This window comes from Protopterus annectens, chromosome 1.part1, assembly GCF_019279795.1.
Source record: "Protopterus annectens isolate FY-2018-M chromosome 1.part1, PAN1.0, whole genome shotgun sequence".
NCBI classification, from domain to species: domain Eukaryota; kingdom Metazoa; phylum Chordata; order Ceratodontiformes; family Protopteridae; genus Protopterus; species Protopterus annectens.
Window position 1 is genome coordinate 895,469,125 of NC_056726.1, and position 72,089 is coordinate 895,541,213.

Below are 72,089 nucleotides of genomic sequence, written 5' to 3' on the forward strand. Positions count from 1 at the left end.
AACATGTGAGGGATATCAGTAGTAAGACACCTTAAGGTATATGGCTGCACATTTTCATACATTTCACCTTGGGAACATTAGTGGGCTAGTGCTTACTGTCTTACATACTGTTCTGTTTGTCAGTGTGATGTTGTTGTTGTCTTTCTGCTTTTCCCGGTTAGGGGTTGCCACAGCGGAACTCCGGTCCGCTAATGATTGGCAGTAGATTTTCATGAATGCCGAGGTGCCAGCTCGACGTTCAACCTTCAACGAAGGTACACCCATTTACACATGTCTTTTGAATGCCCACCCAACCATGGGGAGGACATGCAGACTCCACACAGAAGGCACTCCAGCCAAGAATCGAACGGGAGAACCTCTTGCTGTGAGGCAACAACGCTACTGCTGTACCACCGCGGAATATGTTTGTCAGTGTGATAGTGATGTTTTAAATTAAGCATTGCTATGTAAGAGATACATCTTCATTGTGACAACTTAATTCTTTTCCCCCTAGGGGTTGAGTACAGAGTGTAATTGGAGGCTGCTGAACTAGATCTGCATTACTTACTGTTGATTGATTCTTATCTTCTGGGCCAGTGTTTCTTTACTGTTGCACTACTTGAAGGCCTTGGCCTGGATAGCAACATATGTTATGCTTTTGGATTACTGTATAAAATGTTTTGCTTGAGAGTTGCATTACTCAGTTAGTATGTATTTCAAACACCTAACAGCTATATGACATGGCATATGCATCTGTAATAGTACACAAATAAACATTTCTTATGTATGCAAACCCGTGTGTGATGTCATATCCTTTGACTTCTCTGTGGGTATATGTTTCATGCAATAATTGTCTTCTGTATGAGAGAATCATACACTGTCCATTTTAAAAGGTGGCAACTGTAGGAATACTGGCTGTTCAATATGCTATGCACCCTCAACATATGTATCTTCCTATACATATCTATACATTGTAATATATGTATATGTGTGTATGTGTATATACATATATATATATATATATATATATATATATATATATATATATATGTATATATATATATATATATATATATATATATATATGTGTGTGTGTGTGTGTGTGTGTGTGTGTGTATCTGCATATATGTGTGTGTGTGTGTGTATGTATCATTGGAATGTTTACTGCTTCCACATTGTACATTCCCTATGGTAGACGGACTGTTCTGCATTATATGTTATTGATACTATCCTGACATTGTACAGGTGGGATAGATTACTGTTAACTTTTTGTGGCTATGTTGTGTAGAGTCCTGGATATGAGACTTGCAAGTGTTGGTATTGTGTTGCAAAGCAGATCTGTTTGGCTGTGGAGGAGGGGATGATATCAATAATTGCAAGAGGTGCTTAAATTGGGCCCCCTCAAACCCATTATTGGTGCCTTTGGTCATATATGTATTTGTTTGTTGTGTTTTCTTATATATCTATAGAAATGTATATGTAATATGTATATGTATATAAATATATCTGTTTACATATATATATATATATATATATATATATATATCATATACACACACACACACACATATATATATATATATGTATATATATATATATATATATATATATATATATATATATATATATATATATATATCTTCTTCCGGCTTTTCCCGGTTAGGGGTCGCCACAGTGGATCATCTGTCCGCTCATGATTGGCAGTGGAGTTTTACAGTGTCGAGTTGCCAGCACGGCGCCCAACCTTCCACAGAAGGCACACATACACACACACGCACTCACACCTAGGGCCAATTTAGAGTGTCCAAATCCACCTGCAGCATGTCTTTTGGATGTGGGAGGAAACCGGAGCACCCAGAGAAAACCCACTTGACCACAGGGAGGACATGCAGACTCCGCACAGAAGGCACCCCAGCCGAGGCTCAAACTGGAGAACCTCTTGCTGTGAGGCGACAATGCTATAGATATATAGATATATATATATATATATATATATATATATATATATATATATATATATATATATATGTATATATATAAATATATATATCTACTGTTGAATGACTGTGCTGGATGATATGTTATTGAAAACATTAAAGTTATTTATATCTGACATGGCTTAGTGGCAAATCACTTTCGCTGTGTTATGCAGGGTCCTGGATTTGTGACCTGCAAAGGCTGTTTATTTTGTTGCTGGGCAGAACAAGGGCTCTCGGATTCAGAGTGACTAAGGCACTTTTAAGCAGTTGTAAGCGGGTTTGTGCGACGGTAAGCAATGCTAATGTCCAGTTAAATATTTTTACACTCAGTTAGCCTCTAAAGTGATTATCATGTGTAGGCATTGCTTATCTCCGTGCAAACAGGATTAAGCCTGCTTAATGCTGCTTAAAAGTGCTTACTCCTGCTTATCCTTGTGCTAATTTCCTTAAAAGAAAAGAAAAGGGGCTGATAGGAAAGTGGTGAAGAAGGTGCACAAAGAGGGAAAGACAGTAGGGAAAATAGCTAGGGATGTGCAGGATGGGTGTAGGGTAGGTGCATAGCTTCCCATTTCTTCTACAGCAACAGCTGTGCATATGCACTGATTTGCAGGTAGATTTGGACACTCAAACCCCTGAGAGAGTGGTGTGGGCAACAATAATATGTTGTGAAGCCAATTAGGCCAGATTGCATGTGTCCAGTGGACATGTGTGCGAAACGGACAGCGATGTATCTGGCGAGATATTTTTTGGGGAACAGTTTGCCCTTTTTTTTTTAAAGGTGAGAGTGGGATGTTGGGGAGGGATATTAGGTAAATTTGGGGAGGTAGGTTGGGTAGGATAACAGACAAGGCAGCATACAAGGCAGCATATGACACATGTGAGGGTAAACACCTGTGATGGTGAGGGGTGTTTAGAAGTCAAAAGCCCATGAGCCCCTAAATGGAAACAGTGGGACTGAGGTCCCCATCCATGGGCAGTCACCACTGCACCTTCACAGCCCTGAATATGGCTGGAGGCTGGGAAGGAGGGTCAGGCTGACCCTGTAGATGCACCATGCAACTCTCAAGCTGGCGAAGTTGAACTTCGAACTCCCTGCAGAGCTCGCTACACACCAGACCCTGGACTTGAGATGGGTGACAGTTTCCTGTCCACGCCTACTCACAGGGGGGTGAGCCCCATGCCCTGAGGTCATTCCACCTGAAGGTGGTACAAACCAGTAGACGAAGAGGTCCTGGGTTGGGCCCCAGATGTGCTGGTGCCCGGTGCCATGGCCAGATGAGGTGGGAACGGTGGGTCCACTGGGACTGGCCTTCCCAAACGTGCTATGGTGTTTCAATTTTAAAACATATGTGGGTTAGTAATAGTCAACACATTCCAGGATCAGGTATAACAGCATGCATAGATATTCCCATTAACTCAAAACACCAGATATTGAACTGTCGCATAGCAAACAGAACACATGCATATATGGAACCACAGTGGCCATTACAACAGCATGCATGTACATTGATGGCAGCATGCCACCAACGTGGGAGTATTTCAACATGGCACATGCATAGAAACAAATTTCAATATTTATCAAACAATAGAACCTATGTCCCAACAGTAGATTTAATTGTACACATACCCATTGAGTTGTGTATTTAGATTATTGTTGCAGATATGGTGGGGGGAGATGTCTATTAACAACTTGTATATCCCTGTAGTTCTCAGTACTTTCTTAGTCAGTGCTGTACTCTGTACCTTACAGGTATTATTATACTACCCTATGGCCTTAGTTTGGACAGTGGTATATTTGTAGACAACTATATACATGAACTGTGTTTTACCTGCAGTGTACACCTCTTATCTGGTATACCTGTGGAGGCATTGTTTGTTAGCACTACCTGACTGTTTGTACACATATTCCCAGATTCCAGGTTGATGTTATGCACATACCTTTCAATCTCTTATTGCACAAACTCTGAGCAAGTTTTGACAACATGCAGGTGGAACTGGGACATATTTTGATAATTGCCCTCATAAACCTTTGGTGAGTTGCTATGACAGGTTTGTTTTCATATACATTTTCTGAATATTTTCAGGTCTGACAGTCAGTTATATGTCATTAAATCCTGCCTAAATGTCAGAGATCATCACACTCATTTGCCAGCGGGACAGGGTAACAGGCAGTGAATATGGGCCAATTATCTGGACATTCTGAACAAATCTGTACAGTTGGGTGTGATTTTGCATACAGCTTACTAGCACTCCCCGGATTCGAACCATAGCTGTGTTTGCTAAAAATAAAACAGTGTATATCACAGTTGAGTGTGCTATTTAGATATTGCTGTGTATCTCTTATCTGTTTTCTGTCTATGTCTCCCGTGGTTTTACAATCTGACATTGTAATTGCAGCACTCTTATACAGGGATTCCTAGACAGTTTTATTATGTAGCACAGTTGTGGATGACAGTGATGAGTAATCATTATTACTGAGAGAAACTGCAACACTAACAATCTTATACAATACCAGACTAAACAGTACCTGTCCAGGATTTCAATCTTTAATTCCAGGCACAGTTTTCTTATCTGACAGACCTGTGGAGGGAATGTTTGTTAACACTACTTGAATGTTGCCACACATACTACCAGATTCCACGTTATTATTATGCACATACGTCTCACTCTGTTACTGCACGCACTCTGGTCATAGCTTCACAGCATGGGGGTAGAGATGGGACATATTTTGCATATTACTCTCATAACATTTTGGTGAGTTGTTAGAGTAACAGATTTGTTCTTACAGATATATTTCTGACGGTTATGATGTCTGACAATCAGTTGTATGTCATTATTTGCTGCTTAAACTTCTGGGATCATCCCACTGATTTGCCAGGGGGACAGGGTGACAGGCAGGAAATGTAAGCCAATTATCTGAACTTTCTGACAAAATCTGTAGAGTTGAGGGGTATGAGTCTGCATACAGCTTACTACCACTCCCAAGATTCGAACCATGGCTGTGTGTGCTAAAAATACAACAGTTTACGTGTCAGTTGAGAGTGGTATTTGGATTATGTTGTGTATCTTTTCACTGTTTTCTAAGTCTCTCTCAGTTGTACAGTATGACCTTGTGATTACAACAGTCGTATACAGACATTCCTACACATTTTATTTATGTAGCACAGTGGGGGTAACAGTGCTTAATATAACAGTACTATTAAGAGAATGCAACACTACATTACCATATGATACCAGAGTAAACACAAGCAGTCCAGGAGTTAGACCTTTATTGCCAGGCTGTTACCCTTTTATTTACATATAACCTATATGAGACTCTTCCTGTCTTATTGTCTGGTTTATTCAGTACATCCCATACACAACACAGATTTTATACTGGCAATTAACTTTCTACTACTTTTAGATTTATTTCTTAGGACAGTACATGCAAGATTATTACTAACCTATCCTGTGATGCAGCCTCTGCAGCCTATATGCATGGGCTTCCTGATTCACAGCCCATTCTGCTGCCACTGTCAAAGACATAAGAGGAATATTTAGCCATACCTATCCATAATATACATGAGCTGGCGGTTATTAAACAGGTAGTAGAATGAGTACTTACACACTGCTGGGACATCACCCTGCCTAGTTTCTTGGATCCACTGATCCAAGAGCTCCCTGTTCCTCTGTTTCAGGTCAGCATAGTGATGCCTGACCTGCTCACCTGTTCGATGGATGCCAGTGGCACTGGGGAGGTCATGGGCAAGATGGTCCCAGGCTTCCGGTTTATATTGAGAACCCTGGTACTGGCCCTGCAGCAGTATCTCTTCATGGCCTTTTACCAGGAGTCCTGCCATGACCTAGGACTCCTGGATTCCTCAGCACTGTGCTCAAAAGTGCGATCCTTCTCTGACACCAGCCATAGTGCCTACAGGAGGAAGCTACAACCAGTTACGAGATGTATTCCTGCCTGTGGGGTTTAAATAGATCTGATTTCCTGCACTTTGCCATGATTAGATAGCTATGGGCAAACCTGCTTACCTAAAGTTGGCATTGCTTAAAGGGGCATACCAACGGGCAAATCGATTTAGCTAGGCTACACATTGCTTACACCTAGTAAGCAGAGGTGTGCAATGCTTAGTGTTGCTTATTTTTAAATGTACACACTATTTGCTGTTTGGCATTGATTTATCATTCATTAGATGTTATATATTTGTTTAGTATCTGTGATTCATGTGTATGTACACTGTATGGTGTACTTGTGTTTATTGGGGGATTTCACCACTTTATTACAATGACAGCTCACATCTGGACTTAATGCAGTACTCCAGTTTATATATATATATATATATATATATATATATATATATATATATATATATGTTATGTAGTAGGTTATACAACATAAAACTGTTTATAGATTCCTTTCGCATGTAAATTGTGATTTTGCTATAGTGAGGATCTGTTTGGGCATACCTCAGATTTATGTACAGCTGTGATGGCTTACTGGTTAACTGCTGTGACTATAGTGTACAGGGTCCTGGGTGCAAGACCTGTTTATTTTGTTGCTGGGCAGAACAGAGGCTGTTGGATACAGAGTGATGAAGGCACTTTTAAGCAGTTGTAAGCAGGTTTGCGTGGGTTTGCACAATGGTAAGCAATGCTAACTTTCTGCTAAATAAGCTTACAGAGTGTTAGTTTCAAAATTGCTTAACCTGTGTGCGCACTGCTTACCCCCACGCAAACAGGATTAAACCCGCTTACTACTGATTAAAAGTGCTAGAGTGATAGATTTGGACACTCTATACATATTTTACACTATTTGCTGTATGGCATTGATTTATCATTCATTACACATTATAACTTTGTTTAGTATCCCTGATTTATGTGTACATATACTGTATGGGGCACTTGTGTTTATCTGTGGATTTTACCACATTATTATAATGACACTTCACATCTCTACTTAATGCAGTATTCCATTTCATAAATATATGTTATTTAGTAGATTATACAGCAAAAAAAGTTCATAAATTGCTTTCACATGGAAAATGGAATTTACTACAGTGAGGATCAAACCAGGAATAACTACTCGCAAAGCGAATGCTCTGATCACTACAGTATTTCAGTACTGCATCAACTGAATGTATCTTGCTATTTATCTTCTTGTGCTATTTAAGCTACAGTATGGTAGCTAAGCAATGGGCAAACCCGCACACCTATGGTTAAATTTAATCTGTTTGATAAAAAAAAATTCTAGTGCTATTTTCTCTAGGAAGGGACAGATTACACTTATTGTGGATTTCTGCATGCATCTGCACATTTGGCAGACATCCTAGCAACACCCATACCTCTCAACCTCTTCATGCAAAATATCTGGACAAAGCTTGACAAAATGAGGTACAACTTGGGACATATTTTAAATATTGCTCTTATAAAGTTAAGTAAGTTGCTAGAGCAACAGGATTTCTTTTAATATAACTTTTCTGAAGGATTTGGTGTCTGAAACTCAAATGTATGCCATTATTTAACGACTTCAATCTTGTGATCATCCCAGTGATTTGCCAGGACAAATGGGGTAGAGGCCAAATGTATGAGTGAAAAACGTGGACATTCTGTGAAGATCTGTACAGTTGGGAAGTATGCAACCCCCTACGGTCTATATTATAAGATCGACAGTTGAAAACATCGAACACCATATGGTTGACACCATATGGTCTATGTCTTCAAACATCAAACTTATAAAAACAACAAAAAAAAAAAAAAAGAAAAAAGTACCCTAACAGGTTTAAGAAGGGGGGCAAGCACAAATGTACCCACCATGCCCCTCACACCCCCCCGCTACTTCAATATATCAACTCCTAGATCGCACTACATTGCAGTAAATGGAAATCTCCCCTTACGGTGATTTCCGTTTACACGTTCAAAGTTGTGTGCTTTCGCTATTCTCATGTTGACAATATCAGCTTCAATACTGTCGGCTTTTGAGAATATAATATAGACCCACCCTATATGAGCATTCTCACTCATTGTAATTGCCGAACGGCAATTCTTGAGTGCAGGGGCGTGTGTATTGTGAGAGCTCTGCTCTCAGACACACCCACTGCACTTGTCCATGCTCCGTGTCTGTTTAAGAGCAGAGGCAGAGTGCCTTCATTACTATGCATGGAGCACTGCCATGCTGCTCTTAAACAGTCATTTCAGTGCAGGAATAAGCTATTCCTGCATGGAACATATTGGGCTGTATTTTGTAAAGACTGCGGAATCTGGTACATTACGACAATATCAGTGCTAAAGTTATGGATAGTAATGTAATATGTAAATTTGGCAGGATGAACTTAGAATACCTTGGCGCACAAGACAAGGGAGTATCTCAGTAGCAATGGTGTACTAAACATACCCACAAGTAATCCATAAGTAATAAAAATTCACTATCAAAGTGCGATGTACATTAACAACGTTATATAAGGATTATTACAATTCAAGCATCTTGACAGTCTGTCATACATAACTGTAACAAAATCTCTCCAGTAAGCTTAAGGATAACTATGGAATGTAACTACTTTCATTATTATAAAAAATGCTAACTATCCCAATGTAAGCTGCATAGCATTTGTAGTGCATATCTTCAGAAATCTTTCCAGTAATATTTGAAACTATGGATACTTGTGTAATTCATTTACTGAGAAAATATACTTGCGTGCAAGCTCTATGCCATTTGTAATGCACATCTTTATCAATATGTCCAGAGAGGTTAGAATGAACTATGGATATCTCCATATGGCATGCACTAATAAAATATGCTCGTTGCATTTGCAGATTCTGATGGAATCTGTAAATTTTCTAATAAAAAAAATGAATAAAGTGAAGGGCTGCCATGGCTACATTGCAGCATCTAACATTAGCAATCAATGGGTGCGGGACTTATGTGGGGAACACAAGTAATGCACACACCCAAGGAATGTGGGAGATGGAAACGAAGATGTAGGCTATGGTTGAAGAAATGGACACACACGAGAGATGCGGGAACAGGAAAATCTAAGGGTAAGTCAGAAAGGAATGGGCATTTTTTTTTTTTAGGTTAGAATATGCCCTATTTTTTTTCCTTTTTTTTGCTAAGAATAGAAGGTAAAGATAGGGAAAGAAGAGGAGAAGACATCCCAGCAGGTATCTCCATAGAACAAATATCACAACACATGACACACAAAGGTTGATAAAAAAAACAGTAAGGACAGGTAAGTTAAGCAGATGGCACACTGAACAATACAGGCAAAGGAAAGGTGTCAAACAGAGTGGGGATGCATACCAGGCATGGTGAAATGCAGAAAAAACATGCCTAACTATGCACTATCATGTTACAACATGTTGCAAATTATTTACTTTCATATGCTTAAAAGCACATCATTTGAATGTGCAGATATGTGAACCATTTACACGAATTCAATCCCAACAACTTCCCTAAATGTCAAAGAAAAATCGAAATTTGACATTTCCGATTGCTCCATCGCTGAAACAAGTGCTACCATGGGTTAAAAAGGGGCGAGATTTTGTAATTCAGCACTTCAGTTTTTGTGGTTTTAGGAATTCGCAGTTTGCGGTTCATGGCAACAGTTTTTAGGATATGACTGTTGCACATATGAAGGTAAACCATTGCAAACTGTGTGGCAGTCATATCTTCATGTGTATGACTAATTGTAGATGTATTTTGCATGTGTACAGGAACCAGGGTGTTGTAGAAGTCAATCCAAAATACATTTAAGTAAATGGCAAATGTTTTTCACATTGTCAGAATAATTTCTGATGTCCACAGAAATGGCCATGTATAAATCGCATGTACATATTAATGTTCAATCATGTAACATCAACATGCATAGGTAAGCAAGCTAATAATTTCAAGCACATACTCATATACTGTCATGCAAATGCTGAATAAACATCCACAGGTATATATCATGCACCCTACTCATTACTGAGCAGAGGACACTCCTGTGAGCATCATTACAGCACATCAGCAGTGAGAAGATGAATGGTCACATCTCAAAGGTACATGCATGTGTCACTCTGGATCCAACTATGTGCAAAGACATAGAATCAGTTAATGTGTACAACTATTTGCAGAAGGTATGAACTTATGTAAATAAGTAATGGACATGGAAATGTAAGATAAATCAAACATGGCATAATGTGCTGTTACAGAACAAATTACCTGTAGTGCTGTGTATACATTTATCTTCAATGAGGTCAGAAAAGTAGGACTGTCCATAGCTATGACATACCTGTATATGACCCCACATAGCATCTGCATGGCCAGCACATGATATACAATACTACACCATACCAGTTTTCAGCATGACAACTGTCATTCAAAACACATGGGAAATGGTGTGCCCTGCTGCATAAGTGGTATGGCAATACACAAGTCCAAGCAGTGCCACAGTGGTAGTGCTGGACTATGGACAACATCTGTTGTCTGTCAGTTTCCCTCAGTAAAACACATGCTACAGGCTACTTGTTGCAGCACTTAGCTGCAAGTTTATTGTCACAATGCATGCACAGCTGAATATTGGAGGAAAGTGTAATGTAGTGATGTGTGTCATGCACATATTAAAGCATAATTAAATGTCACAAGACAATAACACATAAGCATGCCAGCTACATGGTATGCATGCACAAGAGTGCATAAATAGTCCAATCAATTATATGACAATATGCATGTTGGCAACATAACACAATTGGAGTGTACAGACAATACATGTGATCACAGGAACCAGGCTGATGGGGCTGAGCCTCACGAATTATATCACAGACTATCTCCCTGAATGATCCATGCATAACCTGTGTGATATCCTATAAGAATGTCCTCATTATGTCCCTCATCTGTGTTTGAAATACGTCAGTCACAACCTCCTGGATATCCTCTCAATAATTGTCTCTGTTCCAGTCCTGGCATTTTCTCCTCTGGGGTGCAGCAGCTATGATGGCCCAGGCTGATGTGGGTCCAGTTTCCTCATCAACATCATCTTTGTCATCATCACCGCCATTATCTTTGGACTCTGGCAGTGGCCTGGCATGTGCTCATTGTCTGATAGGTGAATGTCCACAGGTCCTATGCTCTGTCAAGATGAGCTGCAAAACATGACAAAATTGAAAAACAAACATCTGTCACACAGCAAATCCTCATGAGGACCATATCTGACCTTAATATGAAACTGACGTGCACATATTTAATCTGACATACTTAATTAACATGCCATCCACTGGTGACTTCTGCAAATACAAATATGAGACTGAAGGTATAGTAGCATACATCAAAGATCTTATTTAAAACACAATTCAATTTTAAATGGTAAAAACATTGGCAAGCAGTAGAATTATAATCAACATAATGCTGCTAGAGTCTGGCTTCTAATGCACATAACACATTCCCTATGTCACTTTATCTATAGTTATGGACACGAACAATAACAGAACATGTCATGAAGAATGTATCCTAGACCAGTGTGAGAAGTTCAATAAAGGTCATGCAATGGCATGCATAACACAGCTAAGACATCACCTGAACATTTGAATACTGGCCACATGAAGCATGGCAAGCATATGCAAAGCAAGCACATGTAACACATCCAGACATTTGAATGGAAGCATGCCTGACACTGCCCATAGAGCTGATGGTCACACATCACCACTGAGCCTGTTTGTGTAAAGGAAGGTATATTATATTAAATTTTTTCCCAAAATGTTTTTATTCGTTTTATAACACAATAACATCATTATTTCTAACATAATTTGCAAGAGGTTAAATAGCCAGGGCAAAGAGTAATGGGGAGAGGGGGCACTCCTGTTTAGCACATTTTAATATTTCCAATGGGCTAAATAGATAAGATCCAATCTTTACATAGGCTATGAACTTTTCATATTATTTTTTTAATTAATCCTATAACGTTTGGGGAGAAATTGTATTTTTCAGAGCTTCAAACAGATATGGCCAACTTAGGGAGTCAAAAATTTTATCTACATCAAGGCTTAAAGTAGAAAGATCATTTTTTTCTTGTTTGCTAAGTCTATTAAGGACACTAATATAATTACATTGACTTATACCTTTCTGTTTTTGATAAACCTGGTTTGGTCTTTATGAATTAATTTGAAAGAATATTATTTAATTTGTCTGCTAAGATAGGCATGAGTATCTTGTAATCAATGTTAAGGAAAGAAGTTGGACTGTATGATGTGCAAAGATTGAGCTCCTTATTTGGTTTTAAGATGGGAGAGATAATATAATATTGCCATAAGGGAGGGATATTTGCTGTAGTTTTAACTTCTTGGAATGCACTGAGTAAGATTTTCAAGATGTTATCTGGTAACAGTTTATAAAATTCGGGAATTAGACCATCCAGCCCTGGTGCCTTTTTTGTCTTAAGATTTTTCATTTGTTCCTTTAATTCTTTAAAAGAAAAGGGTTTGTCTATGTCATTGATATTGTGTTTGGATAGCTTCTTTTAAATATTATTGTCAAGAAAGTTGTCTATACTTTGTATTTTGTTATCATTTGTAGATGAGCAATTATTATTAATATTCTTGTAATGGTTTTTAAAATATAATAAGATATTTTTTAGATCTGTAACTTCAATAGTCTGATTATTTCTAGTGTATACTATTTCTTTTATATGACTTTTTTCATTTAAATATTTAGATCTAATCGCAGTCTTGTGCATACTCTTGGGATTAATTGAGTAGGATTGTAATTTGATTTTTTTCCAGATTTATTGATATTTTATGTTGCATGATATCCTGATATTCCTTGTTCAGTTTACATATGTCAGATAATGCAGATGTGTCATTTGATGTAAGTTTTAGTTCATCAATTTGTTTTTGCATGTCTACCAGTTTTTTATCCCACTATTTCCTTTTATTTATATACCAATGTTTGACTTTACCATGTAAGACTACCTTTAAGGTGTCCCATAGGATAATATCTGAAGCCTCTCCATTATTATCGGCGTCTAGGTAAAGCCTTATTTCATCTAGAAACCATTCTTTAAATCCTTGTACTATTACTAGATAAGCAGATAGTCTTTGACAGAAGATTAAGGGGTCAGTATTAAGTTTTACATTGAAGGTGATAGCATTGTGGTCAGACATAAGATATGATGTCAGTATTACATTATCAGTTTTGGCCAGTAAAGAACGGGTTACAAAGACTTTGTCTATGTTCATATGTGTGCCAAATCTGTAAGAGTATTGCGACTACTTCAGGGAGGATAATATTTTTAGTCCATGAAGGTCAATTAGGTTTATGTCTTTTATGTAGTTGTTCAAGTGCTTGGCAACAGGTGACATCCTGAAGGGGTTAGAGCTTGTGGTATCAGTGGATGACAAGATACAATTAAAATCACCTGCTAATAGTAACTCACCTTTATTTTTCTTTAATATTTATTTAACATTTGTTAACTGGGAAAGTCCAATTTGGAAAGAAGCCAATTTTCAGTGGAGGCCTGGGGAGAAATGCTCCAGATGTGGGTAGAAACCTGAGCACCCAGAGGAAACCCACACAAATGCAGGGAGGACATGCAGACTCCACACAGAAGGCACTCCAGCCGAGAATCAAACCAGAGACCCTCTTGCTGTGAGGTGACAATGCTAATGCTGCACCACTGCACCATAAATAAAAATAATAAAAATAAATAAATAAAATGTCTGGAATTCCCATTGATTTTCTGTGTAAAATTAGGACATCTCTTCTTTTGTGGTTGTAGTTTGAACTTACCAAAATCTTATAATCCTTAAAGGTTAATTTCCTTAGATCTTCTATTACTAAGTGAGACCCTTGAATGAATGCAAAATCTGATTTATGTAGCATTAAATATTTGTTGACACTACGGGCCGGATTCACGAAGGCTTGCACGGAGTCTAAGAGTAGAGTAAGACTCCAGCAAGCCAACATGTCCGCCGAGCAATCCAGGAACAGCCGGCAGGGGCATGCAACTGAGCTCTCCAAACTAGTCCTACACAGACAGGGCTGGGATATGCAAATTACCTCAATTAGGTTCATAGGTTCATAGGTTCATACTAGGCTATCTGCCCTAGGGCATTTATAAACCTAGCCAGAGTGTGTTTGGCTTTTGCCACCCATTTTAAATTAATTTTATTATGCCCTTTTTCGAGGTTAGTATACTGTGCCTCTGTCTAACAGTGACACAGAAGTGATACCCGGGGTAAACCTATGATCTCCCATCCACTCATCAAGATTCCTCTTGAAGAGAGTCAATGAGGGACTCTGCCTAACCTGGACTGGGATTTTATTCCAGAGTGAAGGGAGCCTCTAGGTTATGAATCTGTCCCACCAGCATGTCCTATTTATTTCAGTGCTGAGGTTCAAGTCTATCGAGCGCATGGCTTGATGGGATTTGGATTTTCTGAGGTGCAGCATGTCCATTAATTCTGGATTGGACATGGCTTTATACGTCAGGCACAGATCGCCACTGAGCAGGCGGTATGCCACTGAGTAGAGCTGGAGTTTCTTTAACCGGGCAGCATATGGCATCTGTTTGAGCCCTTTGATCCTCTTGGTGAGGTACTTTTGGGGTCTTTCCAGTTGCTGTAGGTGTCTGGTAAGATACATCCAAAAAGGGGGATTGTACTCAATTATGGGCCTGATGAGGGATGAGTAAAGAGGCACGATGACCTCCCCTGATCTAGATGTGAATCCCTTCATGATTAGGTGGGCTATATAAAATGTTTTTCTAACCACTTTGGCCATGTGGTTGTCAAATGAGAGATTGCTATCAACTTGGGTCCCCAGGTCCCTAATTACTTCTTCTGTACTTAATGGATTACCACCTATGTGGTAATTTGTGGGCACTTTGTTTTGCCAAAGGGATGACTATACACTTTTGGCTTAGCTTGAGGCCATGGCTCTGGCACCAGTTGTCTGTTTCTATGAGGCCCTTTGGAGGATGCTTGTTGGCTGGAGAGTCGATTATGGCGCCCAGTTTGCAGTCATCTGCGAACTTGGTCAGCCACAGTCCTTCTGTGTTGGCCTGTACCTCCGAGAAATATATACCGGATAAGAGGGGTCCCAGGACTGAGCCTTGTGGGATACCACTTGTAACCGGTTTGGAGTTTGACATGGCTCCAGCAATTCTAACAATTGCAGGCTAAAGCCATGCAAATGAGGTAAATTTGCGATCCAGGGAATCCGAACCTGTCTGAGTAGGAGTAGTGTTATCTGCAGAAATGTACTCAGTTGATAACTGAGTACGGTTCTGCAAATAGCAAAACTGTGCCATGTCGCCAGTAAAAAAAGCATGCATTCACAGGAGGAAGTATGCCAATGGCCAAAAATTCATCCATTGCCAATGGGAAGTGATGCAAATTAAAAATAAAAAAACGTATTTTTTTTAATCCCGATCTCCGGGGTTTAACCGTAGCACAGTGCCACGCAAATGTGCGGTGCCCTAAAAAGCAGAAAATGAATAATTAAGATCCATAAATGTGGATTTCATAGCTAAAATGAATTTACAGTGCAAGGGAATGGCAGGCTGAAGACAACATGGCCAGCGAGTAGAGGTTGCTAAGGGGGGAAGCTCAGTCTAAGAGATGTAACTAAGCATTAGTAGGCAATCCTATGCAAATGAGAGTTATGATAGTGAATCGCAAGTTCACATAGCAAATGAGCACAGTCAGTGGAGTGTAGGAGTAGGATAAGGGGAGTAACAGAGTAGAAGATAGGTGACATCACGAGGGGGGTATGTATGAAAGGAGTGCAGCTCATTGGAGCAGAGTGACATGCGTCACCTTACATTTACATAATAGTGAAAGAGGTATGTCAACAGGTAGGCCAGGTAAAGTCAAGAAATCGAAGGTGTATGCTGTGGATAACACCAAAGTTTCTTGCTGAGTGTGCATGCGCGTGCTAGTAACCCGAGTAAGGCAGTGTGCGTGCGTGAAAGCATGTGTGCACGTGTGTAGGCTTGAGTAAGCATATGTAAGGCTGTGTAAACAGTTGTAAGCACGTTTGCGCCGGTGTACGCGCGTTTTAACAGGAATAAACAAGTTTTAGTCCGTGTAAGCATGTGTAAGCATGTGTGAGCTGGTGTGCACGTGTTTGCGCTTGTTTGCTTGGCGCTGCCCCCTGAGGAAACAGAAAGGGAAAAGGAAGCACAACAAATAGTAGGAAGTTAACCAGGGAGTACTAGCAGAGCTTGCAGGTGAAAACAATCGGAATCAGCCAATTACACAGGCATTACACTAGCCCATCCCAGCCCAGCACTCAAAGCCCAGCCAAAAACATTCCAGTATGTATTTCTAAGGCACACTGCAACACTGCAGTAAGTTAATAGAAGTGAAAACTGAAAAAGCTTCACTGAGAGAAAGAAATGTTAGGGGCTGCCATTGCTGTCATAAGGCGACATATGCAACATGCTGAGGGTGGTGACAATGCAAATGCTGCTGAGCAACTCACAGTGAGGAGACGGAGAAGAGTGTTCAGGCCTAGGGTAACCTACCAGGGGCTACATGAGCTGGAGATAGTGGAGCGCTATAGAGTGGACAGAGACCTCATGCAGCAAATTGTTGAGCTGTGCAGGCCACACCTCACACACAGAATCAACAGAGGGGAACCCATCCCAGTGGAAACCAAGGTATGTGTTGGCCTAAGAATATTAGCAACAGGTACCTTCCAGAGACCAACTGGCGATATGATGGGGATTTCACAGGCATCAGAATCCGGGGTACTGCACCAGTTCCTGAATGCCATGGCAGCACATGTCGGTGATCATGTATATTTCCCCAATTCCCGTGAGGTATTGGCCAGCAATATGCATCTCCTCCAGCAAATAGCGGAATACCCTGAGGTAGTGGGTGCAATAGGCTGCACGCACATCTGCATCAAAGCATCAGCCGGTGAGCGGGGCAGGGTCTACTATAACAGCAAGGGTTACCCCTCCATCAACTGCCAGGTTGTGTGTGATGCCCAGGACATAATAATGAATGTGTGTGCTAGCTGCCCTGGAAGCTACCATGACTCCCATATCTGGCATCTGACACAGCTGTACCAGACATTTGCCAATGGGAACATCCCTCATGGTCACCTAGTGGGGAATGCTGGATATGCACTCGAGCAGTGGCTGATGACACCCATCAGAAATGCACACAAACCTGAACAGGAATGCCATAATGAGGCACATGCACAAACACGAAATGTAATCGAGCATGTGTTTGGGCTGCTCAAGTCACAGTTCCGGTGCCTGGACACATCTGGTGGAGCCTTGCAGTACTCACCAACTACACAAATAGTCATGGTATGAGCGTATGTTTGGGTTGCTCAAGTCATGGTTCCGGTGCCTGGACACATCTGGTGGAGCCTTGCAGTACTCACCAACTACATGTACCCAAATTGTCATGGTATGTGCTATGCTACATAATATGATCCTGCAAAAACAGCTGCAGCAGGAGCAGCATAGGGCCGGGCACAACAGCCCCCCCCCACCATTGCCAAGGCCATCACAGGCAGAGCATGATTTAGAGGAGGAACAACCTGAGCCTGCCCCAGTAGGCAGAAGGAGGCATGCCCAGTATGCTTTGGCCTTGGCAAAGAGGCAACACATAGCATATACACTGGCTCAGTAGGAACCCTGGAAATGATACTTCTCTCTGACTCGCATATATAGTAAAAGTATAGTAAATATATAGTAAAAGTGATGCCTAACTTGACACTACCTGTTAACAAACATGTATAGGGAGTGTAAAATGTGCATCCAACATAGGCAGCCCTGCAGCACCACCTGAGGCATGATTGCTATGTGTTAAGCAATATAAAGCACTGCTAAACAGCTCTCACCACTATTTAGTATATGTGAACAAAATTGCACACACTAAGTAGCACAACTACAGGCAATATTCAGCAATATTGTGCACTTTCCAGCAATGTTGGGCAACATTGAGCAAAGTCTGGTCAAATGTGGGTATAGTTCATCAAAAGCAGGTTAACAAGTTCGTATTTGCTTCACTTTTCTTGAAGCAGTCTGTTCTGCCATGTATGACAATATGAAGCAGTGACAGTCCACGAACCCAGGATACAGTACACTATAGTCAGAGTACAGAACCACTAAACCATGACAGTATGTGATTGGGCAGCTTGCATGAAAAAATGTTGATAAGTCAACGCTAAGTATCTAATGGAAACCTTGCATGCATAGCATAATCCCTGTCGAGTCAAGACACAATGGTGATGCCTGCAGTAATAATAGAACCTGATATTCAACACACATATAGTATACATGTTAATATTGGTAATGTTCACACACATCAACAAACGTAGTGGACCTCAGACAGCAGCATACTGCAAGGTCACACTGGGCATGCTCACACACTTGAAACTATGAGACAAATGTCAGGCAAAAAAACACTGAAAGTCTGAACTGGGCATGCTCACACACTTAGGTAAAGTTTGAGTACAGCAGTGGGCCACACATATCCCACAATTGCAAGTGTCAACCCAGGAACCTCGCACTATTCACCAATCCACGATGTGCACACAGTGATATGACAACAGACACAATATACAATAGTGAAATACTGTCACAATCATATATGTAATGCAGAAACCTAGGTTGTTCATAGGAAGTGGTAAAGCAAAGAAGAAACAAAACCTGCAATCAGTACCATCACTGAACAATGTGCATCCTGAACATTACCATAGGTTCAGATGTTGACACTAGGCTATCTCCCCTAGGGTATGTAGAAGCCTAGCCACAGTGTGTTTGTAGTCTGCAATCACGCTAGATCAGTACACTGTGCCTGTCAATAGTAGGTCACACAAGATATCTCACATATGTTCATTTCATTCTGCCTCTGTCTAGCAAGGACCCATAACATATCCCAGGGCTAAACATACGATCACCTGTCCACCTGTGAAGCTGTCACCTGTAGGTGTTCAGCATGGGTCTGTGCATATGTGGTACTGTGATCACATTCCCGAGTGAGTGGAGCCTCTGTGATGGTAATATGCCCCTACAGCATGTCCTATTAACATCATCGCTCATGTACCTGTCACTGGAGCATGTAGCTGTAAGGAACTTTGATATCCTCACATGGTGCCTGTCCATCAATGCTGTGATGGACATGGCATCAAAGAAAAGGCATAGACTGCATCCAAGTAGGCAGTAAGCAACTGAGGAGAGCAGGGGTCACCATAGCCAAACTGTGCATACCATCTGTGTGAGTCCCTAGATCCACTTGGTATGTAAATCTGTGTATATTCCAGTTGCTGCAGGTGTTGGGTAAGGTACATCCAAAATGGGCCATTGTCTCCAAGCATGTGCCAGATAACTACAGGGTCACAATGACCCCACCTGATCTGGATGTAAAACTGTGTGGGATAAGGTTGCCTAAATATAAGGTGTGTCCAACAACACTGGCAACGTGCATGTCAAAGGCAAGAGTACTAAGTATTCATGTCCACAAATCACAAACCACACACACTGCATGTGATGTATCATCACCTATGTGGTAATGTGTGTGCACGATGTTACTACCAAAGGTGATGACTATGCATCTAAAGTAAGGTAGCTGTAGGCCATGGCTCTGGCACCAGTCAGCCATCTCTGTGAGACGCTTTCTGAGGATGCCTGTGCCAGCTGTGGAGTCGAATATGGCACACAGTTTGCAGTCATCTGCAAACATGGTCATTCATATTCCCCCTGTGTTAGCCAGTATTATCAGAAATATATACAGAACAAGAGAGGTCCCAGGACTGAGCCCTGTGGGATGCCACGTGTAACTGGTGTATAGTCAGACATGGCACCTGCAATACTGACCATGTGTGTGCTATCTATGATCCAGTTAGCAATCCAGATTGTGACATATGTGTAGATATTGAATCCGGTGATCAAATGTGTAAAGGCCAAGTGGGGTATTGTGTAGAAGTGGTGTGCGAGCTCCAGGTAGGCTGTGTGGACAACCCTGTGTACGTCTATGGACCTGTTAACTGTTTAAAGACATCAAACATCTGCAAGAGGAAAGATATGCCCACAACAACACCAAATTGTGTAGATCCAGTGTCTGTAGGTTCACAATGTGTATATGTATGTGTTCCATGATGATACACTCCATAGCATAGCAGACCAGGATAGTTAGGCATATACTGTGATAATGTCCAGGGTCCCTTGTGGCACCAGCACTGTGTAGTGGGTACACCATAGCTGTACACCATTCCATGGGTACACATCCTGTAGTAACTGTGATATTGAACAGTGACATAATGTGAGTGTGAAGTTTGTCATGAATTTCGTGTATGCCACAGTCTGGGACACTATCTAGTCCCACTGATGCTGTGTTGTCTGCTATGGAGAGGGCAGCACACACATGTTCATCTGTGATGTCAGGGAAGCTACACCCTGTTGTGATGGACATGTGCACTGCAGGGGGGATGGTGGGGAAACATTCCCACTGAACCTGTTGTCCAGGATGTTCGCAATGTCAGTGGGTTCACTGTATCATTTGTAATTATGCAGTAACTCACAGCATATCTGTGAGTTCCCACACAGGTCCCTGACATAACTAAATAAGGCCTTGTAATTGTCCACAGTGTCTTTTGCAAGTGTCGGTTAGAAGTGGGCCTTAGATGAATCAACAACTGATCGTAGCTATACCATAGTACTGATCAGAGATGCCTTCCAGATTGTGATTGTGCTCCATAATGTAGTGGCCTCCTCCTGTCCATGTACAGCTCAGTAATGGCCATGGTCCAGTAGGCAGGTCCCCTGCCTTTGGAGGAGTGAGTCTTGTAGTTATTTGGGATAGCATGATCCATGAATTCCAGTAGTTGTCCATAGAATGTGCTTGTAAAGTATGCAGTTGTCAGAGCCGTAATTAACACTGTCCAAGGGCCATTGAGGGATACCACCTCAGTTTGTACAAGTGTGATGTTTGCTCATGAGAAGTATGTCACTGAGATCACATAGGATGTGTGTGTGTATGGGATATGTATGTCTAGTGAGATGAATGTATGTTCCGACCTTAACAATTACAGGTATACCTCTGTTGTGGAACATAGAGTCCCCATGTGTGTGATGATCAGGTACCGCATGCATAACCCCCTGTGGGTGTGGTGACCAGGTCTGCCCTAGCATTTGAGTGTAACAATCTTAGCAACTGTTGTGTGAGGGTGTCACTGCTTGAGTAGTATACCCAGTCAATGTTTGTGCATTTGAAGTCACACAATATAATAGTGTTTGGTGAGAGCTTCACATTCCCCAGTGTTCCCAGGAATAACGACTGTTGTGCCCATGTTTAGGAGTGTGGTCTGTAACAGTCTACAAACTGAAATTCAGTTTTGACCACTCTCAGTTGCACATGTATGTTCCCCAATGCTTTGTGTACTGCTACCAACCTGGAGGTGTGTGTATGAATGATGTATATGGAATCCCCCCTATTGTTGTTGTCCAGACCGAGTCCTGTGTCTGAAAACTATGGTATGACGTAAAACATGTTAGTGCTGCTGTGCTTTTGTGAGCCTGAAGCAGGTGTTTGTTACTGCACATATATCGACAGATTCCATACTGATGTGAGTCCTGAGTGCATGCATTCTGAGGGTTAGACATCAGTTGTTGAGCACCATCACTCTCCATTTCCTGTACCCTGTAACATCTATGGCTGTGGTTATGTCATCTGACCCTCACTTCAAACAGCCACTATGTGTGTGTCAAGAGCCTAAGGTAGTCTGTGAAAGCCTAGGGGTGACAGCTGCATGGCGTCCATAGCGAATGTACATGGCATGTTGAGCATGTAATCCCAGGCTGACAGACACTGGATCCCCTGTGAATGACAACAATATGTTAGGCAACTGTTAAAACTGATCATGTCATCTGTATACTGTGACATAGTACTTGGTGAGGGTAAAATGCTACACAAGGTCAGGGTCATACTGTCTTGGCCTACATGATCAGAGAGCCCCTCTATGTCTCTTGTCATGTAGTCCAAGGAGGAACGTCTGAGGGCTACACACCGGAATGCTCAATGATGGAGCCATATTTTTACTTGCAGTGGACTGACAACAGTGCATGTGTCATGTGGTATATTCTGGCACCCGACACACAGCACAAAGTGACCTTCACCTTGTTCAGCCTGGTGAGTGGGATGTCAGTGTGACTGACAATTACACTCACCTAATACAGTTGTATGAGGTGTGTTGTGTAGGCCTAAGGGCAGTGACTGTGTGGCACAATGACTTTGTGAACTATGTGATGATATGTGTGTATGGTTGTGTGTTAACAGTTGTTTGTGTGTCTGCTTTGGATGTCTCAGCTGCTTAGGCAGAGTACAATTAGATGCTTCAAGTCTGTCATTGTGCGTCAATGTATACAGTTTGCTGTTGTCATAGGTGCATGTGTCACTTTATTTGTGGTGTGTGTGGTTACCTTCACCACCGGATAGACTGTGCCAGTCATGGCTTGGGAGAGCTCAGCCTCCTGTCCGTCTATACAGTTGCACCTCTCACAGATATCTGAGTTTGTTGGTAGGGGGGCAGTGTTACCTGTGTACATAAGGCAGTTGTAACAATGCGTCAGAATTCCAATATGCACCAGCTGGACTGGAGAGTACACACAAAACCGACCTTTGGACATGCCAGGATATGATGATGACATACACTGTCGACTGATCACAAAGGATCAGTAGTGTGTCAAGTGTGTAAAAGAGTATAACAGTGTTTTAGTGTTCAGGTTTGTTGTTGCTGTGGAAAGATAATCTGCAAAGGAGTACAGACAGAAACATTACACCTCCTTTAGCTAGATGAGAAATATTGATGTACAGTCATATATGTCCTGAGTCAGGGTCAACTGTACCTGACTGACAATGTCAACATCCTGTCAGACAGGCCCATACATACATACCCACCTCCCAGTGACAAAATGCCCTAACATCATACCAGGAGATATCATATGTAGAATGTGTAAACTGGTCTCCACAAAGCCAAATAAATCCCATCACGTGGATAACAATGTTTCCCCATATGTGTCATAAGTGAACGACAGGACAAACAGACACGGCACCCGAACAGTCTGTTGAGCCTCACACTCTCTACAGGATCTTACACCGTTGAATGTGTTACAGCAACATGTGGCACACCCCACAAGTGTTGGTGCACAACACACCATGGGAATTATATTCCTATAAGCCTACGAAGTCCAAAATGCTAGTCCATGGAGTCCATCATGATTGCAGTCAGGAACAGAGATATTGTAAACCGACAAACACACAACACAAATGTCTGTGGTATGTTAATGAGCACATCATGTTCCCCAAACCTGCTAGATATCTTGCAAGGCAGCCACCCAGGACAAACATCACTGACAGGAGCAACACAGGTCCCACATTGACCTTGAATAGCCCTTTACCAACATCACAGACACATGTGGTATCCACAAAACCTACAATCTGTGCATGAATATGTATTGTCATATGAAGGAATGGTAATATGTCCACAGATAGATCACACCAGATTTGAATTGTGTATTCCTGTTCAAGATGTTCACACCTGCTGACCCACAAGGTTCATTTGTGAGATTGTATAACACTACGTGCACACACATAACCATGTCCAGTCTGATGTCAGCAACCTACAAATATAGCATGTGAATAAAGACCCCATAGCAGAGCATGTAGCGTGTCATGTTAATGCATTTCTCAGTAGTATCATAACATAGTTAGGTAGGGGATTGACTCCTGCAATTACTGTGTGTATGTATGTGCATGTGTGAGATTGGCTTAGAGAGGAGTGGCCTTTTTGGAGACTGTGAAAACACATTAGGAGTGGTGAATACCTCTTTGCCAAGTGTGATGATGTCAGCATCCTACAAATAGAGCTTTTGAAATGAATGCACCCAGTAAAACAAATAGCGCGTCGTGTTAATGTGTATCTCACTAGTGTCATAACATAGTCAGGTAGGGATTTGAATCCTCCAAATGCCAAGTGTGTGTGTGTGATTTCCTTTGAGAGGAGTGGCCTTTTTGCAGACTGTGGAAACACATTTTAAAAGAGGTACATCCCTCTTTGTAAAGTCTGATGATGTCAGCATCCTACAAATATTCAAGGAGAACAGAAACCACACAGTAATGCATATAGCATGCAGTGGTAATGTGTATCTCTCCAGTATCATAACATAGTTAGGTAGGGGTTTGAATCCTGCAAATGCTGATTTGAATGTGTGTAAGACAGCCTTTGAGAGAAGTGGCCTTTTTGGAGACTGTGAAAATACATTAGGAGTGGTGAATCCCTCTTTGCCAAGTGTGATGATGTCAGTATCCTACAAATAGAGCTTTGGAATAGAATGCTCCCAGTAAAGCAAATAGAGTGTCGTGTTAATGCGTATTTCACTAATGTCATAACATAGGCAGCTAGGGGTTTGAATTCTGCAAATGCTGTGTGTGTGTGTGTGTGTGTGTGTGTGTGTGTGTGTGTGTGTGTGTGTGTGTGTGTGTGTGCCCCAGGTGGTCAATGCAGTGTGGGTTTTGCTTTTACTATGGTATGACATATGTTTCAAACAGTAGGCGCATTGCACACATCGGGTAGCTGAGTGTCAAATACATTTGTGTACATGTGACCTCAATCAGTACATAGGTATGAAGCCTGCATACTACATGAATACATTTGTAACCTTCAACAGATTGTGCCGCTGCTTCTCAGATCATAGGCCACATATGTATGTCTGCGTCAAGACCGGCCAATGTAGTGACCTGTGGCCAAGGACATCCCTGCCACACACATCCATGACACGTAATGTAGAGTACTGTGAGTGAGGGTAATTGCTGGGGTATATGTCAGACATGTTCATACACAACAATGAGTGGCAATAATGGACAGTCATGAAAGGTGTGCACCATCCCTGTGGATATGCATGCAGGCCCCTAACGTGTTATGTGAAACACCGAGGGGACCCCACAATACCTATGGATATGTGGATACCAAGGGACAGATTACATAACACGTGTCTGTCTGTACACATTGGTACCCAACATACGTGTTCAGGTCTACCACCTATGTGGTAGTGTTGGGATAGTATGTATAGTAAATGTGGATGACCATGCCATAGACGGTGTACTGCTATACAGCATGTATTGGACAACAGGTATCTGTCTGTATGATACCCTTGTGTAGGATATGCGTCCCATCCGGGGAATGCAGTGTAGGCCAATGCATGAATTACCAGATGTGGATGGACATATCCCTAGTATGTTTGCGTGTACCGAAGAGGGCTTTAGGCCACAGAGGTGTGGTCCCAGGAACGTGTGACGGTCAATACCACTGGTTACTGTCATAGTATAGTACTAGAAGGATCCAACTGTTACTGAGTTCCCTACAACTGTGAGTCATGTGTCAGGACATCATCTAATGATTGGTTATAGTCATGCTGTTGAGGTGGTGTATACTGCCAGACTGCAGACCATTGACAGATATCAACGGTATCACCCACAGCATAGTGCCAACCCATGTCATACACACATGTGTACCCATGTTAGTACATATCTGTAGTAGAATGCATACTGGCCATTGAAAGATACCATGAGATGTTAACAATGTGTAGAACAGGGTATGTCGCACATCCCATGTGTCCACTATGCACATACATGCAGACAGTGCACACACACCATGTTCACAGATGTACACCTGCTAATTTGTAATGCACACATCACACACATACTGTCCACTCAATAACACATGCTGTCAGCACTGTACACTTCATCCATGTGTCACATGGGTGGACAATACATACTCAGACCTAAGACTGGTGTAAACAATGCTACAATGACTATCACAGCTGTGATGTATAATGCCTGCTCAGGTATACCTACAAGGATATCAGTACACCTTCCTGTTGGCAACTTGCTACTATTGCTACACTGCTATTATGTCACCCTGTGCATCAGAGCCATGTTAGCCTATGCCTGCATCAATGTGACAGATGACAGGAGGTGGCACAGGTGTCATCATATGCACAGGGTGTGTTGTAGGTTTGCCAGAGCCCGACATTGACCCATCCAATCGGCATGTCTGTGTGTGTGTGTGTGTGTGTGTGTGTGTGTGTGTGTGTGTGTGTGTGTGTGTGTGTGAGGGACAACAGTACTGCATGGACGAATGTTGATGTAATGTGTGCGTGTATGTGTGAGCCCTAGTTGTATGGTAAATGTGTGCGTGTCTGCATGCACACAACTCCACCATGTGGCTGCCATATATGGGTGGTTGTGGGACAGCCATAGACTGTACCTGCTAGGCCATACAGATCACTGTCTCTGGCCAAGGACACCATATCTCTGCCTATCAGGGGTGCTACAGGCAGTATCGGGTACCAACCCTGACTGGGTGCTATCATCAGAGGCAGAGGTATGATGACTGGACCCACATCCCTGCTGGGACTGGCCAGTGCCACATGCATGTGGTCTAGTAGGACGATCAATGGACAGGCCAGCACCAGCATTGCTGGGGCTGGTACTGCCACTACGGGAGCGGCTGTGATCTGTGTTCCATCCACGACGAATGCCAGCTGATGCTGTTGATGGCATGCATCCACGTCGGCCTCTCATCCTTCCCGCATGGTCCTGGCTCATGGCTAACACATTGTGGAGGACATCTAATGTCTCCCTCCAACGGCTATCAATGACCTCGGTGTAATTCCGGATGGCACCAGCAAGGTCACAGATGCTGTCATTGATAGTAGCGTGATGGGCCCTCTGTGCCCTTAGTCCCTGTCGGGTGTACCGTTCCATACGTGCCTGTGCCTGCATTATAGCTCAGAACATAATGGAGGTTGTAATACCTCTGGGGGCACATCTGCCAGGGGCAGTATGACCAGTGGTGCTCCCCCGAGAACCCCTGGACATCCGCCTGTGTGGTACTGTTGTGGTAATCCGGCTATGGCTGCTGTGAGGGGATGCACGTGCCATAGGTACCACACTCTCCTGGTCAATGCCAACTGTATGCTGTCCCTCAGCTACAGCCATTGGTAACGAGGGATGTATTGGCAGTATGAGTTTGCGCTTAGATGGGGTTGACCACTGTGTACTGTCAATTGGTGAACCAATGACAGACTCTGTCAGACCTTCCTGTGCCACAATACATCTCTCATCATCTCCACTATTAGTGGCAGTGACATCAGGTTCCCTGATACACTCAGCCACGCCTAACACAGCACCTGTGGAAGGAAGACAGGAAACGCACTTTACAATCTGTACATGATGTTAGCACACATGAACACATGCACACATGCACACATGCACACATGCACAGAAATACACTGCTCACCACAGCACATACACACACACACACACACACACACACACACACACACACACACACACACACACACACACACACACACACACACACACACACACCAGCAATCCATCACATACACAATAGTGGGTGATGGTGGGTGACAGTATCTCAAGGCAAACAGTCACCACACACGTGTCAGCAGGCAGACCATGTGTTGCTCAACACCATGCAGTGCAAGTGTAGACAGCCCTTTCTAATGACATTATACATGGCTTTGATGCATGTGTGTAGTTGTGCAGTGATTGACTACACCCTGGAACACAATGTGTACATGAACACTACATTGCTGTGCAAGTATTATCTGCTCTGCAATGTCATGTGTACCATCACTCAATGGTATACATACCATGGTTGCATGTGTCATCTGTGTGACACATAGATTGACATGTGTGATGACAGTGTCTGTGTCCATATCACATAATAGTGGGCACAGGTGTAGCAAATGCATGCAATGTACAGACATGGGATGAGTGGTGCATGTAGATGTGAAGGAATCCCAATGCACGACATGGACATTGCACAGTGGTTATGGTGCGGTGGGACATATTGCAGATATGTTGTTGCCAGCCATGACATGGCATGCTACACAACTGCAACATTAAACACCACACATACCCAATGTGTGTCATGTGACCTATACACCCAATAGCATTCCAGGACATAAATGTGACACTTTGTACAGATGCGGCTGTTGTGCAAAATGTGTATACTAGCATATGTAAGCACACACACAACATGCTATGCATGGCGTGTATAGGTGCATATGTTTGCACACGCAGAACAATGAGATGCACAGCAAAGACTGCTATGTGTAGTACTGTGGTCACTGTAACTGGATGGGGTGTAGTACCATGTGCCATCATCATCATCATGCATCTTGTGGTCACTCATGGCTACTACTGTGTGACAGACCACTGCCTAGCATGCTGTACCTGAACTGCAGTGCCGTGGATACTTTCACTATTACACAGCCACTTTGTACATGGGTGTATGAGGTGCCCAGTAGGGAGCATTGCCTAACATGACTGTGTTATGTGTTGAAGAGTGTTGCACAGTCCCATGATAGGCCTCTACCCCTGAGGTACGTCATGTGTGTGTGGATGACATGTGGGATACTGACGTGTGATCTTACAGCGGGTGTGTGGTTATGCCACATGTAGCATGACTTTGTGTACTGCATGTGATAAATGTCTTATGTTGTGTACAGGTGTTGCAACTATGCCTATCCAATGTGCAGTACGGGGTTGCCACAACTGTGTGTCATGCTCTGTGTATTGCATGTCATTGAGGAAGCTACTGACATTACTGAGCTGTGCAACATCTCACAGCAAACATGCACGGCATGCATTATGTGTAGGTGTGTTACGTGTACATGGCCTACACCTCACATATGACATGCATATTTCATTACCAACATTGCAGGTATAACACACTCACCAGCATGGACCGGCTGCCCTGCCGTCACACCAGAGGGACCTACGAGAATATGAAAGGGTTCATCAGTGGCCCCAACTGTGGCATTGCTACAGTGGGTATGCTAAACTGCAGTACAACAACAGTCAACAGTCACAGGTGTAGGGATATTATACAAACTATCTGTATTGCACAACAGTAGGCAGCGGAACTGCTAAACACACAGTACACATCTCACATACACATAATCTAACAATACAGTTAACTGTAGTCTACAGATAGGGCGTATTACCTGCTTGCTCCAGGTGGATGTGCTGGGTGGCTCCAGCCTCCATTACAACACATGTCAGAGGTTGCCGTAGCTGTTGTCCAGGAGCCACCATGCTTAGGAGCAGCTCCTCCTCTCTGGTGAGAGGGGGGATGTATGGCCACCCCACCACCTGTGGCAAGCTGCTGTCTTTGGATATCAGACGTATGTTGCCGGACTTGTCTGATTAAATCACTGCAGTGATGGTGTACCTGCTCATATGTCCAGTTATGCATGCCTATGTCATTTACCCGACTAACAAGCTCCTGCCACAGTGCAGTCTTCTCCTGCTGGTGCTGGCTGGTTCTGGAGAACAGCATGGTGTACTGCTGCAAAAGGCTGTTGACTATCACCTCTTCCTCTTCTGCAGTGTAAGCTGGATTATGTTGGTGGGCCATCTGGCTGAAAAAGATATGAACAATTTGCGTGAAAGTGTCCTGTGGCACACTTTACACCTTTACCCACAGATATCACTTTACTGACATATATACCATCCTATTGTCTGTCAGTGGTTACACACGTTCACTAACACTTATTGGTTCTCAGGCCACAACTAACTAACACTGCATGGCAGACTCTATATATCACACCACTATACAACAGTACCCAACACACTGTTTCTGACACAGCCTCAAGACAGGGGTGTATATCACAGCAATGCACGAACAGAGATGTCATCCATTGCAATGGATGTAAAGTACAGGTACAGTAGTACCAATCAAACACCCTAATCATTGATGCCATAGCCCTGCCTAACAGATGTATTCAGTTGTTACTATAGGTGGCATACTGCTGTAACAGACTATAGATGTTGCTGGATACGCACGTCAACCCTGTACCACACATATGTTTGCAGCCATTGTACAGGCGTAATCACACATACATCAGGCAAACATACAACGCACCACTGTATGCCAACACAGATGAGCATTACCTGTGTACCATACGGTGCTGTGTACCACTACTTATACACCCTTATGCCTGCAGTCGGTCCTCTGTGCAGACTACAGGAAACACACATGACAGTGCTTCCAAGCAATGTGAAAACACACCATACTGTGCTGTTTAGCCCTACAGCTTCAGGTAGTACTACAGTTCATATTGGTAATGGATTCACCTGCAGTACCACTCACTAAGCATACATGTATTGCTTTCGCCTACAATGAGACACCACATTCATCAACGGAGAACTACATCACATCATATGCCATACTACTATGTCTGCCTAACAGTACATTACACATCAGTTGCTGTCCTCAGAGCTAGGTTAGGCACTACCATGTCAGATACAACATCACACTAAGCTATCACACATTTACAGACCTTGCACACATTCAACGTTACACTCATTCAACCTCACATAGCAGCTATTGCATTAAGTACATGTGTGAGTGCATAGTGTCATAGGTAAGGTGATATGCTATTGGCCCTAGGGCCGACGGCAGCCTAGCCATATGCTACCCTGGCCTTTGACACACATACTTTGATTTCACTTGCCCCTGCCAACCTGAACCACAGAGGTGTTTCCTGGGGTGTATTAACAATCTCCCACACAATCATCAGGGGTATTCATAACAACTGCTAAGGAGGAGCCATGTTTGCTATTGCTATGTGGTCTATTCCGGTGTATGGCATATGTCTGAGATGGGAACCTATCCCTCCAGCATGTGCTGTTTAATGAACTGACAAGGTTTAGGGTCCTAGAGCGTGTAACCCCGAGGGGTTGTGATATGTTGCCATGGTGGTTGTCACCCAGCTACGGGTGTGACATACCTCTGTATGTCCGGCAGAGGTCACCTCTGTGTGGCCAGTATGCAATACAGTGTAGTTGTGGTTTTGTGAGTCAGTCTGCATAGGGCATCTGTTTGCAGACAGTATTACCCTTTGGGAGGTCTGTCTGTGGCCTGTTCACCTGATGTAGTTGTCATGTGAAGTACATACCACACAGGGCATTGTGATGAGTAGAGGGGAACCCTACCCTATACTTCCATAGATGACACACCTGTTGTCATGACACATACCACACAGACAGATTACAGGTGTAGTGTGGCACTGTCTTCATCACAGTGGAGGCTACTGTCCACCTGTGTCCCATGTTCCCTTATCACACCTTCACTGTTAGGTAGATCTCTGCCTATGTGTTAGTTAAAGGTTACAACATTTTGGGAAGGTGGAATGGCACTGCAGTATCAACACTTGTCTACAGTCGATGCCTTGTTCACCACACGCCTGTTGCGGTACATATGACCCCATGTCTCTGTGTGTCTCTCTCTCTCTCTCACTGTATATGTGTATATATATATATATATATATATATATATATATATATATATATATATATATATATATATATATATATGTTTGTCTATACACATACATGTACACATCCATTGTTGTACACATGGATGTACATATAGGCACATGTACAGTCAACCTTTCATGGTGGGGATCTCACTTATGCGACAGTTGTGGGGTGTACAGGTATGTGATTACATTGCACAGTGTTGTGCAGAATGCATGTGGGTGTCCTCAGCCCTTGTAGCATTAGCAGGCCTCACTGTCTGTAACACATCAGATCTGACAAATCTGTCCCACAGCATTTAACCACCACATGACATATATCAACACTACCATAGCTAGCCTTAGGCATAGGCCTACTGGGCGGCCACCTAGGTCACCACTGTAGCAGGGGTGCTTTTCCACTATTTATGTGGACACAAGGATGGGGGCACCAGGAAGTGTGTTGAGGTGCTGTGGGGCCCTTTGCCTAGGGCACCAGTTGACCCAAGGCCACTCCACCACACTGCATGCTGTCTTCTAGGCCACACACTACAACCTACATGGATATATGCACATATCAACATTCACTGACAGATAGCTGTCCACCCTTCACTAACAGTTGCAGTATGTCCCTTGCCCTATTCACATGGTGCCCCGAAAAACAGAATAGATTTTCCCATTTTTCTGCTGCCATGACACCATACCTCTGCCTATCAGGGTACTACAGGCAGTATCGGGTACCAACCCTGACTGGGTGCTATCATCAGAGGCAGAGGTATGATGACTGGACCCACATCCCTGCTGGGACTGGCCAGTGCCACATGCATGTGGTCTAGTAGGACGATCAATGGACAGGCCAGCACCAGCATTGCTGGGGCTGGTACTGCCACCACGGAGCGGCTCTGATCTGTGTTCCATCCACGACGAATGCCAGCTGATGCTGTTGATGGCATGCGTCCATGTTGGCCTCTCATCCTTCCCGCATGGTCCTGGCTCATGGCTAACACATTGTGGAGGACATCTAATGTCTCCCTCCAACGGCTATCAATGACCTTGGTGTAATTCCGGATGGCACCGGCAAGGTCACAGATGCTGTCATTGATAGCAGCGTGATGGGCCCTCTGCGCCCTTAGTCCCTGTCGGGTGTACCGTTCCATACGTGCCTGTGCCTGCATTACAGCTCAGAACATAATGGAGGTTGTAATACCTCTGGGGGCACATCTGCCAAGGGCAGTACGACCAGTGGTGCTCCCCCGAGAACCCCTGGACATCCGCCTGTGTGGTACTGTTCTGGTAATCTGGCTATGGCTGCTGTGAGGGGATGCACGTGCCATAGGTACCACACTCTCCTGGTCAATGCCAACTGTATGCTGTCCCTCAGCTACAGCCATTGGTAACCAGGGATGTATTGGCAGTATGAGTTTGCGCTTAGATGAGGTTGACCACTGTGTACTGTCAATTGGTGAACCAATGACAGACTCTGTCAGACCTTCCTGTGCCACAATACATCTCTCATCATCTCCACTATTAGTGGCAGTGACATCAGGTTCCCTGATACACTCAGCCATGCCTAACACAGCACCTGTGGAAGGAAGACAGGAAACGCACTTTACAATTTGTACATGATGTTAGCACACATGAACACATGCACACATGCACACATGCACAGAAATACACTGCTCACCACAGCACATACACACACACACACACACACACACACACACACACACACACACACACACACACACACACACACACACACACACACACACCAGCAATCCATCACATACACAATAGTGGGTGATGGTGGGTGACAGTATCTCAAGGCAAACAGTCACCACACACGTGTCAGCAGGCAGACCATGTGTTGCTCAACACCATGCAGTGCAAGTGTAGACAGCCCTTTCTAATGACATTATACATGGCTTTGATGCATGTGTGTAGTTGTGCAGTGATTGACTACACCCTGGAACACAATGTGTACATGAACACTACATTGCTGTGCAAGTATTATCTGCTCTGCAATGTCATGTGTACCATCACTCAATGGTATACATACCATGGTTGCATGTGTCATCTGTGTGACACATAGATTGACATGTGTGATGACAGTGTCTGTGTCCATATCACATAATAGTGGGCACAGGTGTAGCAAATGCATGCAATGTACAGACATGGGATGAGTGGTGCATGTAGATGTGAAGGAATCCCAATGCACGACATGGACATTGCACAGTGGTTATGGTGCGTGTGGGACATATTGCAGATATGTTGTTGCCAGCCATGACATGGCATGCTACACAACTGCAACATTAAACACCACACATACCCAATGTGTGTCATGTGACCTATACACCCAATAACATTCCAGGACATAAATGTGACACTTTGTACAGATGCGGCTGTTGTGCAAAATGTGTATACTAGCATATGTAAGCACACACACAACATGCTATGCATGGCGTGTATAGGTGCATATGTTTGCACACGCAGAACAATGAGATGCACAGCAAAGACTGCTATGTGTAGTACTGTGGTCACTGTAACTGGATGGGGTGTAGTACCATGTGCCATCATCATCATCATGCATCTTGTGGTCACTCATGGCTACTACTGTGTGACAGACCACCGCCTAGCATGCTGTACCTGAACTGCAGTGCCGTGGATACTTTCACTATTACACAGCCACTTTGTACATGGGTGTATGAGGTGCCCAGTAGGGAGCATTGCCTAACATGACTGTGTTATGTGTTGAAGAGTGTTGCACAGTCCCATGATAGGCCTCTACCCCTGAGGTACATCATGTGTGTGTGGATGACATGTGGGATACTGATGTGTGATCTTACAGCGGGTGTGTGGTTATGCCACATGTAGCATGACTTTGTGTACTGCATGTGATAAATGTCTTATGTTGTGTACAGGTGTTGCAACTATGCCTATCCAATGTGCAGTACGGGGTTGCCACAACTGTGTGTCATGCTCTGTGTATTGCATGTCATTGAGGAAGCTACTGACATTACTGAGCTGTGCAACATCTCACAGCAAACATGCACGGCATGCATTATGTGTAGGTGTGTTATGTGTACATGGCCTACACCTCACATATGACATGCATATTTCATTACCAACATTGCAGGTATAACACACTCACCAGCATGGACCGGCTGCCCTGCTGTCACACCAGAGGGACCTACGAGAATATGAGAGGGTTCATCAGTGGCCCCAACTGTGGCATTGCTACAGTGGGTATGCTAAACTGCAGTACAACAACAGTCAACAGTCACAGGTGTAGGGATATTATACAAACTATCCGTATTGCACAACAGTAGGCAGCGGAACTGCTAAACACACAGTACACATCTCACATACACATAATCTAACAATACAGTTAACTGTAGTCTACAGATAGGGCGTATTACCTGCTTGCTCCAGGTGGATGTGCTGGGTGGCTCCAGCCTCCATTACAACACATGTCAGAGGTTGCCATAGCTGTTGTCCAGGAGCCACCATGCTTAGGAGCAGCTCCTCCGCTCTGGTGAGGGGGGATGTATGGCCACCCCACCACCTGTGGCAAGCTGCTGTCTTTGGATATCAGACGCATGTTGCCAGACTTGTCTGATTAAATCACTGCAGTGATGGTGTACCTGCTCATATGTCCGGTTATGCATGCCTATGTCATTTACCCGACTAACAAGCTCCTGCCACAGTGCAGTCTTCTCCTGCTGGTGCTGGCTGGTTCTGGAGAACAGCATGGTGTACTGCTGCAAAAGGCTGTTGACTATCACCTCTTCCTCTTCTGCAGTGTAAGCTGGATTATGTTGGTGGGCCATCTGGCTGAAAAAGATATGAACAATTTGCGTGAAAGTGTCCTGTGGCACACTTTACACCTTTACCCACAGATATCACTTTACTGACATATATACCATCCTATTGTCTGTCAGTGGTTACACACGTTCACTAACACTTATTGGTTCTCAGGCCACAACTAACTAACACTGCATGGCAGACTCTATATATCACACCACTAAACAACAGTACCCAACACACTGTTTGTGACACAACCTCAAGACAGGGGTGTATATCACAGCAATGCACGAACAGAGATGTCATCCATTGCAATGGATGTAAAGTACAGGTACAGTAGTACCAATCAAACACCCTAATCATTGATGCCATAGCCCTGCCTAACAGATGTATTCAGTTGTTACTATAGGTGGCATACTGCTGTAACAGACTATAGATGTTGCTGGATACCCTCTCAACCCTGTACCACACATATGTTTGCAGCCATTGTACAGGCGTAATCACACATACATCAGGCAAACATACAACGCACCACTGTATGCCAACACAGATGAGCATTACCTGTGTACCATATGGTGCTGTGTACCACTACTTATACACCCTTATGCCTGCAGTCGGTCCTCTGTGCAGACTACAGGAAACACACATGACAGTGCTTCCAAGCAATGTGAAAACACACCATACTGTGCTGTTTAGCCCTACAGCTTCAGGTAGTACTACAGTTCATATTGGTAATGGATTCACCTGCAGTACCACTCACTAAGCATACATGTATTGCTTTAGCCTACAATGAGACACCACATTCATCAACGGAGAACTACATCACATCATATGCCATACTACTATGTCTGCCTAACAGTACATTACACATCAGTTGCTGTCCTCACAGCTAGGTTAGGCACTACCATGTCAGATACAACATCACACTAAGCTATCACACATTTACAGACCTTGCACACATTCAACGTTACACTCATTCAACCTCACATAGCAGCTATTGCATTAAGTACATGTGTGAGTGCATAGTGTCATAGGTAGGTGATATGCTATTGGCCCTAGGGCCGATGGCAGCCTAGCAATATGCTACCCTGGCCTTTGACACACATACTTTGATTTCACTTGCCCCTGCTAACCTGAACCACAGAGGTGTTTCCTGGGGTGTATTAACAATCTCCCACACAATCATCAGGGGTATTCTTAACAACTGCTAAGGAGGAGCCATGTTTGCTATTGCTATGTGGTCTATTCCGGTGTATGGCATATGTCTGAGATGGGAACCTATCCCTCCAGCATGTGCTGTTTAATGAACTGACAAGGTTTAGGGTCCTAGAGTGTGTAACCCCGAGGGGTTGTGATATGTTGCCATGGTGGTTGTCACCCAGCTACGGGTGTGACATACCTCTGTATGTCCGGCAGAGGTCACATCTGTGTGGCCAGTATGCAATACAGTGTAGTTGTGTTTTTGTGAGTCAGTCTGCATAGGGCATCTGTTTGCAGACAGTATTACCCTTTGGGAGGTCTGTCTGTGGCCTGTTCACCTGATGTAGTTGTCATGTGAAGTACATACCACACAGGGCATTGTGATGAGTAGAGGGGAACCCTACCCTATACTTCCATAGATGACACACCTGTTGTCATGACACATACCACACAGACAGATTACAGGTGTAGTGTGGCACTGTCTTCATCACAGTGGAGGCTACTGTCCACCTGTGTCCCATGTTCCCTTATCACACCTTCACTGTTAGGTAGATCTCTGCCTATGTGTTAGTTAAAGGGTACAACATTTTGGGAAGGTGGAATGGCACTGCAGTATCAACACTTGTCTACAGTCGATGCCTTGTTCACCACACGCCTGTTGCGGTACATATGACCCCATGTCTCTGTGTGTCTCTCTCTCTCTCACTGTATATGTGTATATATATATATATATATATATATATATATATATATATATATATATATATATATATATTATATATATGTTTGTCTATACACATACATGTACACATCCATTGCTGTACACATGGATGTACATATAGGCACATGTACAGTCAACCTTTCATGGTGGGGATCTCACTTATGCGACAGTTGTGGGGTGTACAGGTATGTGATTACATTGCACAGTGTTGTGTAGAATGCATGTGGGTGTCCTCAGCCCTTGTAGCATTAGCAGGCCTCACTGTCTGTAACACATCAGATCTGACAAATCTGTCCCACAGCATTTAACCACCACATGACATATATCAACACTACCATAGCTAGCCTTAGGCATAGGCCTACTGGGCGGCCACCTAGGTCACCACTGTAGCAGGGGTGCTTTTCCACTATTTATGTGGACACAAGGATGGGGGCACCAGGAAGTGTGTTGAGGTGCTGTGGGGCCCTTTTGCCTAGGGCACCAGTTGACCTAAGGCCACTCCACCACACTGCATGCTGTCTTCTAGGCCACACACTACAACCTACATGGATATATGCACATATCAACATTCACTGACAGATAGCTGTCCACCCTTCACTAACAGTTGCAGTATGTCCCTTGCCCTATTCACATGTGCAGATACAGATAGATACATACTGCTGCCACACATGAATGATTTGCAGTGTGTGGAGTTCTCTTTGAGAACATCTACAACATGCCAACACATACATTTCAGTTACATACTTTACCTTTGTATTTACCTGCTCCGTGTGTTATGGTTTTGTATCTTTTTTTTTTTTTTTTGGCTGGTTTGATTTGAGTATTTGTCCTCTATTTCACCTTTGGTATTTTTTTTTGGCTGGTTTGATTTGGATATTTGCCCTCTATTTCACCTTTGGTCTTTTTTTTGGCTGGTTTGATTTGGGTATTTGCCCTCTATTTCACCTTCGGCCTTTATTTTTTTTGGCTGGTTTGATTTGGGTTTTTGACCCCTATTTCAACTTCGGTCTCTCTTTCTGTCTCTCTCTCTCTCTCACTCTCTGTCTCACGACACCTGCAATGATATAATTGCATGTGTGGACTGCAGGTACAGCCTGCTTTTCTAGGTATCTGCACTTGTGCATGTGACAGCCCCTGCACCAATTGCTGCCCACCATTCAGTAATTGCATGCAGCCTGCTGTTTGGTGATTGCATTACTCACTGTGATTGCAGCCCACTGCTATAAAATGCTAGGTTAGGTAGGCGTAGCCCTTTCAGATTTCAAAGGTGGGGCCCATTCTTGTTTGCTCTGGACACCGTTGTGTCAGTCTGAAGGTTGGTATATGTCTCTTATCTGATTCTATGGTTGTAGCCAGTTATGTGCATGTTGTACTCATACCTGCATGTTGCTGCTTCCAGTACACACATCTCAGTATAGACATGTACGCACCCCTCCAAATGCTAACACAGGATACATGGGAGCATGTACATTTTTCTCCCTTATACAATTAACTGCCATACAATTGTGGTTATTGCACTGTATTCCTGTGGCCAGTGTTTATCCTGGTCTGATACTGTGTGGTGTTTGTAAGGTGCTACTGTAACATTATTCCCTGCTAGTATGGCTGGTTCCCCTTTCACAGTCATGTCATGCAATTCCACAACCACTGGGGGTAAAGACACACAAAAAAGGGTTTGTGTTATACCATTCCTAATTTCCATTTACATTTACTCATTGTAATGCATGATATATTTATTTCAGAATCAAGTTATTTGTATATCTGCTGTGGCTTAGTGGTAATTCATGCAGTCTGTTATGTCAATGGTCTGGGGTTTCAGACTGACAGAGGTTTTTTATTTTGCTGCTCAGCAGAACAATGGCCCTGCCATAGAGTGACTAAGGCACTTTTAAGCAGTAGTAAGTGGGTTTGCATGGGTTTGCGCGACGCTTAGCTAAGCGCACACATGCGCACACTCGCTTAATCCCGCTTACTACTGCTTAAAAGTGCTTACTCCCGCTAACCCCCGTGCTAATTTCTTTGAAAGAAAAGAAAATGGGGAGATAGGAAAGTGGTGAAAAAGGGGGCACAGACAGGGAAAGACAGTAGGAAAATAAGCTCGGGATGTGCAGGACAGGTGTGGGGAGGGTCTATAGCTGCCCATTTCTTTGACAGCAACAGCTGTGCATATGTTGAAAATTTGGAGTGAAATTTGAAACCTTCCACCCCTGAGAGAGGGGTGAGGACAACATAGTTTGTTGTAATGCCAATTAGAATTATCAGTGTACATGTCCAATGGACATGTGTGCGAAATGGGAAGCTATGTATGGGGCGTAATTTTTTTATTCCGGTACAGATTGCCCTTTTTTTTTTTTCAGGGGAGACTGGTAAGTGAGGTAGAAGAAGTAGGTATATTTGGGGAGGTAGGTTGGGTAGGTAAACAGACAAGACAAACAAGATGCATATAGGGGCAGAGTATGACACACGGGATGGGTAAACACAATTGACGGGGACGGATGTTTGGAAATTGCAAGCCCATGAGCCCACAGATGGTAACAGTGGGACTGATATCCCCACCCATGGGCAGTCACCACTGGACCTTCACAGATCTGAGGGTCGCTGTGCTGGGGGCTGTGTAGGAGGGGCATGCTCACCCGTGAGTCGCACCACTCTCGCCTCGAGCTGGCTTAGGGGATCAGTGACTAAACGCTGGATCTCCCTATGCACCACAACCCGGACCCTTCGGAGGGTGACAGGAGGCCCTTCTCCGCCCATGCTTGCAGGGTTGCGAGCTCCATCCCCTGTAGCGCTTCCACCCGAAGGTGGCACAGGACCTACGGAGGAGGGTGGCCCGGGCTGGGTGGGACAGGTGAGTCGGCTGGGACTGGCCTTCCCATACGTTCTGTGAGTAGGTGTTTTTAATTACAACATAAACAACAGCATTCCAAGTTAGTTGTAACAGCATGCAGTAATATTCCCATTAACCCAACACACCAGGGTTACAACAGTTGAACATCAAGCATAACACATACATGTATTGAATGACAGTGGACATTCCAACAGCATGCAGGGATGATTGGTGGCAACAGGCCACCAAGATTGTGGTGTTTTAACAGGGGATATGCATCAAAGTAGGTGCAGATTTAAATAACAATAGGACATATGTCCCAACAAATGTTATGAGATTACACATACCCATTGAGGTGTGGAATTGCATTGCTTATGCACATGGAGTAGGGTGTAAAAAGAAACCTCCATTAACATCTTATTAGTACTTTAACTGTACACTACATTCCTATTGACTGCAGGTGTATATCCCCTACATGTATTCTTACACTAAGCAACATGCATTTGATTGCGTTATGGGTTTTGCTACTTCATGATATACCTGGCCTAATTCTGACATGGTAACTGTCCAGGATGCAGATGTTACTGCTACATACTTGTATTAAATTGACTGGTTTATGTATGTGCACATCTGGATGTGTTCACGTGGCTTTTTCACTTGTTTTCTACACAAATCTACTTTTCAGGTAACACACTTAAGTTTCTGGGGAACACCTTGACAGGCTACTTGTGTGCCAGATTTACCTATGCATGTCAGCCATTTCATAACTGTTTAGGACTGTTGCATACTTCACAGCTACTGGCGCTTCCTTCATCCACTTTATATGGGACTGCACTACTGGGGGTTGTCAGCACTTACTACAACAGAGTGACATTTCTTCACTGCAAGGGTTCAACAACATTTCTGAGTAACTGGCACATACACACTGCAAGTATTATACCTTTCTTATTTACATTAAAACTCTTTTCTACAGGGTCTCTCCTGTATTTGACATTACACTGCATACAGTAGACATATTCAGGAAATGTTATACCTTTATTGATAGGTTACAAGACTGTTGTACAGGCTCACTCACATTTTATCTATGACAGTGCATGCAGAGATAGTATTCCAGACATGTTTTGCTTTATTCATGAGTTACTACACTCTATTCCTGCCTATCTGACTTATGATATGTAACAGTACATGCAGATGATTTATTCAGGGAATGAATGTTTTATACTTCACAGCTACTGCCACTTCCTTCATCCACTTCCTATGGGACTGCACAACTGTGGGTTGACAGCACCTAATACAACAGTACTATTTATTATTTCAAGGGTACAACAACATTTCAAAGTAAGTGACACAGACACACTCCAAATTTTATACCTTTATTAATTACATTGAAAAATCATTTCTACAGACTCTCTCCTTTACTTGTTATTACAGTGCATACGGAAGACATATTATACCTTTCTTGATGGGTTACAACACTCTTTTTCAGGCCTGCTTACTTATATGTTATGACAATACATGCAGGGATAGTATTCCAGATTTATTTTAGCTTGATTGGTGGGTTACTACACTCAATTTCTGGCTCACTGATGTTTGTTATATAACAGTACACGCAGAGGATTTAATCAGGACATTTTATTGCTGTATTATTGGGCTTTAACACTTTTCTCATGCTCACTCACATATATCATGTAACCATACATGCAGAATATTTACCACCCTGATTGGTGGCGCAGCCTTAGCAGCCTATCTGCATAGGCTTGCCGATTCATAGTGCATGCACCTGCAGCTGTGGAGTAAATAAAGGGATCTTGAGACATACCTATTCATTATTTAGACTATATTAGCTTATCTTACATACTGCATTCTATGGCTACCTACTTAGTAGTGGGGCATCCCACATTTGACGGGCCTCCTAGATCCACTGGTACAGAAGGTCCTGCTTCCACCTCTTCAGGTCTGCATGGTGGTGACAGACCTGCTCACCAGTCCGAGGGATGCCTGTGGAACTGGTGGGTTCATGAGCCAACTGGTTCCAAGCCTCCACCTTATACTCCGTTCCTTGGAACTGGCCCTGCAGGAGCTGAGTCTCATGCCAATGGACTAGGAGCCAAACCATATATCCTGACTCCTCGATGCCCCAGTGTTGCAATCAAAAGCGTGTACCCACTCCAACACCAGACATTCTAACTGCAGATGGGAGCTACAATCAGTTATGGTGAGTATTCCTGCCTATGCGGCTTAAATATGCCGCATTTCCCGCACTTTTCTGTGATTGGCCATTTTTGAATATTCTCGGCTGACTGCAAACATGCTTAGCAATGGTTAAGCACACATTTATTACTATATATATATGTTTACAGTGGATGTTTTTCCTAAGCTGTCATGGCTTAGTGGTTCAGTACTTTGATTATGGTGCACAAGTGTCCTGGGTTCCAACCTTATCATTGTATTTTATTTTACTGCTGTCCAGACAAGTTAGGGGGCGTGGCTGTGTTTAAGCAACTTTGCTCTACGTTGCTCCACGTTGCCCGACGGTGTGCTGGTTGGCGCGACGCGCACCTCCGCGCAAACCGATTGCACTGGGTAAAGTGCTATTTAGCTTTGGGCAACTATTTTGCACTGGGTAAAGTGTGATTTAGCTATGGGCAACTACATTGCACTGGGTAAAGCACAATTTAGCTATGGGCAACTACATTGCACTGGGTAAAGCGCGATTTAGCTAGGGGCAACTAAATTGCGCTGGGTGAAGCGCTAGTTAGCTAGGGGCAACTACATTGCTCTGGGTGAAGCGCTGCTTAACTGCGGGCAATTTTATATTGGGATCCTTTAAAATATTTATTTTATTCACTGATACATTGGCCATTTCACTGCTTTTTAGTTATGTTTAAACATTTATATGTTGGGTATTATTCCATATACTAATTTAAAAAATAAATATGAAAGGGAGTGGTGGCACTCTAACCGTGAATGCCGCTTCTTTGTGCAAACGCTCTACCATTACTCTATTGCTATTTCGTGTGATTTGCATAAACATTCTTTCTTATGCTCTTCCATGTGAGAATTGCTGACTGTAGCTAAGCAATGGGCACACACGCGCACACAAGCGCAAATATGGGCAGCTATTTTGGGTATTTAAAAAAATTCTATGGTTATGCATTTTAGATGTGTGATGGGGTTTACATTATCAGGCAGTGAGGTGTTGGGTGCAGGGACATTTGATCGGACTCGCTCTTGTTTATTTACTTTCTTTTCAAACACTTGCAGGGGCGTGGACTTTTGGACTGCTCGGCAGTCGGACACGCCCCCTGCTTTCTTACACGGTCTGTGTAGGACTTACAGTTGGGTCAGCATGCCCTCATGCATATTCATGACACGCTGACATCATACCGTTCAACTGCAGCCTCCGAGTAAGACTTATTAAGTCTTACACGGAGGATTTGTGAATCCGGGGGTACTTCTTTTTATGGGGTTGTTCAACACATTGACATTAATAGATATAATGCTAATATTATCATTTGATGCAGACTGCTATATAAGTAAAACTGAAAAATGCTTTCCTTGATTCACTATGACATATACGTTTTTTAAAACTGTTATGGACAATTTAAAAACTCTAAATTTGAAAATAAAACTGTATATTTTAATAACCTTCTACATGAATAAACAATATCCAGGCTTACTATATCTCTTGTAGTAGCCAGAAATGAACCCTCTCATGACACCTGGTGGGAATTCCTCGCTATTGCATGTTAGCAAACAGAAGGGGAAACTGCATGTACATTAAAAACATGCAAAAATAAAAATTCACGTTAATATACTATGTATGCATGGACTAAGAACATGAAGCTGTATACAATTTCTTAAAATTCTTTATTAATATTATGTTAGGATTAGGGACCCCACAGGGACATATCCTTTTTACACCTGTAAGCAGTGTAGGTTTGTAAATTCTTTACAAAGTGTTTATTTTAAACACTTAATGAAAACTGTATATATCAAAAGGAGATTTAGCTGTAAAAGCACTGGAGTGATTTATTTAGCTTCCTGTGCTGATTGTAGACATTTCTGTGTAGGAAAAACTACTAGAGCTTTATATAAGAGGATTTACAAACACCAACTAGCCATTAAGAGAAATGATTTTACTAACCTCCTTTACAAAGAGGGCTTTTAAAATAAGATTTTTGGAGCATTTAAGAGACATCAAAAATGGTAAAGAAGATAGCCCAGTTGCAGCACACTTTTTGGAAGCACATGATAAATGTAATGAGGGCTTGAAAGGAACTATTTTAGAACAAGTTTGTGTTTCTATGTACAGTGATATTGATGTTAAAACTAGGTTAGTGCAGAAAGAAACTGTATATATTTTAAAATGTAAAACTATGTTTCCTTTTGGGCTAAATGAAGAGCTCAACTAGAGAACATTAGTTTGTTGAATTGTTGTACTAATTGATTAATTATGTAATTATCTCATTTGCCATGTATATAAGTTGCTGCTTTATACAAGTGTTTTATTCTCCTTGAAGGCTTTTGGCCGAGACGTCAGAGAGAAAGATTTTGTGCTTTTAATAAATCCTGGTGGAACTTGTTCCTGTTGTTTGTTACTATTCGCTTGGTTCCTGTTGTTCCAGCTTTATGCCTACTGATCCACAGTTCCATCTACCTCGGAATTTCAGAGATAACATGGAGGGAAGTCAAATGTCTCTGGACAATTTTTTGGTAAACTCTTCAGCTGCTTCCAATCATATGGACAGAGGTGAGAGACAAGCTGTACAAAGAGTTTCAAATGAGGGCTCCAGTATATGGGAAAAATGGGAAGAAGATAGACGTTCGAGACCCACTAATCCATTTTCTGGTGTGGGTAGAAAGATTTCCCTAGCAGTCAATGCAGAGCACAAATTACTTTTTGATGAACTGGAAAAGCTTATGTGGAAGGAAACTTCGGTGCACTATAACATCTGCGGGCTACAAAAATATGTGGAGACTGACACTACACCTAGAGGTTTGAGAGTCTTTAAGGATCCCTCTAGTCCTTTTGATTTGAGTGTGGATACAGACATTTCTTTCCACAAAAGGTGGGTACATGCTGCCCACAAATGTGTGAGTGAATGGCTCCAGATATTGATAGAACGTGACCAGATTAAACATAAAGAATTGTGTTCTAACATAAAGAAACTCTGTACTGATTTAACCAATGTGGTTCCTGTGTCCGATTTGTAATTTCTTAAACAAACCAATGGTAAATTAAAAGAATAATGACTTTGCTTAACAGAAAGAAAGGCAAACTTGTGAGGGATATTCGTGATTATGATCCAACAAAGCGCTCATGTCAGGACTGAACGCCTAAGCGCCGTAAGCAGGTTAGGTTTTGCCCTGAGGACGCCGGAAATCAAGCTTTCAACTCCTCGGCTTCGGAAGGAGGTTATACCTCTCATGAAGAAGATTGGAACGATGGCGACTTTCCTGTACTTCCAGCAGCCGAGCAAAGGGACAGATTTTGCCATACTTTTCGGGAAATTGTCGTCCTCGATTCCCCCAGCCCAGGGACAGAAACGTACTTGGGAACAGTTTTCAAACCCAGGTGGGCAACGTTTTGGACAGAGGGGGTCAAAACGGGGAAGACGGTAATATTTGCTTTACACAGCAGACTAATGGAGTGCTAAATGTTACAGACTATGTAGTTAATCTATCTAGTTACAATTTTAGTGATATAGAAATGTCTGTATTAAATAAGGGACTTAAATTTGTCCCTACAGTAGTTACTCGCTTACATGATATTAAAAGTGATGTGTTTGTTTTTTCTAGAAAACTGCACTTAAAATATTTTTTTAGTAAGAATGTTTTTTCTGCATCAGAAATAGAAAATGAGAGTTTAGATAGTTCTATGGACAGTTTTTATTCATGTGCTTCAGAAAATGATGATAACAATGCATATTTTATGTTTGATACTTCTAATGTTCCTTCATACAGTACTTTTATGCCTGAAACTCTTAATACTGATGTATGTCAATTTGTTAGCTTGGTAAATCATTTTTCTGAGTTAGAATTCAAGCAATTTATGAATAATAGATGTAATATAGTTTATAATATGTCTATTCAAGAATGGAAAGCACTGTTAACTTTGAGTAAGACACATGATATTGTTTTTAAACCCTCTGACAAAGGCAACAAATTGGTTGTCATGGGTTTTAGTGATTATATGGATATGTGCATGCAGCATCTTTGTGACAGCAATACGTATAAAGCTGTGGAAACTGAAAACTTCTTCTCAGCTATTAGTGATTATAGGGAGCTGATTAATAAGGGATTAAGACTTGGCTATTTCTGCCAGTCAGATGTTAAAAAAAAGTTTCAGACAACAGGCTGTAAAATGGCTTTATTTTACTGCCTGCCTAAAATTCATAAGAATTTACATAAACCCCCCGGGAGACCCATAGTCTCAGGGTCAGATTATTTTCTTCATAATCTAGGTGTGTTTTTGCATCACTTTTTGTACCCCTATGTTATCAGATTGCCTTCCTATATAAGTGATGTCTTTGATTTTTTGGATAAAATAAAAGATGTCAAAATAAATAGGAATATGGTTTGGGTCAGCATTGATGTAAAAAGTTTGTATACAAGCATTAGACATGAGTTTGGATTGGAAGCCCTTAGGTTTTTCCTTGGAAACTCTCCTGCTTCAGAATATGTCATGGAAATGGTTCACTTTTGTTTGACACATAATTTTTTTGAGTTTAATAATATTATATATCATCAGTTACAGGGCACGGCAATGGGGGCTTCATTTGCCCCCATGTATGCAAATCTTTTTATGGGTTTTTTTGAAGCGAATATAATTTATAAACATAGATTTTTTCAAGAACATGTTATTTATTATTTCAGATATGTTGATGATTTAATATTTTTGGTGGATAGTGACAAAGATACAATTATTGGATTTTTCAATGAAATCAATGTTAATAAATTTCATATTAAATTTGATGGCCTTAATATTGGTCATATTATCCCTTTTTTAGATATAGTATTGGATATTTCAGATGGTGAGAATATTACAACTCGGCCTAATAAAAAATTTGAAGGGACTTGCCAGTATCTACATGGAAATAGTGGCCATCCTTTACATGTTATTGAGGCTCTACCTTATGGTGAAATGCTACGTATTTCCAAGTTATGTAATAGATCTGATATATTTCATGAAGAAATGTGCCTCTTGGTGCAATCTTTTTCCACTCGAGGCTATGGCACAAATATTTTGGAAAAGAGTTTCACAAGATTGTGTACAGGGGTTAAACCCAGATATGTAAAATCTACTCAACAAAAAAAGTGTAATACAATACAATATGACAATTCAGGTTCAAGTAAAGAAAATATTTATTTTGTTACTACTTATGGTTGTTTTACCAAACAGTTCCTTGATATTGTTAGCCAATATTGGTTTTATTTTTGTTCCCTCAGAAATGTTCAACAATGGCTTGATGTAAATATGAAGTTTTCTTACCGTAAAGGCAAAAATATAAAAGATTTTCTTGTAAGATCCAAAATTAAGATGCCTGTATTAAAAATATACATGGAACCTGTTAAAATTGGGACTTTTCCCTGTGGGAGATGTAAGGCTTGTAAACATATTGTATCCAATTTTAACTTTATTAATAATGTCAAATTTGATAGTCGGGGTATATTTAGTTGCAATTCCGAGGGTGTTATTTATGCTTTAAAATGCCCCTGTAACAAATTTTATATCGGGGAAACAAAGAGGGCTTTTAAAATAAGATTTTTGGAGCATTTAAGAGACATCAAAAATGGTAAAGAAGATAGCCCAGTTGCAGCACACTTTTTGGAAGCACATGATAAATGTAATGAGGGCTTGAAAGGAACTATTTTAGAACAAGTTTGTGTTTCTATGTACAGTGATATTGATGTTAAAACTAGGTTAGTGCAGAAAGAAACTGTATATATTTTAAAATTTAAAACTATTTTGGGCTAAATGAAGAGCTCAACTGGAGAACATTAGTTTGTTGAATTGTACTAATTGATTAATTATGTAATTATCTCATTTGCCATGTATATAAGTTGCTGCTTTATGCAAGTGTTTTATTCTCCTTGAAGGCTTTTGGCCGAGACGTCAGAGAGAAAGATTTTGTGCTTTTAATAAATCCTGGTGGAACTTGTTCCTGTTGTTTGTTATGATTTTACTAACCCTCTGGCCAAGCATGTAAATGAGTGTATTCATTTTAGAAAGTTTTTTTTTATTTTATTGATCCAGATCTGTATGTTGTCAATTTTAACAATGCCTTGGAAATAAAATAAGTTAAATGGCAAGTGTTTCTTAATGCAGATCAGGCTCTAGGATTAAATGAGACTATAAACATTAAGTGTCTCTTGAAAAATAGGCTGAGCTATTAAGAAAATATATTTTGTGTGTTAACATGTACACATTTACATAAAATTTTGTTTCTAGGATGTGATATTTTGTTTATTTAATATTATGACCTCATTTAAATATTTAATTGGTATCTGTTCATTTATAGGATAGGTAATTAATGGATGTTTAGTATATAAGCATTATGTCACTTGTGTATGTCATCTGTTCTGAAGAAGTTTGTGTGAATAAACGAATGAAAGCACTTAACATTATTCTGGCTACAGTGATCTTTGTGGTCCTTCCAGCACTTATATATTTTATTTAGTTGTTTTAAAGTGTTTTGGTTGGTGGTGTTTATTATTTCTGGAATTCTCATTGATTTTCTGTGTAAAATTAGGACACCTCTTTTTTTGTGGTTGTCGTTTGAACTTACTAAAATCCTATAATCCTTAAAGGTTAATTTGTTTAGATCTTCTATTACTAAGTGGGATTCCAGAATGAATGCAAAATCTGGTTTATGTAGCATTAAATATTTGTTGACACTATTCCTTTTTATGGGGTTGTTCAACCATTGATATTAATAGATATAATGTTAAATATTATCAGTTGATGGAGACTGCTATTATAAGTGCAATTGAAAAGTGCTTTCCTTGATTCATTATGACAACTACATTTTTAAAACTGTTATGGACAATTTAAAAACTCTAAATTTGAAAATAAAACTGTATATTTTAATAACCTTCTGCATGGATAAACTATATCCAGGCTTACTATATCTCTCATAGAAGCCACAAGCTAACCCTCTCATGACATCTAGTAGAATTCCTAGCTAATGCAGGTTAATAGTAAGCAGAAGGGAAACTGCATGTACATTAAAAACATATAAAAAACAAACAAAAAAAAAACACTTTAATATACTATGTGTGTATGAACTAAGAACATGAAGCTGCATACAATTTCTTAAAATTCTTTTTATCTAAACAGACTAAGATAAATTGATTAATCCTAAAAATATTTGCTGCTATGACTAAATACAGGACTGTAGTGTCGTTAAAGCAGACAGGAAAAAAGATGCAATTAAAACTGTCACTGTCAGAAACATATTTGCAATTCTTATTTAAATATACATGTTCTTCCGATTAAGTAAATCACTCTTTACAGTAAAATATATGCTTATAAGATTTTTTAGAGAAAAAATAATTGCTAAATGAATTAAAACACAGTTCAAATGATCATTCTTGAATTTGATTGACTGTTAGAGTTCAGTGAAGAGAACAGGTTCAGAGGTCATGCCTATTTCCTGGAAGACAGCATAGTTTGTTTCTCAGGAGTCTATAAGCTAACTGAAGCCTTTAAAATCTTGAGCTTGTCACAAAAGTTGCCAAAATTCCATCATAAAAACTAAGTAGGCAGGAATTTTCTAGTGAATGAAGCCTTTAAGCATAACTTGTAAAATAAAGAATATTTAAAATAAAGGCTCCAAATTACCAACCATACACAGGTATAAGATATATTAGCTAAATGGATCACATTGCAGAACTTCAGATAAGTAGTAAATGTATATATAATAATAAAATGTCACCACTTTCTTATTAATTGCTTAGTAACACAGTGAGCATTTCTCTCTCCTGCAGTGATTAAATACTATGACACTAGGACTAAAACAGAAAGGGAAGGCACATACATGAAGAAATAAGTATAGTATATATATATATATATATATATATATATATATATATATATATATATATATATATATATATGAAACAAGTAAGTGATTTTATACCATTTCAGTTTGCAGTTGGATAAGATTTTGATTTACTTGAATTTTGAGTAATATATATTATTTATAAAGTTAGCATTTTGTGGGAAAGATAATAGGAGAGAAAAAGTTGAATTTCCTTTTGTGTATGATTCCACATTATTTAGAAGGGAGAAAACAAAAATGTGCATTAAATGTGACATTATATATAATCATTTGTCTCTGGGTTTCTTTTTTTCTTTAATAGCCCACTCATTTTTTGAAGCTTGGCTTTTTAACTTCATTAAAAAATCCATGGGTTCAAGTTGACTTAAAAGGTTCTTTTTTGGGCAAATGTGGATGCTTCTTAGAGCGAGTCAAAAGTTTTCTTTCATTCTGGCAGGGGTAGTCTTATTGTTGCTGGGAATATGAGTTGTGCTTTGATTTCCTCCTTTTTTAATGATTTTATTAGAGGGATGCATGCTCTTCTTTTGGACATTACAAGGGGTGAAAAGTCATTGTCAAACCTGATAGTTTGGTTACCAATTTTTAATGGAGCAAGTGACCAGGTAGTTCTTAAAACAAGGTCTTTGTCTTGAGTGGAGATAAATCTTACAATAATAGATCTTGGACAGCTGTTTTAATGGCTACAGAAGTTGTAGTTAAGGAACTGTGTGCTCTTTCTATCCTGAAGGATAGTGCTTCAGGTAGGTCTAGGATTTTAGGAATCCAAGTCAGGAGATTAATCATATTGTCCTCCTCCATCTGCTCCGGGATGCCATAGATTCTTATGTTGTTTCTCCTGGTTATACTTTCAATGTTACCTGTCTTTGAGTCTGGTGTTTTCTTGATGAAGAAAGTCTATGTTTTTCTCTCTTTCTGTTAACTTGTAGTCTGTATTTGTTACAGAATCTTACAAAGCAGCAATATCGGCAGTTTGTTGTTTAAGGACTTCATTTAATAGGCTTATTTGCTTGGTGGTATCTTCTTTTATATTATCCACTTTTAAGTTTAATTTGTCTATTTTACCCACCAAGTATTGAACTGTAGTAAGAATTGCCTGTATTTCTTTCTTCCCTGGAGTTTCTTACTGAGAAAATTTGGAGCTGCTCATCTTCCTTTGTGAATGTGGTTTCAATGCCCCTTCTATTTGAAAGTTTGACAGGAAAATAGGAAAAATTAGCTTAAAATTACACCAGCTTGTAGCTTATGACTTCCAGAATATGATTTTAGTAGTGACAGGACTTTGATGGTGAAATTAAATATAAAATCCTGTCAGGAAAAAACGAAGACTGCAGAGCTCAAGAACTGTGCTGCTTTTAGCTTGCCATCTAAGCCATGCTCCCACTACATTACATTTTTCATTGTTTTCCTTATGCAGAGACCCGTGTTTTCTTGATGCTTAATACTGCACAAATGGTGAAGGCACAGCTAACCTTTACTCATGTAATAAAACTTTGGCCCCACATTTCAAAGATAGACTACAACATGCACATTGTAATATCTGTCAGCAATTTCTCTGATAACATATCTTGCAAGCATGACAAATGAAATATCAATAAACAGATGTATTTTGTAGTTAACCCCAATACAGGTCAGTTACTGTATGTCCCTATTTGTACACAGTTTAGCAATGAGCACCAGTGGGCATTGCTACTTCACAAGTCCAAGTTGATTTCCTGAAATTTGAATTACACATACACTAATACTTTGCCATCATCCACACAAATCAGTTTTTCTGTGATGCACTTTATTAAGAGGTGTATATCATGTCTAACTCTAGTTACTGGCTGTAATCCTCCACTATATGGAATTGCATTCACAAACACAAGATAAGGGCAGTGACATGGGTGCTTTACTGAACAAATATTTTTTCTATTCATGTATGGCCTGCAGCAATGCACCTCTGAATGATATATCAGGACTTGGGACCTGGGCCATTGTCAAACTGACTCTAGCATTACAGAGTGTAACTGTATTTTTACATTTGGTATTGGTTTATAATGACAGTGTACATTGGTTATCCGTGACCATATCCCATTGATATTGTCAGTAACTTGTAATGTGGACATACCTTCATCAGAATAAGAAGACACATATCTCCATCATTGCACTACTGCTGTTTCCAAAGTGTGTGTTTATGTATGTGTCTGTCATCTACATAACATCCTGAGAAACAGGTACATGTCTGTCTCATTTCTGCAATATGTATTCATGATAGCTTCTTTCACCTAGTTTGCAAGGATGTATTTATATGTATTTTTGCAAATTACACTCACAGAATCATATCACAAGTCCTGGCTTTATAAACAAGTCACATAACAGTGTATGTTACCTGTGACATTATGATGATGCCATTCTCTATAAAGTACACTGTGACATTGTTAAAATCAGATTTCTGTAATGATGTGTGTGTTAAGTAATGTGTCCTTTAGCTTTATGTAATTGGATAAGTAGGGCTATGATCTCACAGTAGTCAACTTGTGTGTGTGTTTCAGTGTCTGAGTGTCTGTGTGTACCCAGAAGAGCATGAATCCAGGTCTTGCAGCCCTGTCTCAAGTAACATTCAGAAGATACTTTCACAAGATACTTTCACACTGCTCCATGGCTCCACAGCAGTTTCGTATAGCCCTCTAAACATCCTCTTCTCACCATACACTGATGGTGTTATCCTCTATAAAGTGCACTCTGACACTACTCAAATCACACTTTTGTGGTGGTGCAAGAATTAAGTGCTGTGTTCTCTAGCTTGTATAACCTGATAGATAGGGGTTCTAATCCTACTGAAGTTAATTTGGGCATGTATAGTCAGCATAGTGTGAGTCCAGGTCCTGCTGCCCTCACTCAAGTACCATTCAGATGATCTTCCACACTTCTCCATGACTCCACACCAATTTCATACAGCTCTCCCAACATCATCTTTTCAGAATACACTAAAGATGCCATCCTTTATAAAGTGTACTCTGGCAATGTTAAACTCAGACTTCTGTGGTGGTGTGAGCATTAAGTACTGTGTTCTCTAGTTTGTCTAATTAGATATTCAGGAGTTCTGATGTCACATTAGTTAACTTGTGAGTATTTACTCAACTATCAGTGTGGAAAAATGTTTACACCCAGATGTGAGTCCACAGCTATGTCAGATACACTTGTCAACATCTTCTTCACAGCATACATTGATGATGTATTCCTCTATAAAGTGCACTCTGACACTGTTAAAGATAGACATGTGTGGTGATCCTATTGTTAAGTACTGTGTGCTGCAGCTTGTGGAACTAGGTAAATAGAGGCCCTAATCTCACAGCAGTCAGCCTGAGAGTGTGTGAGTTTGTGTGTGTGTGTGTGTGTGTGTGTGTGTGTGTGTGTGTGTGTGTGTGTGTGTGTGTGTGTGTGTGTGTGTGTGTGTTCATTTATTAGTCTGAAGACAATTTTACACCAGGATGTGAGTCCACAGCTATGTCAGACACTCCTGTCAACATCATCTTCTCTGCACACACTGATGATGTAATCCTCTGTAAAGTGTACTGAAACAGTATCAACAGCCTTGTGTGGTGGTGCTGGCATTAAATAGTGTGTTCTTCAGCTTGTGTAACTAAATTGGTAGGGGTACTAATCTCACACCAGTCAACTAGAGTGTGTGTGTGTGTGTGTGTGTGTGTGTGTGTGTGTGTGTGTGTGTGTGTGTGTGTGTGTGTGTGTGCATGTGTGTCTGTTTCTCTAACTATTCACCAGAATGTGAGTCAAATAAAAATAGATTAAAAAAATCATACAATGACCATAATATACCACCAACTACACACACACACACACACACACACACACACACACACACACACACACACACACACACACACACACACACACCAGTTCACTGAGGTCAGATTTGAGCACCCCAGCTCTGTAGGTATAGAAGCTTTATTGCATGTAATGTAAGAGTAGCTCCAACACCCCTTTTTTGCCTCTGTGCATATATAATATCTACTCTGTGAAACACTGAGTGTGTCATCATCTCAAAGATGCATACACACATCCTGAAGCAGAGCTTCTCCATGAACCTCTGCAAGCCATCTCCAGAGGGCTGGATGTGTGATTGCTAATTCTGTCATGGGGTCATTCACATAAAACATATGATCAGAGGCAGCCTGTATTAAATCAAACACGTACACACAGATGCACATATCCCTATTATCTTCTATCACTTAGCTATAGCAATTTGTGTTTAAATGTTATAATGATGGCTAGGATTTTATGCGCTCTTGACTGGTAGCCTAATAATGTCCTACGACCCTTTGAACATCGCACATGTCAATGTTGTTGTCATACACATGTGCTATGTTGAGGTGTGGATGTACTGTAAACCTACAACAGTGCATTCCAATCTGTGATTTGAGCTACCATATTGATGGATGCTGCTGCCCTTTAGTTACATTCTCCTTCCATAACAGCTGTAATAAGATGCCACATGAAGACTTTTGACATCAAGCAATGCTGTGTATATTCTTGCTTTACTAAGGGATGTGTTCTTGTTCTACTGTATTTCAACATTCTACACAGTTGTCATGCAACCATCACAGTGACAGATGTAGTATGTCACAGGTGTGCATGTGTACACCTAGCATATGGAAATGTTATCTGACAAACAGCAACATTATGTCATACTGATTACATGGGCACATTTGCTTGGGTTCATGCGCATATAATGCTGTTATATAGACAAACATATGAAATGTTGGGATTCATTTGCAACCATGGGGAAGTCACTGTATGCAGTATTATGCTGCTATTCACAAGGATCATAAAATGTTCTACAGCTGCATTCTGTGACTGTCATTTGTGTCATTAACTGTTCTGCATGAGACATATTCACCTCAGTTGTCATGTGTCCACATATGGTGCCAGGGCCCTCACCCATGCATTTGCAGTCATAAACACATAGGCATATAATGTACAATTGATGCAATGACATGAAACAGCTAGAATCATATGACTATGTTGATGGTTCCACTATGTAGCATGTGATTCTAACCAAACATTTTATCTGGAAGTAATGCACAGCCTGAAGTCCAAGTGTAGCATGGGTACAGCTGTAGTATGACTGTACTATGTCACAGACATACCACTACATCATGTCAGTATTATCAATTTTTTTAAATTTTATTTAACATTTGTTAACCGGAAAAGTCCGACTTGGAATGAAGCCAATTTTCAGCAGAGGCCCAGGGAGAAATGCTCCAGATGCATGTCTTTGTAACATGGGAGGAAACCCACATGAACACAGGAGGACATGCAGACTCCGCATAGAAGGCACCCCAGCTGAGAATCGAACCAGAGAACCTCCTGCAGTGAGGTGACAATGCTACCGCTACACCACTGCGCCATCCACTTGATAGTTTGCATCTACACATATGGATATATCAGGATTTCATGGCAGTATAACTTTTTCATTGGCAATATCAGGGGGATGGTGATCATGTGACACATATGCAGAGCATTGACATCTACTTATATAGGATGCTCCATGTTTTACATGCTGTTTGTACAATATCATAGTGACAGCTCCCTTGTTCATTGACACTAAACTTTGCACTGCTGTAGTTTCTGTGTACCTGGGCATAGTTTATGTTTTGCCATCAGTGTCACATACTGCTCTACCATTCATTATAATGGATCACTTATTAATTCACACATCACTTGCAGATGGTTCAGACAATATCCATTGGTATTACATGTGGCAGATGCATGCAATACCCAGCTGTATGTAGGGAGTCTACTCATAATAGTAAGTTGTTTGTAAGTTTTGTTATCCATATGACCAATACCTACATCAGCTAGGGGTGCTTTAGTCAAGTGTATCACATTTGGCACAGTGAGCTTCTACACAACTTGTCAGACATACAGAACTATTCTTTGGGATGCATAGCCATTATGATTTTACAGTGCGGACTTCCCTTTAATGTGTTCTAGTAGATGCTTGTGCAATACATCTTTCTGTGTTGCACCCAGTAATTACACAGCACAGTGACAACCTTGATGACATGTATTTGATACTTGCAAGTGCGGAGTATGGCTTATGTTTCATGCAAACATCTCAATTCACCAGGATTGCCCCTGATTTAAACTCTAGATTTAACACTGTCCTTCTTAACCCCTCCCAGAAGTGGTCATTTTGGGGGAAGAGGTGGTGAATTCCTCTTATAAAATACTGACAACCATTACATTTGTACATCTGTTCCTGCAGAACATGTATGAGTTACACTCAAATTCTGTCAATGTTGCAGATTAGTGGTTGTAATATTTTAAAAGTGTCCTTGATTGTGCATGTTTCTGTATACATTTGTCCAGGAGTCTGTTGCTATGTGTTCATGATTGGTTAACATGTCAGTCATATTCAGGCAAGTCATTTTGCAGATCTTCAAACTATGCACATACCCCCAAATGTATATATGTGATTTGTTTTCTTTACCTTGTGTTTTACTTGTATTCTGCTTTTAACTGCGTAAAGAGACCACAGCTCTGGCTCTTGTGAGTCAGGCAGAATTTTTTTCCACACTCCCACCCAGTTACTGTTGTGTTCTTAAACACCATTGTCTTTCTAGTTGCCTGCCCCTTATGTTAATTTGACCATATATCTCATTTCCTCTCTGCTTTTACTGGCTTGTGTAAGTGCAAAATTATAATTTTGTGAAATCACTCCCTTTCAACTATTTAAATTTATTAACCATCCTACTGTATTCCATAGTACCAGAATACAAAAGTGACCACCCTCTTTCAATCTATCTTGCTGTTTTAAAAACAGTGACTCTCCGCTAAAACTTAACTTTTTAGACAGGTAAAACTTTGTTACCTACTTTCTCATCTAACTCCTCTAGTGCACACTGCAGTGCTTAGGATAAACCTTTTTTTTACATCTTACCTTTAAGCATCCCTGTGGCTAGCACTTGCTCTAAAACCTGCTGGAAAGCACTAGGAAGCCTTAAACTGATACAAACACTCAACTCTCCTTGTTAATAAGGAGAAATTAATCACAGGCACTAAACAGCCTATAATTGCAAAGTACCTTCTAAGGTAAGGGAAAACAGCTCTTGTACTTTACAAAAAAAAGCACCAAACCAGACATGTCCAAGTGTCAGCTTCCGATGATTTCTCCTGTCCACCTGTTGAACCGGGGCATACTGGGGCAATGCAGCAATTGCTTCATGTACACAGACAACCCTCTCCTCCTACCACCCAACACTACAACCTGTGAGAGATGCACTTACAAAGTCAAATTGGAAGCAAAGCTCTTTCCACCCAAGATTTTGCTAGACAGTCAAGAGGAGAAGGTTAACACCTGCACTACATGTCAAGCAACACATAGCCCTTCTAAACCCACACCATCAACACCCTGACATAGCAACACTAAAACCTCATATGTGGAGGCCCTTAACAGTAACCTGCCCATGCAACAAAGACCTCTGAAGCTGAAATGCAAACAAACACCAATCACAACCAAAGTGTCACATAGCTCACAACACCAGTGTGCCACCCAACAACAGCCCCTAAGGCAAGGCAACATACCCAACACTTTAGTCATATGTGACTCTATAATCAGGCACACTGATGTCCCACTCACCAAGCTGAACAAGGAGAAAATTACAGTCAGCTGTCTGTCGGGTGTCAGGATCCACCACATAACGCATGCAATCAAGTCACTCCACAACAAGTACAAATACAACTCTGTCATTGTCCATGTTGGAGTGAATGACTTGAGACATACCTCACTGGACTACATGAAAAGAGACATGGAAGACCTCTCAGATCATGTGCCCCAGGCAGGTATGACCCTAGCCCTGAGCAGCATCATGCCTTTGCCCAGAATTATACCACAGCATAAGGACAACATGACTGAATTCGACAATTGGCTAAGCTTCTGGTGTCATTCAAAGGGGATCCAGTATCTGTCTGCATGGGACGACATGATCAACAAACCACAATGCTTTGCCAGAGATAGTCTGCACCTGTCACCCCTGGAATTCAGGTTACTGGCTAAGGCTCTTGCCACTCCTATAGTGCATTTTTTAGGTAAGGTTCAATGGACAAAACCACCACCGTAACAGGTACAAGCATGCAAAATCTGAAGGTAATGCTATTCAATGCTAGAAGTCTAAACCTCAAAATGCACTCTCTCGAGGCACTCCTAAAAATGGAGAACATCGATATCTGTGCAGTAACTGAGACCTAGTTCAAGCCTCCAGAGAGCACCCCTGCAATACCAGGCTACAACTCTTACCACACTTTTCGGCCAACAAACCAGGACCGAAACACAAAAGGTGGAGGAGTGTCCATGTTCACCAAGGATATTCACACCACCAGGCAAGTTGCCCAACACAATGCATCTGAAATTCTCCAGGTGCAACTAACACTAGGTAAGACTGCAATCCAAACTGTAGGTTGCTACAGATCCCCCACCATGCCCCAAGATTCTCACTACACCTTTCTAAACATACTGGAAAATATTAAGATACAACCAAACACCCTAATACTGGGTGATTTCAACTACCCTGCCATTAACTGGGAAAACTACTCATGTAGCAATACCTTTGCCCGATGGTTCTTGGAATTCATAAATTCCAATGCCCTGGATCAACTAATCCATAGTCCCACCAGGGGCTCCAGTATCCTAGGCCTGGTCATTACCAACATGGGAAATCGATGCTCCACACCTATGGTCACGCCCTCGTTGGTCATATCTGACCATAAGCTAATCACCCTTGACATTCACATCCCTCCCCCACCCCCAGTAAGGAAACCTCCGTAAAAAACTTCTCCAAAGCAAACTTCATACTACTCAAGTCTGAAGTGACAAACTTCATGACACCCATGCAGATGGGAACTGAAAGTTCAACTGCTGAATCCTACACTAAGGCACTGTATGAGCACAGTCATTCGTGTATGAATTGTGCCATCCCAAATAGAAACAAGACGTTCTCCTCCAATAAAGGAAGCCAAAGTGGTGGTCCACTGCCATAAACAAACTTTACAACAAAAGGAAGAAACTGTTGCTGAAAAGAGGAAAATCCCAGGATGCAAACAACTCCCTTACCAGCCTCAGTAAGAAGCTGAGATCCCTCATAAAATCATCCAAAGCTAGTTATGAAAATAAAATTGCCAAAGATTCCAAAGACAACCACAAGGCATTCTATAGCTATGTCAAGAATCTAAATGGCAATGCTCAAACCTGCTCTGAGCTACAACAGAATGGCATTAAATATACTGATCCCAAGGATATTGCCAATATCCTGGCAGATCGATTCAGTGCCAGCTTCACCCCCCTCTCACCCCCTAAAAGGTCCATCTCAATACTGAAAGATTGCCAAATTCTGGTAATAACAGCCACACAGGTAAAAAATGCACTCTCCAAAGCTAAGAATACAGCATCCATGGGACCAGATGACATCCCGGGCTGTGTACTACATGAACTACAAAATAAACTGGCACCTCACCTAAGTGTCATGTTTAATCATAGCCTCACCTCAGGCTTCATGCCCACTGAGTGGCCCACAGCTACAGTTATCCCACTCCACAAGGGGGGATCCACCTTGGATCCTGGGAACTACCACCCCATCAGTCTGACGAGCCTGATCTGCAAGGCCATGGAACATATTATCATGGAACTTATAAACAAAGACAATGGCAACCTTGAAACACTGGACTCCACCCAATTTGAGTTTGTGAAGGGCCGATCTTGTCTCCTGAACTTGATTGACTTCTTTGAATCAGTCTCCAGAGCTGTGGATGTGGGTAAGGTGGTCCACACAGCCTAACTGGACCTCGCCAAGGCCTTCAACACCATCCCCCACTCTGGAATCATAGATAAACTTACTAAGCTGGACATTAATCCCTGTCACTTGATGGGTTGCCAACTGGCTTACTGACACAACCCACACTGTAAAAGTTGCTGACTCCAAATCCATCTCCAGACAAGTGACAAGTGGAATATCTCAGGATTCAGTCCTGGGACTTCTCTTGTTTGGCATCTACTTCTCTGAGGTACAGGCCAACTCTAAGGGACTCTGGCTAACAAAGTTCGGAGATGACTGCAAACTGGGAGCCATTATCGAATCCCCAAATGATGTGGATATTCTACAAAAGCCTTACAGAAACAGATGCTTGGTGCCAGAACCATGGGCTCAAGCTCAATGCCAAGAAATGTATAGTTATCCCCTTTGGGAAAAAACATGTATCCATGAATTACCACATAGGTGGCAGTACACTAAACACTGAAAGTGTGATAAGAGACTTAGGGGCACAGGTGGACAGTGGTCTCACCTTCGATAACCACATCGATAACCACATCTCCACAACAGTCAAGAAATCCTTCTATGTGGCACACCTCATCACTAAGGGCTTTTCATCCAAAAAAAGCAGATCATTGTCTCACTGTACTCATCCCTCATTAGACCCATTATAGAATACAATGCCCCATTTGGTATGTACCTCTCACGACATCTGAAACAACTGTCAAGGCCGCAGAAATACTTCACTAAAAGAATCACGGGTCTAAAGTAGATGCCCTGTGCTGAACATCTAAAAAAACTCCAGCTATACTCTGTCACATATCATCTACTCAGTGGCGATCTCTGCTTAACATACAAGGCCATGTCAAACCCAGAGCTGTTGGACATGCTACACTTAAAGAAATCCCACTCCCTCAGAGCCACATGCTCCATTTATCTAAACCTTGTCATCACAATGACCAAAATATGCTGGAGGGATAGGTTCCTGACCCAGAGCTCCCCAGACTCTAGAATAGACTGCCCATACATGTCAAGCAGAGCACCTCATTGGCCCTCTTCAAAAGGAACCTTGATGATTGGTTGGGAGATAGGAAATTCACCCCAGGGATCACATCAGTCACCCTGCTAGACAGAGGTCCAGGGAAGTAAATAATGTGGGAGGAAATAGCCAGGGAATTGTTATGGCTAGGCTTGTATAGGCCCTAGGGCCAATAGCCTAGTACCATCCTATGAACCTATGAACCATCTTTGCTAAATGTCCTCTCCAGTTAATGTGTCAGTAATGTTTATATCGTAATCATTCATCTCCATTGACAAGTAACCTTTTGTGACTGTCACCTATACACTATCATATGTGATGATATAAATACTTGCACAGGAGGTGTAAGCAGCAGTACATATAGTGCTATGTACATATGCACTTAATGTTTATGCTACTGATATGTCTTGAAATTGTGCATAGATTGTCATAGCTTATCTTGGGGACATTACCATATTTACCATGCAGTGCGTACAGTGCTATCTACATATGCACTTAATGTTTATGGTACTGATTTGTCTTGGAAGTGTACATACATTGTCATATCTTATCTTGAGTACACTACCATATTTACCATGCCCTCTTCCTCTTTCTTCATTCCTGTCATTCATGTCTGGGCCCATTTTCATCAGCACACTTTCCCTGCCTAGTGTATGTTTAATTCTATTTGCCCTTGCTGCCCTCTCTTCATTAATTTATTATGCAAATAATTGCTGTAAAGCACATTGCACTCAGTACACTTTTCTTACCTGTGTTAATAATGCTGTTATTGCAGTATTTTCACCCCTGGTAGTCATTGTAGCTGACTGTGCAACCTGGATAACTGGATGGGGAACAGAAAATACACCCCTGGGATTCCATCTGTGTCAATGCTGGACAGTGGGATAGGGTGCTGACTTGTTGCAACATGGGCTAAATTCTTGGCTAGACTTGTAAGGGCCTCAGGGCCAATAGCCTAGTAACTCCCTATGATCCTATGACTGTGCGATCTTTCTGAGCAGATTTGCTCATAAACAAACTTGAATGCTCCTTTTTTATGGGTTCATTTTAATCTACACAGTTTCCTAGTGGCAGCCCTGTGGCTGGCCACAAAACTCTGTGTATATATGTGTAAGAGTGACGAGCAGTATGAATACGTAATCAGCTGTGCTATCCATTACTATAACAAGTAAAATTCATTTTACTAGCTAAGTTTGACAAGATCCATTAAGATCAAGCTCTGTTTTATGATAGGCATATTGGCAGAATACAGTATTTTTTGTGCTTTAAGCCTATGTTTATAGGCATTGATTTCAGGTTTAACTTGCTGTATATTAGTGTTAGGCTATTTTCTTTCTTTTATTTCTTTTAGATATTTTTCTTGATCTGTCTAGTGTTTATCTGATATATGGGAGCAATAAATTTCATCACAAATTCCAGTCTCATAAATATAATAAGATGTTGAATATTTCAATATTATTTTTAAACTTGTACATTATTTATCAGAATGTTGAGGTTCATAGCTTAATAATGGCAACCTGGTCATGAAGACCATAAGGGAGCTTAGCTAAAAAAATAGACTATACCCCACTCTTTGGTATATTGTGTTTTAATTTTCTCTGCCTTTAAAAGTAGGGCTACAAATGTTATCCAAGTGGTAAATTTATGAAAACAAAAGCAGTCACCAGGATTGACCTTGAATATGACAAGGGACTACTTTTTTGATATGCAGAAGAATCTTGTTCTATAGAAGAGGGATGTGATGTGTTAGGAACATGACTTGCAATTGATATCTATCTAAATGCTGATGAAGAATGAGGTTCCTGTGCAGGTATTTGAGAAGCCCCTTATTTTTGAAGGAAAAGGAGACTGAATAGGGCAGGGTCTTTAATGGAATGAAGGATTAAGCACAGCTCATCATGAAGGATTATGTAGCACACCAAGTACATGAAGAGGGCAGATAGTCCATTTTTGTAGCTGACAGACTCAACTCCTATGATTTTCTTGGTCAAGAATCTTTTGGGGTGTGCAGTGGTCTGGGAGGTGAGCTTGCTTGGATGTGTTGAGCATATGGGGATAGCTAATTTTAGGGGTGTTTAGGGTTGCTGGGAAGTGCTAGAGACTCATCAGATTTCCTTCATGGAAATATATGTGGGAATGGAAGGTGTGTTATGTGGTTCACTGGCAGAGTGGCCACTGCATGGAACAGGCTGGTAAAATGGAACAGCAGAAATATTGGTTTGGATATTTTAAGAACAGCCTGGAAACACACCACATGAACTAGGGAATGGTAATCTGGCAAAACTGGATGGGCATTGTTGCCCATGCTTGAAGTACTGATATGTGTGTATGTAAGGATGGAAATATACTTATAACAAATAAGAAACTAGAAGGGTCTCATAATTTAAAGTCTATGGACTGTATAAGCATGCTTGGAAGGAGCTAATAATAAGAATAGCATTACAGCTTGTGGTCTCTCAAATAACTAAGCAACAGCCAAAAAAAAAAAAAAACACAATAGTTATGTAATGCATGATTTTAGTAAATCTAGGCATAAAATGTATAATCATCATAAAAGATGAAGCAGTCTGCTGAATTTAGAATTAAAGACAGGATTTAATAACATGGGCTTGTGTATAATAACACTACTGTCTTAACTTGTCATAAATGACATACACTACATTGAACATTAAGGGGAAGCATGATAATTTTTCTTATATAAGTAAATATGCATAACAAGTCATGTAATTGCTTTAACTTGAATTGTAGTTTATGTAACCCATCTTGACCATATATAATATTTAAGCGGTTACCAAGGTAACTAATGTTTTATACATGACATCAAACTGACAAAGTTGTTCAAGAGAAATAATAGAAGCCTGAAATTGAAATGCCACAGAATGTAACAATCATATTCTGAACAAATAATATTAAATTGACAATAGGCACTCAGTTTAATAACATGGGCTTGTGTATAATAACACTACTGTTTTAACTTGTTATAAATGACATACGCTATATTGAACATCAAGGGGAAGCATGATGATTTTTGCTTATAAGTAAATATGCATAACAAGTCATATATTTGCTTTAATGTGAATTGTGGTATTGTAACCCATCTTGACCATACATAATACTTAAGCTGTTACCAATGTAACTAATGTTTTATACATGACATCAAACTGACAAAGTTGTTCAAGGAAAACAATAGAAGCCTGAACTAGGAATGTCACAGAATGTAACAACCACATTCTGAACAAATAGTATTAAATTGACAATAATCACTCAGTTTAACCTTTGCTGATTATACAAAATAGAATGTTGCCATTTAAATCTAAAAACTTTCAGCATATTCCACAAAATGGCAATTTATGAATATGGAAACGGGACTTGTAATCATTAATCGCAATAAGTGATTTTTTTGTTTTTAACCTATAGTTTCACTCATTTTATAATAAGAAATGACAGATATGAAAATCCTTATGTGTAGGAAATGGAGGGAGGAGGGATGCACTGATAATTAAAATACATTAACTTTCATCAATGTTCACATAAAACAAACTTGATGCTTTAAGTAAGTTAGCAACAAAGTGATTACTTAAATGCTGGCAAACAATGAAATATAACTTCTGATATATCCAGTAAAATACATTGTATTATAAACATTAGGTATAAATATTATTACCATCTATCTATAGTAAGTAATAAGTTTTGAAAGACTTCATCAATAACGGTGAATATATTAAATAACTGTGTGTTATAATCTTTTACTGAGGTTTTATATCTGATACATCCTACTTTACTATGATTGAATTGCTTATCATCTGTCTTTCATGCAAATATCAATTGCTTATACAATAAGTAGACATTAATTCTATCTAATCTACAACAGCACTATATCTGTTCAAAACAACATAAATATTGTTTATTCCTATTACAAATATTCTCCATATGATAATTCAATTTATGGAGCTCATATGTTCTGGATTGTGAAAGTACGAGTGATAATCTGATGGACTTAGGTTTATCCATCAGATTAGGAATGATTTTCTTTCCATGGCTAGTGCAGATGTTAGTTTTGTTAACATTTATTACTTTAAATTTTTTTTCACAAAAACATTTTTAGTATGCCTGACCAAAACATTACTTTATTGGTAAACACTCAAAGTATAAAATTGATAATTTCCTTTAAAGGCTCAAACATGCACTCTATAGTTATCAGAGGAAAATATTTAATAGTCACAATAAAGCAAAAAATAGATAGTCTAAATAGACTAAGATGGATTTAACTTTATTATCTTTAAATACCATTGGCTTAAACAATCCCAGCAAGAGATCAAATCTACTGAAATATTTAAAACTGAAGAAAGCACAAATTGTTTTCCTTCAAGAAACTAATTTCAAAACAAATAACAATTACAAATGGAATCCTAAGGAATATATGATATTGGCACAATCCACTTATAAGGCAAAGCAAAAGGGGTAACAGTTTTATGGAAAACAAATGTGATTAACCCAGAAATCATTTATAAGTATGAAGATAAAGAAAGCCTTATGGCATTAGTAATAGTTAAATACAATAACGGAATATGAACCCTAGCCAATCTGTACGGGTTCCCAGGCATTGGAACAGGAACTGTTAAAAACACTTGGATTTCATTTCCAATAATTATAAAGGTAACTTAATATTAGGAGGAGATTTTAACTGTATATTTGATATTTCTGAAACTACAAATAAAAAAACCACTGCGTACATCTGCTGTATCAAAAGCTTTAAACAAGGGGGTAGAATAATTTTATTTTGTAGATACTTTCAAATTTCAAAAAAGATAAATCATTGTTGTTTTCCCTTCAAGATCACAGATTTGGTACCCAAACTAGAATAGATAAAATATTTGCTGCCCATGACTTACACTCTAAAATCATTAATTTCCTCAATCACTCCCTGCCCCTTTTCAGACCACAATTCATTGAAACTAAAACTTCAAAATGGGTACAAACCATTGATCTTTAACTCCAGAATTCCAGCATATATACCTAAATTAAAGAGTTCAAACCCTGGTTATTATCTGAATTGCAGTTCTTCTTAGATATCAATTACACCTCAGAGATAAATAAACTAATGATATTGGACTCATTAAAAGCTTACATATATGGTAAAACCCTAACTTGGTATAAAAAAAAAAAACAATCAATGAATGGGATTCTGAATTATTAGATCTACAATCCAAACTTTTGTCAGTAAAAGCTGGAAAAGTCAAAATCATTTGGAGATGAAAAAGAAAGTAGAAGCTTTAAACAATAAATACAATGAAATTCTAACACATAAAACTAGTTTAGCTTTATAAAAACTAAAAATGAATACCTTAGTCACGTCTCCCAAATATCTACATAATTTATCCACAAGAATCAAAATACAATCAAAAGCTAATAACATTAAAAGTATCCTCCATGAAAAGAAAGAGAAAAATGTCTCGGATATAGGTGAAATTCTTGATGCCTATACAAATCATTACATGGAACATTTTCAAAAAGAAAATATAAATATCGATCAATTAAATCTAGATGAAAAATGGTCTAATATAAAATAACACCAGAAAAATTAAAACTAGATCTGCAAGCACCCATATCCTACAAAGAAATTACAGATACAATAAAAGAGCATAAAATAATAACATTCCAGGTACAGATGGCATAATTATGGAAATATATAAACATTTTCCTTCAAAGATACTATCCCTCTTCCATAAAACTTTATTAGAAATTCAGTCACAAGCTTTAATACCACTTTCTTGGAGATATTCCTTAATCACACAAATCCAAAAGGGAAACAAATCCCTAAACCTCTGTACATCATATAGATCTATATAATTATTAAATAATGACTATAAGATATTTATGACAATATTAACTAAAATAATGAAAATACCACTATCCAAAACAATAAATAATGATCAAACTGGATTTATATATCATAGACACACACATGACAATATTAAAAGGATAATTTATCTTATAGATTATATTAATAAAGAAAATAAAGAAACACTCATAATTGGATTAGATATAGAGAAAGCCTTTGATTCCCTAAATTGGGAGTATTTATTCAAAATCTTAATGCTATTTGAATTTCCTGCATCCTTTGTTCATCTCCTAAAGGATATATATATATATATATATATATATATATATATATATATATATATATATATATATATATATATATACACACACACAAATAATTTAGCCTATGTCAAGTTAGGTCCTTTTACCTCTGAATCTATACATATAACAAAAGGCACTAAACAAGGAGGTCACATGTCACCGATTCTAATTGCTCTGGCTATTGAAATATTTGCAGATTCAATTTGTAACAATATAAAAATCAAAGGAATAGATGTTTATAAACAATACAATTACAAAGTAATGCTATTTGCTGATGACATATTACTAACATTATCTAATACAAAAGAGACATTAGAAGAATTAGATATATCAATTGACAAATTTCACTTGACTTTAGGACTCAATTTCAATCAATTAAAAGGAAAATTTGTATTTTTAAATAAAAAAAGAACTGCAGACTAAGGGGGATCACATCATACGGAAACAAGAATCTACCTTAAAATATCTAGGAATTTAGTTATGCAAGGATAATAATGAATTAGTTTAAAAAATCTACAATAATATCAATACAATTAAAATCTATTTGGAAAAATGGAACAAAATAATATTAACATTTGAAGATAGACTACAGTTAATAAAAATGGTTTTACTGCCTAAGATCCTATATATAGCCTTGGCAATACACCTTTTGGTTTAAGCACTTGGGGTTCATACAGGTTGTTTTACATTAAGAAGGTTTGTGGTCTGCACTGTTGTGGCAGGACAGGTAGCTTAAAACCTTCTAAGCTGGGAATTGCTGATTGAAGGCCCAGTGCCTGCTATTCTAAAAGTGTATTAGTTCTGGTTTAAGCACTTGGGTTTCAGACCAGTTATTCCACATTAAGAGGGTTTGTAGTCTGCACTCTTGTGGGAGGAGAGGCTGGATTTTGCCCTTCTGAGCTGGGAATTTCTGGTCACAGGTTTATTGTGACTGCTTATTCGAACTGTTTATTTCTGAAAATGGTGCACCTTGTTGCTGTAGCATAGACCAGATTCAGGCCTGCTGAATCTAGTTTTGTTTGTATAACTTGAGCACTGATCCAGGCCATCTTTCTTTGGAGAAGGTTCCTGTGCACCCTAGTAGCAGGAGTGTGCAGTTAGAACTCTTCTGATTGAAAACTGCTGGAATAGGGCTCAGTTTTGAGCTTTTTTTTCTGGTTAATTGGGTAACTTGTTTAAATCAATTTGTTTGTTTTCTATTGTTTTATATATATATATATATATATATATATATATATATATATATATATATATATATATATATATATATATATATATATATATATATATATATATATATATATATATATATATATATATATATATGGGTCTACTACACTAAACTGACATGACACAACACTGACAACCACAACACTGACACCACAAGAACGAAACCGCAAAAACACGAAAGTTCACAATCCCAACAGTTAACAAAACAAAAAGTTCACTGTTCCACACAACACACACACAACACAAGCACACCAACAACCTAAAAACCTACACTACACCGTACACAAAACTATCTATGCACTAACCTTAACCCAAACCCTAACCCTAAGGTCCGTCACTATCGCACACTTACCTTACCCACACCCTAACCCTAACTCACTTAATCTGCCCCTAACCCTCAATTCCCTCACTATCGCACACTTACCTTACCCGCACCCTAACCCTAAGTCCCTCACTATTGCACACTTACCTTACACGCACCCTAACCCTAAATCCCTCACTATCGCACACACACTTTACCCACACCCTAACCCTAAATCCCTCACTATTGCACACTCACCTTACCCGCACCCTAACCCTAAATCCCTCACTATCGCACACTTACCGAGTCACGCTCACACATTTCCCATGTCGGTATTTTTGCTGTCGGGATTAGAAGTTGTCGGTTATCTGCTCTGTCGGTCTTCTGGCATCGGTGATGTAATTGTTGATTTTCCGAGCTTTCGGTCTACCGTAGGGAACCCATATATATATATATATATATATATATATATATATATATATATATATATATATATATATATATATATATATATATATAAAATTGCACTTTATTCTTCTGCTTTTACAGTATTTATGTTTCTTCCTACTTTATTACTAGGGGCATTGATTACAACTCTGATCTGTGACATATAACAATAAGTATCCTTTTCTGTGCATTTAAAGTGTTTTTTTGATTGTATCTTCTTTATTTTCTGAAAAAATATATATATACTTGTTTCCTGCCTTTATAAGCTAGTATAGTTCAGTTTTTAGGTTAGTGCTGAATTCAGGACTGTGTTACAAATCTCTGTGTTTGCCCATACCTTACTGGGATAGAAGGAAGTTTCTCTGTTCACCTGTGAGAGAGTGGAGCTTTGAGCAGCCTATCTGTCCCTTGAAGAGTGGTTTCAGCCCAGAAATTAGTAGTGTATTGGTCATTATGGGCTCATTTCTATCTCTTTCATTTACTTGCTATAAATACCGCATTTGCTTGGTTTTGCATGCCGGGCAGCACCGGTTAGCTAGGGTAAAACTATTCCTGGCTCCACAAAGTCTCCTTTTCACTTTTTCCCTTGGAACTAGACAAACTTTCAACTTAAGCACTCAAGCCATTCATTTCTCAACACGGCACTTGCTCAAAACTCATAGCAAGCACTTATAAACCCTAGCAATAGACCCTCCTGTACTGTACAGAAGGACAAGGCTCTCTATTCGACCTTACCAGCCATCCAGTAAGCAGTTCACTCTACCTATCCAGGCATGTCCAAAGAGCAGTTTCAGGTGTACTCTCCAGTCCAACTGGTAAATCTGGGCATTTTGAAGCAATGTTACAATTGCCTCATGTACACAGACAACCCTCTCCTCCTACCACCAAACACTAATACATGCGAGAGATGCAATTATATAGCCAAACTGGAGGCTAATCTCTCTCAACCCAGGACTGAATCAGACAGTCAACAGGAGAAGGGAAATACTTGCATCACACCTCCAGTCTCAAATAGACCCATTAAACCAGCACTGGCAAAAACCACACATAAATAAATGAAAACATACTCGGAGGCTCTAAATAAAAATCTGCAAAACCAACAGACCTCCAAAGCAAACATCCAAGCAACCTCCACCCCCAAACACAAACCATGAAACACATACTTCACAAAACCAGTGTGCCATGCAATCACAGCCTTAAGGCAAAATAACATACCCAACATACTAGTAATAGGTGACTCTATAGTCAGGCACACTGATGTCCCACTCACTAGGCTAAATAAGGAGAAGGTTACTGTTAGCTGCCTATCGGGTGCCAGGATCTGCCACATAACCCAAGCACTCAGGTCACTCCAGAACAAGTACAAATATGACTCTGTCATTGTCCATGTTGGTGTGAATGACCTGAGCTGTACCTCCCTGGACTACATGAAAAGAGACATGGAAGAGCTCTCTGATCACGTAGCCCAGGCCGGTATGACCCTGACCTTGAGTAGCATCCTGCCCTCACTAACAATGATACCAAGGTATAAAGAAATAATTCTCAATTTCAACAATTGGCTAAGTTTCTAGTGTCATTCAAAGGGGATCCAGTGTCTGTCTGCCAGGGATGACATGCTTGACAAGCCACGCTGCTTCACTAGAGATGGCTTGCACCTGTCACCCTTAGGCTTTTGAATACTGGCCAAGGCTCTTGCCACCTCCATAGTGCCTTTTTAGGCAAGGCTCAAAAAACAAACCCACTGCCATAAATAGCACAAGTAACAATAAACTGAGGATAATGCTACTCAATGGCAGAAGTCTAAACCTCAAAATGCATGCACTCAAGGCACGCCTCAGTATGGAGAAAATTGATATATGTGCAGTAACAGAAAACTGGTTTAAGGCTCCAGAGAGCACCTCATTACTACCAGGCTGCAACTCATACCATACATTTTGGCCACAGAACCCAAACTGAAATACAAAAGGTGGGGGCGTATCCATATTCATCAAGGATACCCACACCTCCAGGTTAGTGGCACAGCACAATGCTTCAGAGATCATCCACGTGCAACTAACAACAGGCAAAACTGCAGTTCAAATAGTAGCTTGTGACAGACCACCCACCATGTCCCAGGACCCCCATTCCACGTTTCTGGAAACACTGGGAAACATAAAGGTCCTACCTAACACCCTAATATTGGGTGATTTCAATTACCCAAACATTAACTGGGAGAACTACTCAAGTACTAACTCCCTTGCCCAACATTTCCTAGAATTTATAAACTCAAATGTCCTGGTTCAACTGGTCAACACTCCCACCAGGGGTGACAATATATTGGACCTGGTCATCACCAAATGGGTGACCGGTGTTCCACACCAGAGGTCAACCCCTCGCTGGTTAGATCTGACCATAAACAAATCACTTTGGATATCCACATTCTGCCCCCATCCCCGGACAAGGAAACCACCTTGGAAAAACTTTTCAAAAGCAAACTTCACGTTACTTAAGACCGAAGTGGAAAGTTTCAAAGTCTCTATGCGTTAAGGTGTTTGCCTTACAAACACAAGTGCAAGTTTGAATCTGGGAAGGATAGGCTGGGCTTTTTAAAAAAATGGCTCACAAGGGCAGTTAGCTTAGTACTAATCTATGAACCTATGAACCTATGAAGGATAATGCTGTCCAAGCTGCAAAATCCTTTACTAATGCATTCTACGGGCACCTACAAGAATACAAGGATCGTGCCATCCCAAGCAAAACCAAAACCCACTCTGCCAAGAAAAGGAAACCAGTCTGGTGGACTCCTGCCATAAACAAGCTATACAATAGAAGGAGGAAACTAGTACAGAAAAGAGTCAAATCCCAAGAAGGGAAGACATCTCTGATCACTATCAGCAAGAAACTACGATCCCTCATAAAATCATCCAAGGCGAGCTTCGAAAGAAAAATTGCCAAGTACTCCAAAGATAACCACAGGGCATTCTTTAGCTCTGTCAAGAATCTATGTGGCAATGCTCAGATCTGCTCGGAGTTAGTGCAGAATGGCACAAAATACACTGAACCTACTGATATCGCCAACATCCTGGCAGACAGGTTCAGTGCAAACTTCACCCCCCCTCTCACCCCCAAAAGGGCTCGTAACCATCCAGAAAATGTAGAGTCCCTGAAATCACAGACACCCAGGTTAAAACAGCCCTCTCCTAAGCCAAAAACACAGCATCAATGGGACCGGACGGTGTCCCAGGCTGCATCCT